Source organism: Manacus candei, unplaced genomic scaffold (genome assembly GCF_025592945.1).
Source record: "Manacus candei isolate 608988 ecotype Guabito, Panama unplaced genomic scaffold, ASM2559294v1 h1tg000015l, whole genome shotgun sequence".
In the NCBI taxonomy this organism is placed as follows: domain Eukaryota; kingdom Metazoa; phylum Chordata; class Aves; order Passeriformes; family Pipridae; genus Manacus; species Manacus candei.
Genome location: NW_026138063.1, coordinates 14781367 through 14853455, shown reverse-complemented (window position 1 = coordinate 14853455; position 72089 = coordinate 14781367). Strand labels below are relative to the sequence as shown.

Here is a 72089-nt window from a genome sequence, read left to right as displayed (position 1 = left end):
TGGTTAGTCCTGAAATGTAAAGTACATGAAAAATCTGGGCTACAGTTCTGGTTTTCAGATAATATGTATTACTGAGTCAAATCTCTAGGACACATTGAAAAGTTTTACTCCTTCCCCACCACCTTTCTCCCAGGTTATGTGTACAAATTTTTCTTCAGTTTTTTCTTCAGCTTTTAGATCCAGATGTTCAATATGTGAGGTGAATGCATTTACATGCCATGCCATAATATGACAATATTTGCTTGCACAGAGTTTCATAATGCAAACCTCCATAGAAAAGAGTAACTCAAGAGTTCCAGGAGTAATTTTTCCTTGCTCTGTTTTGGGAAAAAGGTAAACATGTGTTTTCTCAATTCTGTTTACTCCAGTGCTTTCCTGTCAGCTTGAAAGAATCAGAACAGGTCTGCCTTACTAGAACTAGTTTTGAAAGATTAACATTTAAACACTGTCATCTTCCCTGTACCACAATGCTGACTGGATTCAGCAAAGCACTTAAACACACCTTTAAATTGAGGTTAAAATGAAATTGCACAGAATCCAGTTTAGATTTTTTAATTTAAAATGCATTTGAGGACCATTAGCACATGTATCCTTGCAGGAAACCTTTATTAGACACCAGAGAAATTGATTACGTTGAGATTTGATGGAACCTTAACATACACTGGGATTGCTGTCCATTAGTTTTTGGGTTTAGTGATCAGAATAGAAAATTAAAAACAAGTGAAATATTTAGGAGGCAATTATTATGACTACATCAAGCTAATTATGAAAGTAAAAGGTGTTAATAATAGTGAAAAGAATATGCTCTGTATGTTTTAGGATGTTACATTTTCAGCTGTTGGATATCTAGTGTGGGAGCTGGTGGTACCACTCAGTTTTGCTTCTCTGCTAACTGAAGTCTATAATCAAACAAACATTTCAAGAAAGATGGAATAGTTACAGTTGGAGTAATATTTGATTGAAGAGGGCAGTGAATTGATTAGACTGATTTAATAAATGCATCATCCTTTTTGTGTATTTCTAGCACCTTTTCAGTTAGGAAAGAGCTTATGTATGTATGAAAAATACTTGCAGAGGAGGAAAATATCTCCTTAGTAGGCAGTGTAGTGCTGTTTTTCCTTGGCTTACAAAAAGGACATAGTTTTATTGATTCAGTTTTTTGAAACTGTCTTTTGAGTAGCTATATTAAAATGTTAATCTTAGTGAAACTAAAACTTTTTTTAACTTGGCATGATAACAGGGTTTTTTTTAAAGTATTGGCTTCATTGGGAAGGAGTCTGAATATCACCTCTTAAGTGTCTAAGTTCTTATAAAGTGGTCTTTCCATAATAATGGAGAGGCTCTTTCAGACAGTGATTTAAAACCTAGTCTTCTAGAAATACGAATTTTACAATATTATTAAAAAACTAAAAAAGGAAAATACAATATTCAGGAAATTAAGCTCAAGAAACTGACAAAGCAAAATGCTGGTGCACGGATATCAGATTTATTGGCATGGATTGTCTGACATAAGAGGCATAGATGAATGTGGAACTGTCATTTAATATTTCCCAAATGAGATTGAAAAGGTAAAAGTTAAGTGATTGTTCTAGTAGTGTGTGCATAGGAGAGCTGGTTAAAATTGAAAAAGGTTCTTCTTCAGTATTTTGAATTTCGAAGATGAATGTTTTCTGAAATGTCACACTTCCATTACATATGGCTCATAACCTTTAAATGTGGTTACAGTAAAACAAAATGTATTTCAGATTCAACACATTAATCCTCAATGAGAGATGTGCAGAGCAGTGATTTTCTCCAAGCATTCGTATATGGTCTCTGGAGTTTCCACAGGTCTGTTCCACAGAGACACTTTGCCTTTTAGCAGATAAACACAGATTTTTTTTTTCCCCCCCTAAGGAAACTGAGAAAAATCTGTCCTCAAAGAAAAGCAGCTCCATACAATCTGCAGTGCTACCCTCTTGTTTCTGTTAAACTTTCAAGAGCTAAGAAACCCATTTTCACCATGCTGCCATAACACTTGCCTTTATTTGCTTTCTTTTTCTTAAAAAAACTTCTTCAGTAAACATTATCAGTGAAGCTGCATGTTATCACCCCAGTGCCATCTGGAATGGTCTGTCTTTCAACCTGACTATTTAAAAATGAGATTAGACCAAGAAAGCTGGATAATATATGGTTCCTGTATTTTCTGGTTTGATTTGCGAATTCCTGCATACTATGTGCCAACCTGTGTACCCCCAACCACATTTAGTATTGTGGAAGAGTGGCTTTTCTGATTAGTTTATTATTTATTTGCCAAACATTCTCTGTGCGTATATGGGTCATTGCATAATGTGGCACTGAAGCTGTATTGCTTTGGGGGGATAAGAGCATTTCGAGAACTATTTTTAAAAGAACAAAGACAAATTGTTTGGAGGCGGAAAGTTAACAGCAGTTGGATCCCTTGGCCCCCATGACTCTTATTCCATAAATTGTGGTAGTAATTTCTCAGGGAGGAAGGAAGTTGAATGTAGGAAAATCTGTGCTAAATGTCCAGTGGCTTTGCCACCTGAGCAGTGAAGTCTCCTAATAAGAATAGGCCCAGGCTGGTGGCTGGTGAGGAGAGAACAGGGAGAGCAAAAGCAAGAAAACTCCCGGCTTAACATAAAGACATTTTAATAGGTGCAGGGAAAACCTCAGTGACATGAAGGTTATCGCCCACCAGCTCCCACTGGCCTGTCCCTGAGCAACCACCTCAGCAAGGCAACCTCAGCTTCTTCCTCCACTGCAACAGCACTGGGGGTGTGGGGTGTCCCCTGACTGTCCCGTCCCAGCCTCCCACCCAACCCCAACCTGTTCCCAGGGGGACAGAGTGGGGAATGGAGAATGCCTTGACAGGCTGCCAGAAGTGTTCAGCAACAGCCAGAACACTGGTGCATTATCAGGGCTGGTTTAGTCCCAACCCAAACCTCAGCACAGGCTGCTATGAAACATTAACCCAGTCCTGGCCAAAACCAGTACAAAATGAATCCAGGTGAAACTGTGGACTCACAAAGGTGGCTGTTATAAGGGAAAATATGAAGGGATATTATTTAATTTCAACTGTTTATTTCAACAATTTATGCTTGGTTTGCCTCTTGGATTTTAGGGGTAATATTGACCTGTTAGGAGAGCTGATCTCAAATGCCAGGTGATTTATTGAACATGACCTAATTATAACGAGGGGAATGGGAAATATTTTCTGACAGGCTGAGAAAAGCTCTGTGGGAAAGAGCTATGCAAGATTGTCTTAGCATGGCAGGAGGGGATGAATGGGAAGTTAACTCTCGAGAGACTGGTCCAGACATTTGGATAACTGGATGATAGGTGCTACACTGGAACCCAGATAGATTAATTCAGGTGTGTTTGAAGTCACTGAAAGGACTAAACCCACTTCAGAGCAGCAGCGTGATTTTGAGTACAGTTTCTTTGGAGTGCCCTGCAGTGAGTGAGTTTGTCTTTCAAAGACAGAGAGATAAATTAGTACCCACAGGAGTTTTCTCAACTGGAATTGGGTTTGTAGCAGCTGAAATTCTCCCCATAGAAATTAACAACTATCCATTACCTCAGCAACCCTGCAGGACTGTCCTGGTTTTTTGAACATGAGGTTCCATGGGCTGCACAGTTTAGTATTTATTTCAACTACTCTGAAATATGCCAGTGATCAGTGGTGGAGAATTTAATCTTTCACTTTGAGTCCCACAGATGATACACGTTTCCTACTAGTTGTGTGGTGCTAAAAATGGTGGCAAATGGCCCAAAGCCGTGGAAGCTGGACTGAGACAAGAGTGAAAAGCAGTGGCTGTGCTGGGGTGCTGCCAGGTCTGTGGGCTGATCCAGGGTGTAACACAGCCCAGGAGCTGCAGGAACGGGGCATAAGAGGTTTTCATAAAAGTGTTGCTTGATTTTTCTGGCCTCTGTTTTTTATCAGCTAAAGCTGAAAAACCTATAATCGCCCAAAGGAATTACGGTCTTAGTCTTAAGCTCTCAAGATCTCTCAGTTTAGAAGCTTTTCAACTGATTTCAAGAGTGTTACTGGAAAAAATATTACGATACATAAGGGACAGCATCATTTTGGAGTCTTTTGGAGGAGAGAATACAGAGAAATAAGTTGCAAAGGCCCTTTATATTTTTTAGAATACAGAGTTCATAATACCTTGACTTTTAACCTGTAGAATTGCTGTTACTGTAAACATCACTAACATGGCAAACAAATACAATTTATTCTTTTTGTTCTGATTTTATAATAATGGTATAGCTATAACGAAAGCAATTGCACCGAATAACTGCATATTCTGAAAGAGTTTTCATTGGTGTTAATATTTTGAAAAGCAAAAGCTGAAATTGCTGGACAGCTGCATTGTAAATTCTCACGAAAGGGTGTTCAGTGTATCAATTATGGACATTTTAAAGCACCTGTAGACCCGTATAAGAATGCACTTCTAGAAGCTATTGTATTATCAATATTATAATTTTATTTTGATGGTTTGATTTCTGTGTTGTGAAACTTTGGTTTCAATTGTTGCACGTGTAAGGTCATATTAAATGGTAATTTAAAAATCAATTCTGATAATTTTAAATATGGATTCAGGAAAAGTAGGGCTGGAAGAAGTGCTAAATGGAGAATTTTGAAAGCATTCTCATTATGGATTACAATATTTTATCTTTCTAAATTTTTTCTTTATATTCACAACCAGGAAAATGTATTTTCTTTAGCTAAGAGAAACAAGTTGTTTCTTAAGGTCTTAAGTGAATTTAACTTGTTTTCTCTGGACATTTTTGTTCCCTCAGCTCCCAGATGTAGAAGTAGTTGGCTTCCCTTGTCCCACCACAAGACAAGAATGTCAGTACTGGGGTTTGGAGAAAAGAGTGCTGACCCTTAAATGGTTGCTGACATGAAAAAATCTTTAGTTTATGAATTCTGCTAATCTTCCCCCTTGAACTTTACTAATTTGGGTCTCTCTTCTCTACAAACTCAAGTTGATAAGAAACCTTGAGAAGTAAAATTAAGTTTGAAGCCACGGTTCCTTTACAAAATAGAAATCACTGTTCTCCCACAAAGTGTGGATAGGATGGCTCAGTACTATATTTGGTTGGCAGTTTACATTTTACCTGAGCTCTAGCTGTCTTATGGCATCCAGGGAACCAAATGAGGAGATTAAAGCTCAGTGTATGTTTTAGTTCTATTCAAACAATATGAAAACTTTAATGTTTTAGTTAGCATTTGAAGTAATATTTTTGTCTTATCTTGCTTTACTTTGACTTTTTTCTCACCATAGATGTGTAAATATTTTTTTTCTCTGAACAGGAAAGTAGTTTCTGGCAATACATTGGAATAGATTTGTCTCCCCTAGTGTCTGAAATGAGTTCTTCATGATCCTGTATTAGAAGTGTTACACCCTCTTCTCTGCAAAAAGCATATTCTGTAAGAAATTAATAACAGTAGGAAATTAGGCTAAGAAGCAGGTGCCGAATAACCCAATGGTACTTTTCACAGTTATGAGTAATCTGTTCTTCTCTTTCCTAATGCCTTGACTAAAAAGGCTTATTTAGTGTGTATGCTTCACACTGTAATATAGTGCTTCATTTCCCTCATAATTTCTGGAGCTGGGAGCTAAAGTAATGGTTTTCTGGGCCTTAGCACATTGCTTGATCTTGCAAAGTCTATTTCATGGTCTGCTAGGTCCTAATGGAGATTGTTGGTAATGAGATAACATTTATTTATATAAAAGTAAATTTACTGCCAACTGCCTAAAACTTACAAGCAATTGAAGTAATGGGTTATTTTAAGTTTTTAGTTTATTTTATCAGTATGCAAGAAAATATACAGAGGTCACAGTTTCAACTCCCTAAAAAACCCCCAAATATTATATGTTTATATGTCACGGTACCAAGACGTAGTGTCTTTGCAAACTTTTAAATGAGGCTGTATATTAATGGTTCTGTTGGAGATGCATTTATGTTTGGAGCTTCTGCTTCCCGAGCCATTAAATAATTTGGCAATAAATGTTACACCTCGTTTGGTAAAATCAGATCTTATGTGCATCTGTTAATGTAATCAATCTTAGAGCTTAAGCATATGCAAAAAGATGGGGAACTGGTGTAGATGCTCTTGACAGGCTTTGAGGATGACCTTGACATCTGCTGTGCTAATGGCATTTCTAGCAGAGACTCTGATGTAGCTTTTTGCCGAGAACACACTGTTAAGTTGTGGCTGCATTGTAGATCATGTAGTTGTTCAAGGGAAGTGGGGAAAAATTACCATTCTAAATTCCCAAGCAGGTCTACAGTACACCAGTGAAGGCCAGACTGGTAAGCCTAGTATGGCAGTATAGATGCTGTGCAAACCAAAGAAAATCAAAAGATTTGTTTTTCCCCCGAAGAGCTCATGTGCAGGGCAACCATCTCATCTTTAACTTCTGGGATGTGTCCTTCTAGTGCACACATGGAGCTTTATTTTCAAATGGTGGTGATGTGGATGCCTACTTCAGATGTTTCGAGGAGGTTTTGTTTAGTTGTTGCCCATTTTCAGGTGGTTAGTGGTTTCTAATCAGAGAGATTTCTGATTCTGGAATCATCAAAATCACATTCCTTTTGCAAACATGAAACAAGTTATAAACAACTAAACATCCAAAAACCTTTCTATCAGCCCATGTGTGCATTTACAGTAGGAGGGGAAAGAATATTGAGAAAGATCTCCCTCTTGCTCAGAAGGTTAGCAACTGGATTATGTATTGATTTTAAGTTCAATTCCGCATCTGTAGAACAGAGTGATAATGTAATGAGTTCAGGGGTTTCATGAGTTCAAGTTTGAAATAGTGAAGCCATGTCTTAATTTTGTAGGTCATGTCAAATCTGTGCCAGTAATTCTTTAGGCGATGGCACATTATGTGTGCACCTCCTACTTTCTAAAGGGTAGAGGCTCTTAAAAATGTCTATTAGCTCTGTTTTAATAAAACCTTCATATCCTAAGTGTTGCAGACACTGATAATTAAGATTTCAAGTGTAGTGGCCTTGGGCATTGTACCTAACTTTCAGAAACCTTTCCAAGTTATCTAAAATAATAACTTTACTTTTTATTTTTCTTTTTAAAGATTCAGGATCTTAGGGCTTTCTGAGGCTGTGAAGTTGGCAAACTTTACTGCACAGGAAGATTTATTGAGTAATTTAAGTTTTACAATCCAAGCTTATTAGATGGTTTAAAATATGTGTGTTACCTTTTCATTTGAGTTTATATAATGCAAAAGCAATATGGAAAATATTTTTTAAAAGGTTGCAATAGAAAGTTTATAGCAGTAAGATAATGGAGCAAGAAATGGCAAGCTTTGCCAGTGTTGTGGGACATGAGATTTTTAGGTTTTGCAGTGATATACTTCATCTCATTCTTTGTAAACGGTGTTAGGTTGAGGCTATACAGTTTTGTTTTATTTGGTTTTTCCTGGAGAGAGCATTTGTTTGGGTTGTTTTGGGGGTTTTTCTCTGCTTGTTTAGCTAAGAGAGAGAAATTGCACTTTCATTTATACTGATGTGAATCTGGAATAACTAAACTGCATTAGGTGGTTAGCTGCACTGGTGGTTAGCTAGGAGTTATAATTAGATGTCTTCTGGCCAGTTAGTTTAGTGGTATCTCTCATGGAGGAGATGCTAGTGATTCCTAAAATAAGTAGCAGTGTGTGCCTCTGCCCAGAATGGGTGAACTGGGATGGCAGGGTGGGTCTTGAAACAACATGAGGTTGGCACTCTGGCCTTCCCCCAGAATGGCTTCTCCCACTGAGGATAGGATTTTACCCTGCATCAGGAAAAGCACAATTAAAACTGCACATCAGCTAAGTAGTTCACTTTTTTTGAATGTGGGTTAATGCCAGAGCCAATTTATTTTGTGTTATCTTGTGTTTTTCTTCTGGATTTATAAAAGGACCAGAACTATCTGTTCTCTGGGCACATCAATCAACCAAATCAAAGCACAGAAGACTGGTGAATAAACACTATAATCAGTGTAGGAAGAAAACAACTAGCAATCACTCAATAGCTCGTTCAGTAACTGTGAAGAGCCAATGATTAACAGTAATACCCTGTCCCTGTGGCATGGTTGCCCTTCAGCACTTTTAAAACACAATACCCAAATCCCTCACAGGGGTCAGACAACAGGTTATTTCAAGTCAATAATGCAGAGGCATAATTAGCAGCTGCTTATTTTTACAGTGTAGGGCTGGCCTTAGGGTATTAGCTGCTTTCAGCTGCCACAGTGCACTTAGGGGCCGGAGGCCAGTCCCTCTGCAAGGCCAGGGGCAGATCTGACAGGGCTTAGGTCCAAAATTGCACCTTGGAAAGCTGCAGGTCACTCCTGTGTGCTGTGAAACACCCACTGAATATGTTCATGGTCACTTGCTCTGCTCAGACTTCACATAAATTCCCGTGAGTTGCTGTCTTGTCCTATTCATCTCAAGACTGGCACATATTCATCTTCAGGCTTGTAGAAGTTGACCAGCCACTGACTGCACAAGGTGATGTGGAGAGAAGTTAATAAGTCATATGAAGAAGAGATGTCACTGTGCTTACCAAAAACATGCATGACATTCTAAGCATATGGGGTCACCAGGAGAGGAAACACCATGTGTGCTGCTTGTGTAGCACCACCAACATCATGAAATCATTTGGGCTGTAGCATTTCCTGAGTTAAAACCCAGACTATCATTGTAGCAACCAAAGCTCTCATCCTTGCTTGTGGCTTTGGGAACAATAAATGACATTTCAGATTTCAGTAGAGCCATTGTCACCATGATAGGCAGCCCCAAAAAGCAGCACAAACCTTTCCTGTCGGTGGAGAATGGACGGGCACAATTCTGGATGCCTAAAGGGGAGTGCTTCCCAAGGGGGAGTTGCAAGGCATTCTCCACTCTGGTATCAACCAATGCCCCAGTGTGGATCTAGGGTACTACACTGACATTAAATTATTGAATTTCCAGCTTCAGCTGGATAAATAACTTTACTTTCTGGGGAAGGTTGCTATCATTAAATGGTCCCTGTATTCAATATCTGAAGTGCTGCTTTGCAGAAATAGTTCTTCAGAGTAACAGACAACTGACTTCTGTACAACCCATAAAACTATTTGCAGTTTTCTTTGATGAAGGGTGGTATAAAATGTAAATGATTAATCGTTTCTCAACATATATCTGGATTTTTTTTAAACAAGTGGCTTAAATAAAGTATGAAATCAATAGGTCAGTTCATATTGAAATGCTAAACTAACAGTTCCAGCAACAAAGAAGGTGTTGCATTGTTTAAAATGTGAAACATTTTGTATAATTTTGTATTTGAAATAGGTGCTTTTCAAAGTAGCAGAAGTTCCTGTTTTAATTGGAATGGGAAAAAATAACTTCATGTGAAAAAAGCATGTTCTAGGAACTACAGTACTTTACTCTGACCATTATGCCTTTTACTAAAATACTGCATAATACAAGTTTCTTTAATAAAAATTACAAGATTTTTAAAATAATCAGTTTACGTTGTGTTTGTTGTTTTTTTTTTTAGCTCAAAAAAACACATTGGTCCTGAGAAGCAGATGGAGTTACAGAGCTGTATTGGACTAGTATAGTATAGTAAAATATTAATAAGAATTATTTTAATCTACCATGCACTGCCAAGAACCAATAGCTGGAGAGAAAGTTGTCACAAAGATGTGGTGTAGCACAAGTGGTAGCTGGAACTGAGACTGCTAAACAAAACTCTATCCAAACCAGTATTGATATGACAATTCTACAATGCTATCTATGTGTGTGAAACCCAAATTGAGGGTTATGGATGAAATTCAAAACCACAGATCTGGGACTGCTATAATTGTTGTGCTGAGCTATTATTGTAAACTCCTCATTCAGCTGAGCCTTCCAGGGTACCACATGTAATGAAGTTTAGAGGCTGTTACTTAATTTAAAGCTGAATGCTCATATAGGCTGATTCCTCTTGGCAATGCTGCCAAGTCTTGTAGAATCTTAAAAGGGAGCAGCAGCTTTAGGAATGTGAGGTGTTAGAGGTGGGTAACTGCAGTAGATTCTGATGGCTTTAGAGGTGGTTTTGAAGAGTAGAAGGAAGGTAGAATGATAGTGTCCCATGATGTCTGAGGGTGTGAGCAGATGAGGCCCTCAGCTGTGCAGGGAAATTTGAATGTTTGTGTGTCTGAGGACAGGACCTGACCAAGATGCAGCTGGGAAATGTCCCTCCATTGCTGCTTGGATTCAGTGCTTCACTGTAATTCCCTGAGGTACCTGACAGGACTTTGACACATTTGATAAATTGGGAATATTTGGGCCTTTTATGATTCTTGTACTATTAAACCTTGACAGACACTGGGTTAAATTTCACTCTGTTCTGTTCTACTGTCTTCACTACCACCTTATACGTTCACTTTGTGATAATTCCTAAATTTGTCAACTGACTTTAAGGTCTTCCCATTCAGGAGACTGAACTTCTGTCCACATTACTGTGTAGCTTGCAGAGTTGTGTTGTGTTTTAATGATATAATAAATCTCAATTTAGTATTCCTCTTAGTATGGAAGAGCTGCTATGGGCACATGGCAAAAATGCTGACTCTGTAAAACCCTGTGTGTGTTCTGGTAAGTTTTTAAATTATTGACAAGTTAATGTTGTACCAGTCCATTTATGCTGAACACGTATTATTTGTCTTTTGTAGCCAGAGTAATGTTCCATAAAAGTGCAAGGCAGCCTGAATTTCAGAATTTCTGCTTTGGCTAACTTGGAAAATGCAGTTGTATGGATCCAGGTTCAGGTCCACACGCTTTGGCATAATGACAGTGACTATGAGAGAACACTTCCAGCACCATGTATGGCAAGGACTGTAAACAACAGCAGGTGAAACAGCAAAATAGTGTTTCTATTGAGGGTGGGAGGGGGACAGCATATTTTGGAATGGTTTGAAAGGCAATGATCACCAGTACACTTTTTTTTTTTTAAAGTAACTTGCTCTTTCTGAGCACAAGGAGGAGTGGAGTTGAGACTAGTGTTTACATAAGATCTCAGTTTACTTTGAAAATTTTATTGCAGCAGCTGGCTGGAAATAGGCTCGCTTTGTGTGTCCATGTGTTTTTAAATGATAGACAGGAAAACAATTTGGACTGTTCATTTTTAAGCCACTGTGAAATACTGATGCTTATGGTAGACAGTAATTTCTAGAGGCATTGTATGTTCCTCAGTACTAATGGACTTATGTAAACCTTACACCTTGAAGATGGTCATACTCTAGTTGCTCTTGTCAGGCTTTCTTCCCAGGTACAATTGAGCTGTGTAGCATAGCTGCAGTACTAGGGTTTCTGTTTTAATTCTATTTCAAGGAGAAAATGTCAATGTCCTCCAAAAATATGACTAAGTGGGACTCCCTTGCAAAAAAGAGAAGAGGCCTGGTTACATCCATTTGGTTTGGAGGAAGAAGTAGTCTGGGAAAACAAAGTAAGTCTTCCTAAAGTAAGATTTTGGAAAACAAGACACAGCAAGTTGTTAGTCCTTGTGTTTGGCTGTGGTAATGTAAGAGAACTCTACAGGGCAGAGGAAGTTCAGATACTGCTGCCTTTGCTAAATTTGCTAAATTTCCTAATTTAAATTTCCTAATTGCTAAATTTCCTTATGTTCTTCAGAATTCACTGCTGGTGAGAGGCTGCCAGTCTTGATAGAAATAACGAGAAAGCTGAAGTGAGGGGGGAGAAGACTGTGACTCACAGTTGTTATGGTGACTAATGAAATCAGAACGAAGGCTGAGTGACATTGACATCTCTGTGATAAACACTAGTGGGTCAAAATCTGAGCACTACTCTACCCTAGGAAAATGCAGTTATATTTAGGAGAAAGAAGGAAGAAAAAAGCCTGAAACTTCCCTGTCAAGTCACATTTCTCTTACTTATGTTTACTCTTTCACTGTTGTCTCTCCAGCTTTTCCTTTTCTATGCCTTTCCTTCTAAGCCTTGACAAGATAGGCAATATTGTTACATTGACACATTACAATAGAATAAGAAATTTAGGGAAGTATTATGTGAGAATGGTTGTCAACACAAGTTTTCTGGTGTTCTTCTATACTTTTAGTTAAAATGTTAGGTACTGTAAGCTCAGTTCTCTCTCTTACCTCATAATGTAATCTACCAATTTACCCTCTGGACCACATCACCTGTATTCTGTAGCTGTGCCCTTTCTCATTTCCTGACTTCTCTTTCCCACTTGGACTCTTTTATGAAAGAAAAATCAGGAGTTCTCTTCCACCTTTAGGGGGTTGTTGTGGATTGTCCTGCGCATGTCTGGTTTTGATGACATGTCGGTCTTTTGGTGGTGGTGACACCTATTGTTTCCTCAGTCTGGTTCTAAATAAAATACTTGGATAAAGTTCTTGGAAATAAAGACCAAAATGCTGATGCAAGAGGGGATATAATATGGGACTGCCAAATGAATAAGTGGGTTTTATACAAGTTAATTCTTCATGCCATTGCCTGCTCATGTGCCCAGTTAAGTTTTAGGAAAAGCCATCTATTCACAGTGACATTCAAACACATATTTCAGTGCTTTACTGAGTCAGAATTTCTGTGATCTGTTTTTTTAAATTAAACCAAATTATATAAATTACTCACACATGGCTTTGGAACATAAGTCACCTTTTTGAGATGTTAGCCTTGAAAAATAAACAAGATTAAATCCCAGAAGGAAGAAACCCCACATTCCTTTTCTATATTTTAAGCACAGGATTCTACTGCAGCCAAACCTTCCTCTTCCAATAAAAAACCCTGTGGTGAGTTCAAGTATATATATATATTTCATTTTTGCCTAACATCATCTTGGTGATTTGGAAAGCTTGGAATTTGCACTCCTCATCTCATTGGAAAACTTTTAAAGCTGTTACTTGTGGTGGAATGGCACAGGCCTGCAGGCCAGGAGACCTGAACACATCTCTTCTGCTTCTTGTAGGCCAACGAAATGTACTTTCACATCAAGCTTTTTATCCAGGATGGAAGTGGATTTGAAGTTAAAATGACATTCTTGGAAATGTCTTTCCTGGAAGCAGGCTCCAGGGCTGTCTGCTTGTCTGATAATGAACCATGAGCTGCTCTGCAGTCGTGAGCACAACCCTCAGTGTGTCACTGAACAGGTTTGGGGTTAAGCACACACCTAAAATTGAACAGTGCTTAGTTGCTTTGTTGTGTTGCCAATCAAGGATCATCCCATCCCAATACTTGCCTTTTATGCTAAAAAGTTACTACAAAACAGTTCTGCTTCTCTTACTCTGACTTTTCCTTGTTAACCAAAATTAATACTTCAAAATCCTTATCAATATAATGAATCTCATTCTCATATAAAGCAGGCTTTTATTAGAAAACTGTAGTCATATGTCTTTTCTTACTCAAGGCTGATGGTTCTGCAAGTACAGACAAGATGAATGTGTTTCATTCTCCCTGGGATTCTGTGTGTTCCTTATTTCTCACAGCTCTTTGGCTTTCGGGATGGACATTGGTTTAATCAGAGCAGTCCTGCCAGTCATGCTTAGTTATTCTTGGAGACATAGGCTTGGCTAGTAACTAATTATGCTCTGAATTTGTTACCAAATTCAGGTTTAAGACATATTAATTTATATTCTTATGTTATATCACAGACTGTACCTGTACCTTAAGTCAAACATACATGGTTGTCTTTAATAGACCGGTATTCATGGCAGGCTTGAAAAGATGTTGGAATTCTTTGAAGTGTTAAGATCAGGATCCTGTCAGCTCCTGGACTAATGGCAATTTATCTAATAGAACTTCTTTGCAGCTTATAACATCGATGTGCTTTTAATCAACAAATCCTTACATATTGCATAAGGTAGATATTTGTCTCTTCATTTTTTGGAAGTGCAAACTGAAGAACAGCAGCAATATCATTTGCAAGAGTAGTACCTTCCCGGCTGTCTCAAGCCAGGAAGTCCCACTTCAGTCCTCTTTCACCCTTGATTTGGTGGAGGAATTCACTGTGTGAAACTAGTGCATTGCTGCCAAAGAAGCAGCACTAAAACTGTCCCTGTCTTCTCCTCACCATGTAGTCAGGGAGTTACCAGTCTGGCAGGAGCTGTTTTCCTTCTAGCTGCAAGCAGACTGCAGCCTTCACAGGAGGGTTAATGACTTTTTATTCTTCTAGGGGAGTTTATCTCAGTTACCAACCTATGAATATAAACACTAGGTGGGAAAATGAAAGATTTTTTTATTGATAAGCCATGAAATTAAATTCTCCTTTGATCTTTGCTGGAAACCATCATATACATAGGTTTCTCTGTTCAGGGAAAATAGGGGATTAGTTGCATTAAACATCTAGAAAATAAAACAAAAGCCATGATCGTTTTTCTAGGAAATAATGGTGTTACATTATGCTTTATCAGTATAATTTAGCTATGCATTGTGTAGAAAATAAATCCTTTTAAAGGCTATTGTGGGGAATAATTAAATAGATGAAAAGTAGCATTATTAAAAGCAATCAACAGAGTTTTTTGTCAGTTGTGGCCAGATTCAAAAGCTGTTGAAGTCAATAAAGGCCTTACAGTGATTTGAAACTTTCACGTCACTCCTTAGAATCACAAGTTTCCTGCATGGAGGCCGCTGCATTGTTTCCCTCTACAATGTCATATAGTAGGGAAAATATTTGTAAGTTCATGAAAGAATCAAAGAAGCTTATAAACCAAATCTCATTCTCAGTTATGACTTAAAGCCAGATTTTAAATGTATTTAGATGCCTAAAGATCAGCTAAAGAACCTACTGGGGTTATCCAAATCATGCAAATGCTGCCCTGCACGATCCAATGGACTGCAGGTCTGTGCATTGAGCGTTGGCTGTACATTAAAAATTGGGCTCCTGTGTAAGTGCCAACTTGATTTTATAACGGATATTTAGTCCTTAAAGTCACTGAGATCCTGTTGCAAATGCTACTCAAGAAAACAACTTTGAATTCTAGAATATCTTTTAGATTATCAGAACTGCAATATGGAAACTTCAGTCAAACTAGAACCCTGTCTCAGCTGTGAGTGGTCAGCAATGATTCTGGAATATATGACCATAAAGTAATATGACTTATAAATCATCCTAGTCAGAAACTGTCTTCTATTTTGTTAAATTCAATTATCATACTGAATGACTTATACTTTAAGAAAAAGATAAAATATTTTTAAAGGTTTTGGAAAAAGACTGCAAAGACAAATTAACAAGAAAGGTGCTAGTGCTGTGAAATAGTAGAAAACTTGCTACTTGAAGCAGAAAAAATTGTTTTTCTTCACCATAGTTTTGAGTCAGGATACTGATGATAATGGAAATATACTTCAAAAGTCAGTGCAACTTAGAAGTTATGTAAATTCAAATTTTAACTTGTCTTGGCAAATGTCCTGGGAAAAGTCTAAATCAGCTTAAAGAAGGAAGCAAAAAATATAATATTTCTTGTACATCTGGGGTGGCATTTGGAGGTTTTGAGAAGTGCTTTTTTGGCTGAGAGCTGAAACTTTGGAATTTGTGAAGCCAGAGTGTGTAATACAATGCTACTATTTGTGGGAACTCTGTTTCTATGATATCAGATATTCTCAGAAGTCTTCTGGGTATAAAGTTAAATAGTGAGTCAATGTAAAAGCAATTTAATGTTTAAAACTGTGGAATGAAGAACAAAAGCTGTCAAATGGCCAAGTCAGACGCAGTGCCCTTTTCATAGTAATTTTCAGGCATATTCTGAGACTTTTGGATACTGTCTTCAACCCATAATTTATGACATGCAGTCTCATTGTCTTTATCTTTCATTGTAGACCTGTGCAACAAGAAGACCTTTGCTTCCAGGCAGTGTGTGGAATTTACTAGTCAAATTAATGACTCAGGGAACATTAAAGATTCTGTAGCATTAAAATGCTTTGTCTATCAAGAACATTCTATTATTAGTAAGCAAGGGTTGTGTTTAAGCTTTCTGAAATTACTTAATTCTCAAGAGGAACTGCTTTACAATGGAAGCCTCATTTTCCAGTAACATGACATACCTGTGTGTACTTATCAAGTCTAGCATAATTAATACAGTGTAGCTTACAAAGATGGTGCAGTGTTAGGCATATGGTGAAGGTATGAAGTTATACACTCATTTTTCTCAGATGTTGCTGGAAGTACATTCATTCTCTGAAAAAGCTGATCAGTGAAGCAGTGGCTCGCTTGCCACCATCTCAAATGTATAATCTTAAAAATAAAAAGCAGTAGGAACAGCACTGCAACCCCCAGCTACCCATAAGTGGCAGCTTGCCTGCTTTAAGGGCTAGTTAAAAGAGTTGATTTCTGTACAGAGTCTTAATGTTACCTCTTAGCATTCATCAGCAATAACTATGTCTAAACACAGCACAGTGACAGGGAGAGTGAGTACAAATCACCTCAGCTAGTGAAAACTAGTCTTTGGAGCTCAGAGGGAAGGAATGGAACAACTTTTATGCTGATTTCTCTTTTATCTTTTTTCTTTCCTTCGAGGAAGGGAAAATGAAAGAAGGCCATATTCAGTAAATGTGGAACTAAATAAGCAGTGACTGTTTAGCTGTAAAAAAAAGCAACCCGCCCTAGTCCCATGCTGTGTACACTGTGTACAAGATGTTGTCAGTATAAACAACTACCTGGTCAAGTTCATTAAAAATAGCTTTAAAGCCTCATAAGCGCACTGTTTCTCCCATGCAGAATCTTAAAATAACCTTAAAGGATCCTGCTGAAATCTCGACCATTTTTTTCTTAGCTGCTGAATAGCCATTGACAGCTGCTGGAAGCTCTGTGATGAACACTAAATGGCTTGGATTAAGAATTGTCCAAAAAATTACAAGGTATGAGGAAACGTAAACATACAAGTCTTTATTAACATCAAAGGAAACAGTGTAGAGTGCCCAGACATAGCTGTGGAGGTTGCCAGAGCCTCATGTAGGTACCAGTAACCTCTGTGAGCTTTCTGCTTGAGGGATGGCAAAGTGGCAGGAAGTTACCTGTAGTTTGAGAGTATTTCAGCTGTAAAAATGGAAAGGTTTTACTCACACAGAATCTAAGCACCAAATCTGTAATTTAATCTGACATGTTTCTGATTTACATCTGCAGTAGAAATGCATGTGTCTTTTGTCTTTTCTGTATCCATTACCCATGAGGACACTGAGGAGGGCCAATCTGACAGAATATTATCTTGCAAGCTATGGAGACACACTTGTAATTAAAGCACAGTAATCTCCACAGTCTCTCATTCAGCCCAGGCCAAAGGATACAGCTCCTCTGATGCACTGCTTTCCTATCTAGGGCACAAGAACAAACACACTATTTATGTTTAGCAGCAGCAGTGCAGTTATCTTTAGACTTTGTAACAGAAATGACCTACCTAATATCCCAGACATCCTTTCCTTAAGGGTAGGGTAGACCTGGATGTCTCTGAAATAAAATAATCACATGTATTATCTAATTCTGCAGGCAGCTGAAGGGAGTAAATTTGTACTTTCCAAAATGTTCTTCTCTATGTAGACTGAATTATGTTGACAGGAATTACTAAAAGCTACAACGTGATGCAGTTATTGCTTAGCTGTGTGAAGTAACATCATAAATTGCTTTAGAACAGCAAGTGAAATACTTAGTTAAGATTTTACAAGAAATGCTTACTCCAAATATAATGTACTTAGAGACTTAGCTAAACTTTGCTTTCTCGTTGTTAAAAATGCTCTAAAATCTTTAATAACTTCAAAGGTTGAGGGCTTCAGTTTTACAGTAGCAAAGTGCTGACTGAGTCTTTCCTCAGAACAAGTTCAAAAGCAAGAGCACAACTTGCTTTGATCAGAGACATCTCCTTAATTATATTATGGTTTTAGTGAAGTCTGCATTGCCTTGATAACTGCAACTGGCAAGTTTTACCCTTCTGTTCCTCCATCATACTATACAAAATAGTCACTTTCCACATATAACTCATGAGTTAATGAATTGTCTCCTACATTGCATGGCCTTGCCTCTGATTTCTGATCAAAAGATCAAGGTTTTCAGTATACTGTCAGAAAGCCTTCCATTCCTACACATTCTAGCAGAGAGCAGGAAAGGAAAACAGCCTTGCTTAGGTGGTATGTGCCTGGGTCAACCACTTCAAATATCTGAAAACTGTAAATTATAGAACATATTGTTGTTTCATTGAATAAATAACAATTATGCTCAAGTCTAGCAGGTCATGGCCATATTCACCAACAGATGAAGAATTACTTTGACACAAGAAGTGAGCAACTGAACCCTGCTGTGAAAAAGAGAACAGAAGACTGCTATTATGCAATTTAATGCCCCTTACTGGGACTAAATACCTGTCAAGGGGCTGCCTGCTTCTATAATCCTTAAAACATCCCCAAAATACTCCCTTTATGATTGTGGTTAGGCAAAAGGAGATGATGATGACCCATAGATCTCTTCTGTACTGCAGGTCTTCGCCAGGTGAGACTGAACACAGTGAAAGGCTTTAGACAAACCTGATTGGGCCCAAATCCTGCCAGCTGTGCCAGAGGAGAAAGGACCAAAAGCATCACAGATCCTCACATAAATAATAAAGGTCCAATAATTTGCATGTGCTAGCACTTGTCTGGGATGTCATCTGCTCTGAGACAATTCCTGGACTGTCCACAGGGACCTCCTCCCCACCTTCACTGCCCTGTCCTGTTACTCCATTTCAACCTATTCTGTCTTCACACTGTTCCTCACTGTTTTCATTCCTTCCCTTCTAGATTGTATTCCAATTTTCTATTTTCTTCAGTCTTTTGTTACTAAACATTTTTTTCTTCTCCCTGTCAAGTCTTTCTAACTTGCCATCTTGCCCAAATTGTTTCAGCTCTTTTCTACTGAATTACACAGCTTGCTCTTGTCTTGAGTGCCAAAGCTACAAAAACATAGGAGTTTCTCTTTTCTTGTTTCTCAAGCATGGTGTTAAATTACTCATGGCAATTGTGCAACTACAGAAAAAAAATGTCTTTAACTCATGCTACAAATTGCATATTCAAAGCATTTTACTGTCAGGCTCTACCAAAAGTCTCAGCTGTTCACGTGGGAACCGAAATTTTGGAAGCTTATATTTTAAACAAATGCGGAAGCACTTTCACACCATGACACTGCAGTGATATTTTTCCTCTGCCAAATTTCAATTTCTTACTCTCTAGCTTGAAGATGTTAAAAGTTTTAAATGAAATGTTCTTTCCTTTTTTTTTTCTTTTTTGAATGGTAAATCATTATTTACTTGCATCTTTTTTGAAATTGCCTCTTTTGTTTAAGCTGACGCTTTCCAAAATCTTTCAGCTTGAGGCAAGCACCCAGCAGCACAGGAAATTCCTCAGGATGGTCAGCACTGGCAAAGTTATAAACATCTAAAAATAGGTCTTATCATGGAAGGCTTTGGATATGCTGACTGTAAGAGGTACTGTCAGCTCCACATGCAAGAGCCAGAACAGATCTTGGCTTTCTTTAGGTCCTTGGCAAAGACCTGCTCATCTCCTGAGGCAGTTCACATACACTGTTTCCAGGCATGTTTCCAAACAGAAAGTAGAGTAAATGCTACTCCACAAGCCAGAACAGGACTGAAATCTTGCTCTGTAGCCCCTGCACTCTCAGAGCAAAAAGCAAAAATGTTAGGGTGAGACTGTGGTTTGTATCCTCCTTACAGATTCCAGAGATTACTGTCTCCTGCTGCTCATCACCACCTCTTTTGGAATTTATAATCTCTGTTGATTTGCCAATGGCAGGTACAAATGCTTGGTTAGATCAGAGGGTTCACTGATTCACTGAAAATCAAATATGAAAGCATCTAAAAGCTGGAGAAAGTTTGTTTGCTTGTTTTATTTTCTGGAAGGACAATGACATAGTTACTATACTGTGGTGCAAAGGCCAGTGTACTAATAGTTTGCTTCAAAGAATTTATTCTTAAAGAAAATGTTAATGTTACTTAGTTCATCTTCAGGTGCTGATAGATTAAGTTGAGGTGTTCTTAACCTCAGCTCTCCAGCACGAGATCAATATAAGGCAATGGTTTTCTGATTAGCCCTATATCGATTTACCTTAATCTAAGTGTCATGTTTCTCCCTAGTCACAGTAATCCCTCAGGAACGCCATGGCTTGCCTGATGATAGATGGCATTATAATCTTCATTACCCTCTTTTCATTGTTCTTTTTGTGCCATGGCTACACTTCACAAGTAGTGTATGAGCTGTTTTTCCATGCAGAACATGCCTTATCCTTATTGCTTCACTTTGAACTTAGTGGCATCATCATTAAGATTAGTTAATTAACTTGTAAAACTTTTTATGTAGATACCTGTAATTTTTATTTTTTGGCATGAACATTTTTCATTTTTTTTAATGCTTGTGATCTCAATAAACGTAGTTTCTAGAAAGAGTGTGTGCTATGCCATAATGGACAGAGTATACTTTTGCCTTCTAGAAGTAGTTATCTTGAGAAAAAAATCTCTCAAGCCTAATTGAAACCTGGTTATGCTCTGCCTGTAAAGGTGTCAATGAATCTAGAAGACTTTTTGTTTCATCATGGGGTTTTATCAGCTGTGCTCTGCTTGTGAATAAAAGACATTCCCTGATCCCTGTTAGCTCTGTAAACATCACCTGATGTTTACAGATCTGAAAGCCAGGGTGTATACTTCCCAACACTCTTGCAGTTAGCAAGAGCACTACAGGCTAAATGATGCCATCATTTAAATTTGTACTGTCCCCATTTATTTCTTTCTTAAAAGACAACTTCGAATAACTTGTCCAAATCTATTAGCTTTCAGCAGGATTTGCAGAGGTGTAACTGAGGACAGCCTGGCCTGCAGCAGTTTATCCTCTGCAGGTGACAGCACATGACAACATGCATAACCAATACATGACCTGAACATCTCTGTCTTTTACCATTCCTTTCCAGTATCACACAAGCTTGTTACTGCTTCAATACAGTTGCATTGTTTTAATAATCATTGAATAAATAGTAATTCACTGTAACCAGAAAGATTCTCTTCCTCTTCTAGAACCATTCCCCAACAGTAGAAAATTACTACGTACCAAATTTGGTGTTTTGGTTAGTGCTGTTTGAAATTCTCCAAGCAACAGGGGATCCATTGTTCCTATTTAAAGACTATTTCATTTTAATAATTTCTACTTGGGGGAAATTCGCAGCTTCCTTATTTTTTAACTTTACATTAGCAAAACCTGTTCTTGTCACGGGGAGCAATGAACTAAAGACACTTGATTCTCTCTTCTCAACTCAAATTATGTTTAAAGCACAGCAGTTTGGTGTCCCTGGGTGCTTTAAGAAGTATGGAACACCCACGAACTGTGTTTGGATTCATTTTATTCCCTTTAATCCTATTTATTGTATTCACTTAAAGTACATCTTGCTGAGAAACTGACTTTTGATCCAAGACTGGCTTAGCAACTTTTGGGACTGCCTAATCAGACAGCCTGGGACGTGTTGGGAGTTACCCCAGGTGATGTCATTGTGCTATAGGTGCCTGAATTTGTTCCTGGGAAATAATGGCTGTTTCCAATACAGTTAGTATTCAGGGGCTGCAGATTTTGATGGGAGGAGAAGATGGTGGTAATTTGTGCTTGCAGAATCAGCTGTGCTAGAGGAGGGGTTCACACCTTTGTGACTGTGGCAGGTGTGTAGCTGATTTCTGTGAGTGGGTTTGTGGGTATTTTTTGTGGGCAAGGAAGTTTAAATTCTGCCTGCCTAGTGAAGAAGTTCTTCTAGGTGGCTGTCTGGGAGTGCATTTCTGCCTTTTCCTACCTCTACTTCTCTTTAGTTGTTTAAGAATGCTACATTAAATAACTCAGAATACAGAGCTGCAGGTAAGACTGAGAAAGATTTTGTCTTTTTTCTATTGTGAGAGGTGATACATATGTGTGCATATTTACTGTTTTGGGGTGAAATGCCTGGAGGTATTACCAACTGGCACAGAGCACTGGTGGCAGGTTAGCTTGGCTTCCCCAGCTCCCTGGGGCTCCCTGAGCCCCCCCATCCATCTGAGTTTCAGCTGAGGGATAGGGAAGTATGTTGGTCACTCTGAGTGACCTCTCCTGAGTTCTGCCTAGCTGAGCAGTCCTGATAGCAACTTAGACGTGTTGCCTAAAGCTTGCCAAAGATAGCTAGTGGGTTTCCCTCAGTGACTAACTGGTTTTGTCTGGGCTATGTGTGCCTTTTAGCTGTTACTGGCCTCGGCGTGGGGAAGTGTTGTGGGTGTGTTCTGCTGCTGTAGCTTTCTTGGTCTGTCTGCAGGGAGGGTGAGATAGAGCTTAACCCTAGTGCTGAGGTGAATCTTATTACTGAGGTCTACATTAATCTCTCTGGCAAGTGTGCTCTATAGTTCAGTGCATTTCTACTGGATCCAAATGAATTATTTTTCTTATGGACAGTAATCTGCTTTAAATAACAAGTACCTACACAGCACATGAAGAGACAAGTAAGAACTTATGCCAGCATGCTTCAGCTATATATTAGTAGGATAGTTCTTACAAAACAAGCTAGCTCAGCAAATAGGAAAGAAATGATGTTTTGTCAATCCTGTACTGGATCTGTCTACCCTTATTATATAAATCAGGAGCAAGTAAATTGTATGAAGACAGAAAGCCAGTCAATCATTTCTAATCAGTACATTATGCTTGACAATATCTTTAGAAACTGCTTCTGTTACGAGGGGGATGAAGGGGAGCTTTGTAGCACAGTGGCTGTGCTTTTAGAGGTCTAATAAGATGATACTAGCTTTAAAAGATAAACATCTGATTTTTTTTTTTTTTTTTTTAAATCTGACAAACATGGTAGTTGGTTTAAGAGTGATTTGGGAACAAAGCATGTGGTAGAAACCATTTGTTAGGCTTCACAGAAGCAGAAAATCAATTTGCCTCCTACAAGGGTGTTTGTTATCTCTGGTGTGCATACTTACTGCCCATGTCAGCCCATCATTTCTGGGGCTTTTTGGTTAAAGATACTATCTTCTTTAATGAAATTTAGTTAATTTTCCCAAATGGTCTCAAAGTCAATTACTATTTAAAATACACAGTAAATGCAGTTCTGTTTCGTGTTAAAGAAGATTGATTTCATTTCACCAGTGTAAAGGGTCTACCAGTGAGCATATTTTATGGATTGTATAGAAAAACACAGATCAGTAAATCCAAAAGGCATATGTTCTTTTCGCCTTTCTTTTCTCCTTCTCCCATCTGCTGCTTTCTTGCAGTGACTCTTCCCTTTGAATAACAGCCTTTTTAACATAGGCCAGGTCTCTTCTTTCTAGAAAGAAATCAAAAATTTCTTTCAGAACTGCAAATGTTTCCAATCTTGATAGCAATAAATAATTTCTAAAATATTTTTTTCATTATACTTCTGGTTCTTTGCCTAAGGTTAGTTATGTAATTTCACCTTTAGTAAAACATTGTAAAAAAATTTTTTTTTACACTGTGAAAAAGGATAATTTATCTTTCTACTGCAATAAAGTGGCTACAAGGAATAGACTATGACTATTTGACAGAGCTCAGCAGTACTAAAAATCTGTAGTTAAACTTGGAAAGGGGCTTAAATTGATATAGTAAAATTTCAGAAGCTTGTATTTGAGTAGTAAATAGGTGAATGTTCCTCTTAGTAAGATAAATACCACTGGATAGTAACCAAAGATGTCTAAATAAAATAGTTGAAATTCTAGTGTCTTTGAAGCCAACTACTCTATTCTGAGTCTCATCCAGCTCTTTATAGCATTGATCTCAGGGGGTGAGAGATGGGAGAAAGGTGCTTCAGACTGGCTTGGTGAGAGTTACAGTAATAAAATAGTGTGTTCAGTTGCAGGACTGTAGTCTTTGTGACTCAAATTCCCCAGCAGTGAGTTTCTATGTGGTTTCCCTTCCCAAGATCTGATCTTAGCTGGCTACTGTTCTACCTGTACTGCTTGTATGTTGGTTGTTCAACTGATGTAGACATTGGTTATTTCCTATGAAATATAAGGAAAATTTGGGCTATGTAAAGAGCTTTTCTTCACTGGTGTTGTAGGTATTTCATACTATTGTATGAGACTGAGATCAAATTGTAGTGCCATATGAATATAGAATTTTTAATATTAAAAGAGAAAAAAATTCAGTATGAAAATTTAACTGAAATGTTTATCATTAATAACTTGGAAAAAGAGGTAACTACATTGTGCCTTGCCTATTGATCTTACTGAAATGAGCTGGATGTTTTCCTATTAGTCCACTGTCTCTTCAAAAAATATGCCTACTGAAGCTTACAGGAATCCCATGGGATGCTTTACTGGAGAACACAACTTGTTTTGTTTCAGGTTTCAGGTTTTTTTTACATAAGATACCAAGTTTCTGATTTATTTTAGGTAGCACAGAATTGAAGCAGGAAATAAGGAAATGGCCCTCCTGCATATCAAAATAACTTGAAATACAACAGAATAAATATGTATTTAAATACTTTGGTGATTGACCCTCTGTATAATCTGTGACAGCTTAATCTCACAAGCTAATTGTGCAATGACTTGACTGTTTTCTAGACTGGCAAATTACCCTGAAAACATATCACTTAAAATTTGCAGAAAGAGCTGAGTCAGCAGCTGCCTAGCCTGGAAGGCAGAGTGAACAGTTCAGCATATTTTTATCAACATAAACAAACTTTGAAGAAACATTATGATCTTAGAATTATTCATTTGTCCAAGTCAATTAGCCCTTTTTGCCCTGCATGCCAGCTCAGTGTCTGTGCTGCACTGGTATGGCTCTGTACCAGAGAGGGATGCTCCTTGACATCATTCCAATTAAAAAAAAAAAAAAGTACTGGCAGTCATATAAAGAGTCAGATTCTGGAGATTTGCTGGTGAGTTTTCCATTACTAATTTTGACTTCTCAGAATCTGATAACTCACTGGCTAAGAAAGAAAAATGAATATTGCAGTAAATCCTTGCTTAAGCATTTATTTATCAAAAACCTTGTGGTTCATGAATCCATTTGACTGTTAGTCACCTCTAGGAACAATAGTTTTTAAAGCAACATAGCTATTTATACAACTTGGTTTGTCCGCAGGTTTTGTGCCTGTTCCTCAAAACCACTTCTTGCACTATGCTGTGATCAACACTTACTGAGTGCTCTATCTGTCAAAACCTTGCTTTTCACATAGTTCTCTTTTTATCTGACTTTCTGGTGTTGGTTTGCTGTGTGTTCCTCCTTTGGAATCCTGCTGTGCCACCTCACCCCGCTGAGCCAGGTCCTGGGCTGTGGTGGTACCATGTTTCCCTTTCCCTAGAGAGTCTGGCTCCAGGGACACACGGACACTGTGGTGGGAGCATTGCATGAAAGCACAGAAAACCAAATCCAGCAGTCTGGGGCAACCGTGACAAAGTTAATGGGATAGTTGAGGGTGTCTCTGCCCTGGGTAGAGCTGCTGCCCTGAACCAGGGAAAGAGTGGAGTTGACATGGCTGGGAGAACGAGGGAAGGGAGAGGGGAATCAACATGAGCGTCCCGCAGGTGCTTGGCAGCCCTTTGGCCCTTGAGTGTCTCATCCTGCGAGCCGTGAGCCCCAGGGATGCGGTCACGCTCTGCCCTGCGGTGCAGTTTGGGATGGCTGTTGCCATGGAAACTGCCCAACAGTTCCACCTGCCCGAGCCTCCCTGTGACACGTCTGACAGCGAGCGGAGCTCGATGTGGCAGCGCAGCTCCCGGGGGGACGTGTGCTGCCAGCAGGAGTGGGGCTGCCAGGGAGGGCAGGTCTCCAGAGCGGGGTCCTCCTTGTCACCGCCGGGACAGCCACAGCGCCCGCGGGGCGCCCGGCCGGGCAGGGGGTGCGCTGAACATTTCGGAGAGCGCTGGGGGGGCGAGCTGGTGGTGTGAGTTTATCCTGGCTCTCCTTTGGAGGTGTGTTTTGGGTTTGTTTTTGTGTACAGGACGGCCACACTGTGTAGGGGAAAGCAGCACTGAAATCTGCACCTCTCTGCCCTGGCCCAAAGGGGGTCCTGGGGCGAGTCACAAACTGGAGTACCTCACTAGGGTGGCTGTTCTTTTCAACTAAAAATCTTTTAGTTTTTAAGTTTTTTGCTTGTCATCTTGCTACCAAAAAAAAAAAAAAGTAATCCCCAAACAATGCACTGGAAGCAATGCAAAAGTTTCTAGCAAAGTAGTGCTTCAGTTTAAGCTGATGAATGCTTCATCGTCAGTATATTCAATGTACAGCTTGCTTGCTTAAGCAGCTGTCAGAAAAAAAAAATACTCTGGAGAGTAATACACTCTTCAGGCATAATTTTAGATTATGTAGATAATTTAATCGTAACCTTTATACTTTAATAAGCTTCGCTTCTTTACGTATTATCACAACATGAATGGACCTTTCTGAGTGAAAACAAGATACCCTTTATTGTTAGTTTCCAGTGACAGCAGTAGTTTGTTTTGATATCATGTTAATATGTTAGTATATCTCACAGTTTTATTCCCCGGTCATGTATACCTGTAGTGTTTCTAGTCTGGGCTTTGTTTGCAACCTTGTCTCTATTTTTTTTTTTTTTTTTTTTAATATCAGAACATACAGCATATTGAATTGGGTTACATGAAATTACTGTTTGTACTAGGTTAAAAAAAGGCATTTTATTTGTTTGGATGTAACTGCATGACCTAAAAAGTTATGACTACTAATTAAGAACAACCATGTAAAATAAAAGATACTTAATTATTTTCTGCCTGAATGATACTGCTGGGATCACCAGAGGATAATGAATTTTATTACTTTGTGTTAACTTCAGCCACCTTATTGTCCTTCTGTTTTGATTTTCGTTGCCGGTTTGCAAACAAGATACCTTTTGTACTTCGTATCCTGGGCACATCTTGTTAGTAATCTATCTAGACTCTAGTCTTATATTTTTTTCGCTTTTTCCTTAAGGCAGTCTTGGACAGAATTTGTCCAAAGAATATTGATGAAGCAAAAAAATTCTCTGTCCTTCTGTTGAAAAATGTCATAGAGTTCTGAGCAGCCAAAACACACATGGTCGTCTTCTCCTTGGAAATCTGTAAAGCAACACTGCCATAATTAAAGCTCTCTGTATTATTACAGGCTGATAAGCTTGTCTGTACATTTTAAGAGGAATCTTACAGCTTGACCTTATATTTCATGTAGGAATATTTCAAAGATAGCTCCAGCATCATGCCCACTAGCTAAATGATTGCTGATCTTTAATCTTCAGTTTTTGATTTGAAGGCATGGTGAGTGTTGGAAACCTGCCACAAATCTTGATAGGCTGTTAGAAAGGTTAATCACACATTATTTTTGGTTAATCACACATTATTTTAGTTTCTTGAAAATCTTTTTCATTTTCCGGTCTGAAATTTCCAGCTGCTGTGGCAAGGAGGCATATTCCTGTGCAAGACATGTTCAAGTGGGGGAACATTTACAGGGCCAGAGTTCAATATATTAATGCTTTTCCTCTGGGGTAAAGTCAGGCAGGAAACATGCAAAAGATGTGCAAAAGTAGGTAATGTGAGTCTGACAAAGGCCACAAGAAGCTGAGAGACAAAGACTGGAGGTGAGGAGAGAAAGAGGCTACATTCATGATGAACCCTTTTTAGGATATTTCTCCATTTTAATTTAATTAGAATTTTTACAATGTGCTGCTGCAGAAACCCATTTCATCAAAAAACTTCATGTACAGTCTAAGACTGGAGCTCTGTGAACTTTTAGCAATTTTCTGCAGTGTGATAGGGAACCTCTTCTGCCAAATGACATACCATGTTCTCCTGTTCACAAGTAGACTGGCAAAGGAGTTTCTAGTGAACAGAAATAAGAAACAAGCATTGAAAAAGCAAATCTATTGTGTTCGGTCCAGTAACTTGAAAGTAACTCTGAAAATACAACCCTCATTTGAGATGGTGACAGGTACAGTATGTGAGTAATGCTGCCCAAACACTTGTGTGGGCCAGATGTAGGCTGGATGCTTTAGGGACAACTGAGGGGGGATCACCTTGGCAGGCTAGCATGTAGTGTCTGTCATTCCTGCTGTGGTTGGTCTGCCCAGAGCCTTTGTTGCTCTTTGTGCTTGGCAGTCTCAGCCTGCCCAGGAGCCTCATCAGCTTAGTAGCCAGACCTTGGCTTGTGTTGAACAGGAGCCTGCAGTTCCAGCCTGCTCATGTTGTCTGAAGAAATGTCGCTTTTATCTCTGTGGCAAGTGTTAAAAAGGTTCCCTCCTTTGCACCTCCATCCTCTGTGAATGTAGCTGCTCTGTATACAAGTACTTCTATATTTCTTCGATGTTTTCAAATAGGTCAGATAGCACAGTGGTGTATCAGTCTAACTCTGACAGTGACATGACTCTTTTGGTGAGAAAATTCTCAACTAATGTTGTTGGTGATTTTCAGACTTTCAGATGTACACCAGATCTAAAGGCTCTGCTCAGACTTGTTCAAAATTACTTCAAAGTATCTTTTGGGTTTTTTTGCACTTCAATTGTTTTATTGTTTTCAACAATGAAATATGGACGCAGTGCAAAAGGAAGCATGGGTTTGGGGAAAAGTTTATTTGCTGTTATATACTCTTTGGTTTGAAGCTTAACTAGGAATGTGATTGAGAGTGTGAAACTCTTCTGTGGAGACTGCTGAAGTGTTCCCTATGTTTGATGGGCACCCTGAAATTATTTACTCAATAGCTAGAAAATGTTATTGTTTTGGAAAATATTTGTGTGTAAGCAAATAATGCTGCTTCTTGGAGCATGCACCATCTCATTATTGCCCTACATCCTGTGATCAGGTATCTTCTGCTCTGCTTGTGTTAATGTAAAACAGGTCCCCCTCTACAGTGGTGTTACCTTACAGTGTTTTAAAACATGGTGTACGATGCAGTGCAATGATTAAGGCCACGTGCACCCAAATTTAGAAATGCTTTCTGACAGTGGATTTCAAAGTCTACCATTATTTTTTGCTTTAAAAACAAATCACTAAATCCTGTGAAAACAACCTGCCAAGGCATGGAAAAATTGAGGCCAGCTTTAAAATAGAAAGGAAAATGCCTTCTGGTGTTTCACTGTATAATAACTCCTATTCAGTTTGTATGCAACTGCAAATCTTGTTGACTCCAGGAGGAGTTGGATTTGTTTATATGGCACAACTTCTTTAGTTCAATAATTTCAAAGGTATTGAAGTGCATGAAACAACTGTATGCATTTTGAACTTATGTGGGGTTTGAAAACTTCATGCTGCATTTGCATCCAGAAGATTTAAACTTTTAAAAAATTAAATTTACAGTCTAGAGATAAGCTTTTGTTTTCCTCTTATCTGTTTAAATAAATCTTGCTGCTCATTTGGTTGTGAATACATGGCTTGGGTTTCTATGAAGGAAATATATCTAGCCTCACCAGGTGTGGCTACTGAGGTTGATGGTATTTTGAAACTTAAGTCTGAACTAAGTACAAGAATAAAGCTACAAGGTGCCCTGGCAATGAACTTCTGCCACTGCATTTCTTGATGTGAAAGGTTTCTGAATCTTAAGGTCATGTACTAAAATTTTCCCGTGTTCCAATGGAAAACCCATTTCTCCTGAACATCATAGAACAGTTTGAGTTGGAAGAGACCTTTAAAGGCCATCTAGTTCAAGCCCCCTGCAATGAGCAGAGGCATTTTCAACTTAGATCAGGTTGCTCAGAACCCTGTCCAACCTGACCTGGAATATTTGCAGGGATGGAACATCTACCACCGTTCTGTGCCTGTTGCCACGCTTGTCATAAAAACTTAATTCCTTATTATCTAGTCTGAGTCTGCACCCTTTTAGTTTAAAACCATTACCCTTGTCCTATCACAACAAGGCCATACTAAATCATGTCTTTTGCACAGCTTGGAGATATTGGGCCAGACATTTGTTTGTGAAAGCAATGTTGCATTCTAAAATTTTGTAGAGCTATTTTGATTTTAATCCAGAAAAGAATTGGCTCTTAGTTTCTGGAGCTTTCTGTCATTTAATTTTTGAATGTTTAGGCAAATAATAATAAATCCAAAACCTGGAAGACTATGACTTTCTCCAGCTTTTCAGAGTACAAGTGAAATGACAGAATTTCCTTCCAAGTACTAAAGCTGAATGAAAAGGTGTGTGTCTCATTTTGAATGGCCTTGAAGTCATGTGCTTATCAAATGTAGACTATCAGTATGTGAGTGACTGTTTTGTGGAAATGAGTGTGGAGATGGATGTGATCCGTCTTCCAGGTGAAGTACAGAGTGTAAATGTCTGCTACTTTGGAAACATCTGTTGTTAAGATACCAAACCAGTGCTGGTCTCCTTCATTGCAAAGACTAACAGAGGGTAATTGTGGTACAGAGTGCAATAGTGCAATGTACTTCAACCTGTGATCTCTAATCTGACTGGACTGCAAGTGAGCACAGAGGCGTCAAAACATTAACTCTGAAATGTTTGCCAAAAACTGAAGTGCTGACAGGCTTAGCTGGAATCTGGCTCCTGGTGATTGTTAGCACTTGCTGGCAACAACAGCTACAAATGGCTAGAAATTGCCAGCAAGAAATTTTAACGCTAAAATTACCATTCTGTGGAGCAACCATTTTCTGTTTAGCCCAGTCATAAGCACTGTTGTTTTCATGTTACCAGTGAAGAATGAGGACTGCAACTCTTCTAAGCCAAGTCAAAGCAACTAGACTTGACCCTCCCTCCTCTCCTCTCTCCCTTTCCCTTCTCCAATTTTGAGGTTTCAACATAAGTGTACCAAATAGAAAACTCTTTGCTTGCCCATACTTTTAATGATGGCTTTAGTTTCCCATTTGTTTTGGAATTTTGTTGATATGGGAATGGGCAATGGCAATTTTAAATATACTCAGGTCTTTTAATTGAAAGAGATCGTGCTGTAACTATACCACATTTTTGAACTAATAGAAAACTAGCAATGAATGAGGGAGGAAAAAACAGGGATATGTAACACAATAACTATCTTGGGTACTTATGTGTAGCTTCAGACATTCCATTCAATTTCAGGAAATAAATAGTCCCTTTCTGGTCAGCATCTGATATAAAGGTTACACAGAATGCAATATTTTCTGAGGGAATCTTATTATTCACATATGACAATGGATTTTTCTCTTTTAAATAGGTCTTTAGATATTGCAGCTACCTCAGCTCTTAAAGCAGTCCTTGTCTTTGCTGTGTTCCTTCTTCACTCCTGATTCTTCTTGAACCATGCAGTTATACAGACAGTTCTATTTTCAGTGAATTCTAGCTGCTGTAAGGCAAAAGGAATTCAGTCTTTGTTCAGCACAACTGTAACATACAGGATACATTTTTTCTGTGCACAGTTCCTTGATATCTTAACTGCCTTGTGTCTGGTTTTCAAAAATGTTGTGAAAATACAGAACATGCAGTTATTTTCATAAGTAGATTTGTATATACCCGCATTTTTCTTTCCTTTTGCACTGCTGGTTACTCATCCCCTGTCATGATCTTCTTTAACAACTGCTTCTTCTGTTTCTTTTATTTCCCCCCCTTCACAAATTGCTATTGTAGTAGCAGTGCCTCTGGCAATATTTCTCCTGTTGTGTTGCTTTAATAACATCACAACTTCCCTGGAGTGCGGTCCTGCGGTGCTGATTTGTGACCAGCTCAGTGGACCAAGGTCACTGAGCCACCCTGCCCACGCCCTGTGCTCCTTGGGGAGGTGCAGTTTTGTCAAGGACTGGAAATCTGCCACTCACTCTGATGGTCATTCCTGACCCAGACGTGCTTTCAGATCAGCACGTTCTGTACGTCTCCCACACTGATGTATTTTGCAGGCATTGTTTAGGGCTGGCTCCCAAAATCCTATAGCACTCTTAGAAGGAAAACAGACCTTATTACAGTGCTGAATAGTTTAGTAATTGGAATTGTCCTTCACTTCAGAAGTTCTTCACAGGTCACGAGAACCGTCAATAATATAAATTTGCTTCATTTAAGCACTGTTTTATCAGTGATTTTAGGCCCACATGGACTGCTTTTGTAACAGGATTAAGAGTTCTAATTCTTTTAGGAAGGAATTTGATTTCTGGAAGGGAGACTGAAATTCTGTTACATAATGGCGCCTCTTTTTTTTTTGAATGGGTGTTAAATAGACAAAGATGTATAATGTTAAATTATAAGTGCGTTTACATGTGTGAAAGATTTCTATACTGCATGCTGTTATGTTTTCATCCAGGAACTCATGCTGTAGCTTGATGCAAGAAGCATTTAAACAATGCCTCATGATAAAAATGTATATAGCTAATTGAGATCAGCAAGGACTACCTCCAGTTGAAATAGTTTTCAGGATTTGGTTGGGGGGGGGGGCAGACTGGGAGGGGGGTGTTTAACTCCTAAGAGATAAAAATGCTGCAGTTGCCCTGCTGTAATTACATCCCCCCTCCCTGCCTTTGTCAAGCCTTGTCATCTGTAATTGTGGGATATGGCATTGTAAGGATAGCAGCATGCTCCTTGCAGTTCTTTTAACTCTCATGGACAGAAGGAGATTTTTAAAATTGCTAAAGGGTTTTCCTTGCAGATCTTCCATTGGAAGCCAGTTATTCAGAACTGCAGATACTGTTAGGAAGTTGACAAAATCATTTGGCCTCACTGATGATTAATTTATCAAGGGCTTAAAGGCATTAAACCAGTGACCTGGTAAAAATCATTGGTGTCAGATAAAGGGATGCCTGCATTAACAGAGTTGAGGCCTTTTAACAGCTTTTAGAGGAAAAGTATGTGTTAAAAACATGCTAAAAATGACAATGTTCAGGAAACAGGGCACCCATTGTAATTTGCAAAGAGAAATAGTGTGAGATTTTGCATGCAGATTTTGATTGCTGCAAATACTAATCCAGGCCCACAGAAGCAATGAGAGATGTAAGGTAGAGAAAAATAAATTCCCAACCCCTTTTTTTATAGGAAAAAAAAAATCATTTTCCTGTATTATTAAATACTTGGATAATAGGAAACCCATCTCATCTTGCAGTTTAGGATCCTTTCATTCATCTGGAGTCTCATTTAAGCTATTCCCAGCAAAAGTGTCTGTCTGAGAACTGTACATTTTAGTAAAGGGGTGTCATTCTGGAATCTGTGCATATTCCATAAAACCATTTGGTGCTCTGACATTGCTGGTTGTCTTATGGCTCATATGTGTTCATAACATTTATATAAAGAATTTCTATAAACTTCCCCACTCAGTCTAGGTAGTGGCATAAATATTTAAATCCTTTTGATTTTTAAGTAGGCTTTTGTATGTTAAATTCTGCAATTCCAAAGACATTTTGGAAAGTACACTTGTTTATTTTTGGAAGTGTAAGCTAATCTCTTTTGCTAAACAGTCCAAGAAACTTGTATTTTTGAAACACGTCTACCTCAGTATATTAGCCTTACTTCTCAAATACTTTGGCAAGCAGTATTCTGACCTGGCTTTTTTAGGAACGAAGGTAGTCAACTTGCATTTATTTACAGATTGACTGTGTCATGGGCAGTGTTGGATGGGGTCTGTCAGGGTTATTTGCTCGCAGGCAGCACTGTATCAATGTGACAGTACTGCCTCAAGTGTTGGGGTTAATATTATCAAGCTTTACAGACCTGTGTGTCACAGAAAGAACCCTCCCCAGTTCCTCATCACTGCCTGTTCAGAATGCTTTGCATGGGATTTTGCTGTTCTCCAATGGTCATATTTTGTAACTTTCTGTCTTTTAAGATTGTGATTGTCATAACACTACTTCTTCCTTTGCATTTAAAATAGCCTGGGATAATGTAAGTTTTAAACAGTAATTACCACTATATTAGACATCTTGTCTGCTTCAAGGAAAGATCACACCAATTAGATTTTAATGATTATATGTAAAATTAAAACCACTAGTCTCCATCTAGAAAATGCTGACTGAGATAAGTCTATTATTGCAAGCAGGGAAGAAACAGCAATTCATATCTGACACATTTACATTGTTTGCCTGACCCTGTGTCCAATTTCTATTATTCTACAATGTTGTAATAGAATATAAAGTCTTGGGCAACTCATGCCATAAAGAGAGGCAATATCACAGTGCTGCAGTTAATGAATGACTTTGCTGATGGAAACAATCGTTACAGTTAAACGTAGGTTGTTCTTCTGTTTGTTTTTTAAACCGTTCCCTCTTTAAAAGAAAAGTGCCTTTGGTTTCAGGAAGGAAATAATAATCAGATTGCAACTGAATTGGAAATGAAATAGCACATCTCCTTTACCTTCAAAAATCACTGCTGGTTTATGTTTATTAGCAGGCAATGTGCATTTGCCTAAGTCTTCTCTAAAATATTTTTAACCAGTACTTAGCCAGCAAATCTAGAGTTCATTTCATAACACAGTGTTTCTGGGAGCACTGAAAATGAAGATACATATCCAGGAGTTATTTCTCAATTGTGGTATAGACTTGGTCAGTTCTCTTCTCTGTCCTGTCTTCTCAGTTCCCATTTTTTGAGCAGTCATCTTGACAAGAGTGAAGAACTCACTTGAGCTAAAAACAGCCACTTGTTTCTTTGCTAGGAGAAAGGTTGTGTTAGTCAAAAAGGCTTTGTAATGAAAAGATACTTTATTTAAATATGCATATATTGCAGTGGATAATTCTGCATTGCGAGTCAGTATGTCCAGTGACATTGTCTAGATCGAAACACAAGGCAGATTGAGCTCCTTTTTCATTTGTTCACATAATTAAACCACCTAATCCCCAAAAGATTGTAGAAGTGAGGAACAGTACTCCAAGGAAATATTAATGTTGTGAAGTGTAGAAAAATAATTAAAGAATTATTTCAAATGTCAGTATTGAAGTGTTATGTTCACTGGATCCAAGTTAAATGGAAGAGTAGCAGAATTAGGAGGTTTTGAGGAAAACATCTGTTTTTTAATTGTGCTTTGGTGAAAATGCCATTTCTAAACTTTTCATTATATACTCTTGTACATAATGTAATTTTTTTGGAAATGTAGAAGTTTATATTGAATAGAGATACTGTAGTTGGCAGAGATAAGATGGTTTTTGAGACAGTTTTGGCCCATGAAACATTGAAACTGACTTTCTGTCCTCATTCAAAATTACCTTTGCTGTTAAAGCTGAGCAAAGTAAAAGTGTAGTCAGATGCATTAATTAATGAAAAGAGGAAAAATATTTTAAAATTTTACCTTCATTATGAAGGTAAAAGCGGGTGACTCTTTTAAATCCATTAGTCCTTTAATATAAAATCCCCACTGGATAAGTTCTCTCCTATACTATCTTGGTGAAAAATTGTACTGCTTAGTATGGGACTGGCTGTCTCGTGGGACAATAATCTGACCTCTGTGTGTTGCCTCTACATGAGGTTTTGTATAGTTATGTTCTGAGAGAACATTGCAACTGGGGCTTAGGTTACAGTTTACCATGGTAATCCTTCAGAGGAACCTATTGTCAAGAGGATATGTGGTTTGCATTTTTTTGAAAAACCTGAATATTTTGAAGTGTTTGTGACTGATGTGCTGAGCAAGCACTATTCTAGGCTTAGTTTTAGAGGGAAAAGTTGTCATGCTATGTTCACTATGCATCATTGTCTAAACTTAGCAGTTACTTGAAATAGCACTTGGTTGCAATCCCTTCCTGTTTTTTGTTTCTTTCTCAGTTTTTATTTATTTAATTTTATTTTAACAGTAAAAGCATATTCAGGCAGTTGGCAGTGGGGAGCTGTGAATCTGTGAAAAATTCTTGCAATTTATGACAGCCACCTGCTCTCTTGGTCATAGATTAATAACACCTGACCAAGCATGAGAACATGCTGAGTCCATCTGGCTCTGCCCATGCAGGGGGCATTGCAGAGTTGTCTGATTAACTCCCCAGCACAGCAGCCCGTCCAGAACTGTGTTATCAGTGCTGTGCAACCAGCTCATTTGAGAGAATGGGGGATCTGTTCACACAGGACCTTGGCAAACAACCTTTTCATCTGGACTTCTTCTGCCATAGTGCTGCGTAGTACTCTGTGCGTTTTTTGGGAAGAGGCTTTATTGTTAGTTAATATTCCATAGAGATTCTTATTGAGCCTTTTTCAATGAACCACAGGGATGCTGCCTTTGTCTGTCGGGCCACATCTCACGGGACTGCCTATGGATTAGATGTTCTTGCTTAATTTTGCAAAGTGCTAAAATATGCTTTCAATGTCAAGCACAAAAAAAATGACCCTATTGAAATAAGTACCAGGAAGGCACAAAAATGACCAGTAAATTAAACTTTTATTGTTATTTCAAAATAAATAAAAAAAGAGAGGGAAGAAAAAATATTTCTTGGAGCTCAAATTCCACTGAGATACCTGTAACAAGCACAAGATATGAACAAGTGGTGGCTTATATCTGCATTGAAGATATTACTTGAAATAGTAATGATAATTAGTACCTTCAGATGCCATCAGCCTGTCCTGTACTTATATAATACCCAGCTGCATAATTAAGTGCTCTTGTTTGCAGCTTGATCCTTTCTTTTTTTCTTAATTATCTGTTCAGATCTTGTACTTTAGTCTGTGAAGCCTGACACTGGTGTTTGTGGTGCAGTTAACCCGGACTTAAGCCTTTATCTTCTTTATCCTACAAGTAGATGGATGTGTGCAGAACAGCTTACAGCATTAGGCCAAAAGTCCAAGCTCCTTGGGCCAAAGGCCCCTTCCAAAGTACCTTGTTGTTTCCAGCCCAGAGCTTGGCTGTGATCTCACGTGCTCTAACAATGCTAATGACAGACAAAAGCTCTGTATTCCATAATGCTGTTCCAAATTTGAGGAGAAAACAAGCAAACAGATAAATTACTTTATATGAGCTCTTATAAATAATGAAAGATATAAGGAAAAGTCAGATTCTAAGGACATTAAAGCTGAACAATAATGCTGAAAGAAGACACATACCAATTGGAAATGAGGTAAATGCCTGCCCTTTTCCAGGAGTCTGTAGCCCCCCACCCTGCCCTGGTTTTTTTCCCTCATGTTGATACTGAAATTCCTTTTTGATGAAGAGAAATATATAACTTCTTTTAAATGAAACCAGAAATTACAGAAATTTAGTGGGGGCTAGGATGTTTCCTTATCTGTCCAGTGTAGTTTGTAGGTATTAGAGAGACCGTGAAGAGCTTTATGATTCCCACTGTGCACCTCAGCTTTTCAAATCGTCGCTGTTTGCAACTTTTAATGCTCAAACCTGTGAACAAATGAACATCTGGACACAATCACTGTATGTGGTTGTATCGCATGTTGACTGGATGTATCCAAACATTTTGATGCTGTTCTTCAAATGCTATGAAAAGAGAAAAATTATTTTTGGGGGAGAAAATGAAATACTTTGCTTGACATAAAACAATTGCTTATTTTTTTTGTTTGTTTATTTTGTTTTATGTGTGGAAGCAAAATTTGAAAACACACATTCTTATGTGATGAACCTTTTGTTTTGTGTCACCTCTGATCAGAAAACTTATTGTACTGGTTTTGTTAAGGATAGACTCTAAATTAATAATATTATGATAGTAACCTAACTGAAGTGTCTATAGAGCAGAAAAAGTTAGTAAAGAAATGCTGGTGGCATATTCGTATGTCTACTCTTATTTACATTTGCTGCACAGCTGCTTTTATAGCCAGTGGAGAAAGAAGATCCACTTATAAGGAGCTTCACTGGGGAAAAGAATGTGATTGAAAGAAAAGTGCAATTAAAAGTGGTATAAGTTTAAGCCCATTTTTAGACACGTGCTATTGTTAAATTTAGAATGCAATATAAAAAATTTTTCACCTCAACTTTCACCACATCCTGGGCAAGCCTTTTGTACTGAAAATTCGCAAAATAACATTCTTTTTACAATGGATTTAATTTAATTTTAAAAATTAAACAATTTTCTTATAAGGTTTATATTATGCAGTGTATTTTTCTGCTTTTATAAATACTTTTGTGATATTTAGTCTGTTTATATGATGGCTTTTCAAAACACGAGTCACTCTTAAATGTTTATCTTCTTGAAAGATAGGAATTGCTCTCACTTTGGAAAAGAGAACTTTGATCACTTTGTGAAGATAAGAATGATCTTTTCTAATATATCTTGGTAAAATGATTTTCAAATCCAGGGAATTCATTCTTATTTAAGAATGGAAATGAAAAATGTATGGAAATGATTTTGCTGTCACCCACATTCTCTTGGCTCCCTCTCATGAGTGTCCCCCTCATCTTCCCAGGCTGGGATCTCATTTCACAAGCAAAGAAAGGCAGCAACTTAGTTCTGTCTGATCCCAGTTTCAATGGTCTCTTGTGTATCTTATTGTTTCTTTCTTAACTTTCCTAATAAAAAACTAATCATACAGGTCAAAAAAATAGGTTAAATGCACAACTGAACTAGCTGGAATTCGGTCTGATGAAATAGATCTCTGCTGGGAATAGGATTCTAATGGAATTTGAATATCTTAAAATTAAAAAAGGTAATCAGTAATCAAATTTGAATTTTCTATTCTAAGAAAAAATTAAAATGTTATTTTTTTCCTAAAAATAGAGCATTGAAGTTACAGTGGAAATATAACCGTAATGAAATAACTGATTGACTTAAAAATAGTAAAGCATCATTATTGTATAATTTGGGACTAAACTATGTTTCAAAGTTTCAGAAATTTTTACTGGGTCAAAGTTATTGGTTGCTCTTCTCTTTTCTGAAAACAACTAATGCAGATGAAAAGTTATATAGCTAGGAAAATATTATAGTAGTATGCTCACTCTTTATATAAAGATACATTTCTCTCTTTAGTCCTAACACATTCTCTGTATCTTTCTAGGGAAAAAACTTAAAAGAATGTATAACTAATATACTTCATCAAACAATATTGCAGAGGAGAGAGAATGTGGGACAGAGTCTTGTTTGCTCTGAGTCCTGTGTTGGCCCTGCTACTGACCAAGAATTACAGAGGAATAGTTCTGTTACCTCTGCCAGACAAAACTGTTCCCTTTCTCTCCTAACTTTGACTTCTTGTCTCTTTTTCTTTCCGCTTTATGGAGTACTCCTTCATCTTAAACAGGTGACAACTGTGTCTGACAGCAAAATACCTTCTTAGAAGTTCATGAGTTTTTGGGTTTGCTTTTGAACTGCTTATGTTTGAATCTCTGGGTCTAGTAAAACTGTAAGTGGAAATTAGATACAGTTTTGAGTGACTTCTTGCTGCCTTGCAACACTTGAAGATTATTCTATCTGCTGCACAGACTAAAATATTCTCCTTTCAAATAATTTTCACTATTTGGTGCTGATCACAAGGGAAGCTGCTTGTTCAGTCTTGAACTGCTCTCATTCTCTACCTGTGAGGAGCTATTTGCCACACCTTCAGGGTGGGGATTAAGTTTACAGCCTCCATCTTCCCAGTATTTCTGCAGACATACACTGAACGACCAGCTTTTGTTGTGATCAAACACATATTTTTAATATGCTTGTGGGGTGCAGATACCCTTATAATTCAATTCAGTTCAGGGGGTCTTTGGATTTGGCCTTTATTGGGTGAATATTCTATAACTTTGCCTTGCTAACTATAAAAATTGTCTATTATGCCTGCTTTTAAATAGCTGTTTACTGAAATCAAGGCTTTTAAATTAGAAAACCATACTTGATGAAAGCAGTTATGCCAAGGAACCCATGAAAATGTCAAGTCTTCTCTGCCTGAGGGCTTGTATTTCATAAATGGGCTCTGGTGTGTTGACATTTCAGTGTAGGATCTCTCTGGCTGCCCTTGGGTGAGCCCACGGGTGTGTGCAGGCTTCCAGCACATCCCCCAAATGCATCATCTGTCAGATCCATCACACTTCACTTGGTGGTTGATCTTCTTGGCCCGCGTGTTTTTTATCAGTACAAGCTCACTACAAATCTTTATCCTCAGTCTTTCCCCTCTGTATAGGAGCCTGTTTTGCAATTAGGTGAAGACCTTGTATTCTTCTACTTCAGAATTAATGCTCTTCCAGTCTAATTTCCTATGCTGTGTTGTTGCAGAACAAGAACAAGCTGTAGTCAGCTGTAGTTGTAGTACAGTTCCCTGTACAGTTTTTGATGGCCAGGTTTCTCTACACAGAAAGAGCCTCTCTGCTTTATTTTGCAGCAGTATTTTACACAGACATCTGTGGAAAACTGTGTTGTGTTATGATACATGCAACCTGGTTTTTGTTTTGCTCTCACTACCTGTGGCCTTTTCAAGAATGTTCTTGTTTGTATAACCAGAACTTAACCATCAATTTGGTACTGCTTACCTGTTGTGCTCCTACATGCCATGTGTTAAGGTGACACAAAAATAGATGTGCATAATAAGAAGAGGGTTGGTTATCTACAGTATGTAAAGAGTGCTTTAACTACTGTAGTTGGTGTAGAATTACTGTAAAAGTTAAATGTTTAACAGAATGAAAGATATATGCTTACTTTAGAAAGTATACTGCATTGAATTCATACTTGAATCAAGTATTATATAATCTCAGGGTCAGAATCTGGTATTCCTAGTAACACTGATTCTGAGCTGCCTTTAGAGAAGCTGTAGGATGAAGTACTATTTACTGTAAGGAAGAAACTGCAGAGCATCCCTAAGATAGTAAGTGTAAGCAAGAATTATACATGTATTAATCTGACATACAGTTACATTGTTTTAGGGAAATCTGTCTATCTTGCAGTTTATAGATGGATGAGAAGGCCAGCAAAGCACTCAGTAGGCTATCTGCCATCTTATGAATGGTTGCCAATAATTATGTCTCTCTTTTGAAATGATCTGCAAGTAATTTAAATTGATGAGAATGTGAGATGTGCCAAATGATTTGGCAAAATATCAGGTATCTCTGAACATGGCGGTTCCTGCTGACCTGCTGTATAAAATGACATAATGTGGTGTGACTGACACTGCATAGCATTAAGCAGCATGTAGGAAATTGGAAAATGCAGTGTCTTCAAGGCCAAGGTAGTGAGGAAAAATGCATTTTTGATGGATGTCTACTTAAAAAGAATCTTGCTGTTTGTGGAATGTCGTTTTGGTCTATTGCAATATTGGAGAGCAGAGAATGGATTTTATGTCTGGATATTAGCCTTGGCTCTGATCAGCTAAAAGATGCTGTTGAAGTTATTATGAAAGGTGGTAAATTATTGGGTAAACAGTTAGATCTATATAAGGTCTGTTTTCTTAATAAGGAAGGATAAGGAAGTGAAATGTCTCTTAATAGACTGAATCAAAAGCTTGAAGAAAAACATAACATCAGCTATTTTTCAAGACTGGGATTCTCTGCTGGATTCAGAATTTTGTGCTTTAAATTTAAACAATAAGGTCCAATCAGTGAGATTTAAGTATTCTCTATTATTTCTTAGTACCTTGCCCCATGCACTGATCTCCTTGACATGAGCCAAGCTGCTCTCAGAGCAAGGGGACAAAGGGTGACAGTCTGATTTACAGAGAGATGCATGTGCTGGCTCTAAAGTGAAGAGCATTTGCCAGTTACTCATAAGCAAAGGCTAACCTGTGAATAAAGGCTGATGGAGGTGATTTACCAGCTTGCCAAAATGTCCTAAGAAATGTTTAATTGTCTCTGTAAAATTAACGGTGAAGCTTTTTCATGTTTTCATTCTTGTTGTGGTTAGAGTAAAGAAAAAGGACAGGGAGAAGCTTCAAAGCTAATAAGATCTTACCGAGTTGGGTTCAGACTAAGAGGTTGTGGAAATAAATGGAAATTTTGGACCTAAAGCCTGTGAAGTCAGCTGAGAATTTAAAAACAGCCTTGCCATACAAGAAACTAAAATGATTGAGTGTAGTATTCATATACTACAGCTAATTTAATTTGTGTTTCTAATAACTTTGATTTTTCAGTAGTGCAAAGAAACACATATACTGGTATGGTGGAGATTTTTTTATAATTTTTGGTTTTGTTGGTGCAAAACACTGAGCAAGTTACAAGTACTTCACGAGGACTTCAGGAAGCATTAAATCAGAAACAGTCACAAGCACCTTTTCTACACTTTTTTAGGGCTGTAGTGATTTACATGCCAGCGACATTTCACTTTGACTTCCATGCTGATTCAGCTGCCTTTCTTGAGAAGCAATACTGGAGCCAAGCCTCTCTCCAGTGCTCACCTTGCTCTTTCAGTATTTCATAGATATCTTGCTGAATTTTGTGTGGTACAACTTGAGGCCTGAGCACAGCATCAAATGAAAGGGAAATTTTACCTTGTTCTTATTCCCTAGGAAGAGAGTATAGTCTATATTTCAGTTCAGCTCAGTGAGGTTAGACTATTGCTCAAGAGATTCCTGAGGGGAATGGGAGCAGTTGAAAGAGTATAAATGAGATGAGAAGCGATACTGTCATCTACATCAAAAAAAAAAAAAAAAAAAAGCCCTAGATTGCCAGTGAGAACAGAAGTGAACTGTGTGATACCAGTTCACTGGTGGCATTCACCTCTTATTTCTCTGGTTGGATACCTGAGCTAGAAACACTGCAGTGCCCATGGTGCTGTCTGGGCTGTGTCACACAGGTGAGAACACTCGGGGGTTTAGATAAAGGCAGTTTATGATTTGCTGTACTTTTTATATAAGAGCCAAGATTTCTAGTGTCCTTGCCAGTGTCTTCCATGACTACCTTGATCCCATGGGACAACAGCTCTTGTAGTAGCACCTTTGTTTCTATAAACTTAAAACTTTCAAACGGCTTTACGAAAATTTGGTGCTGTCAAAGATGGTAAGATCAAAGTCACACTGAACCTCCTTTCTGCATGTTTTGTGAGCTGTTTTGATGCACAGCAGCATGTGTGTAGTGGGGAATATGAAGCCAGATAAACAGGGAAGAAGAATCATATATCTTATAAGCATTCTTCAAAAATAGAATACCAGTATTTGATGAAAGCTAATCAGTATTACTGGGAGGTTTTACATGTTTACCCTCCACCATTTCTTGCACTTTTTGCAACACTATTTTTGTCTGAAATTTGTTTTTAAACTTGCAGATTTTCACATTTCATCTTTCATCATTGACCCAAATTTAACCAAGAAGTTGCTCATAATTCTGCTGTTTTACTAGCATGTCATTTTTAATGAATTATGATTCCCCATTTTCTAACCATACTTTCCTCCTACTGGTTCCATAACTATGTTTCTATGTAGACATTGTAACTTTTAGAACTGTAAATTGACTTTTTTTTGGTGCAATTTTTATACCCCAAGCCAATGTTTTTTAATGTGCGCTTCTAGAATTTCCTCAGGTTTATGTAAAGTGCATATAAGTGGAACATAATATGTAAAGTTAACGCTGCATGTATTGAAGTCAAGGGGGATAACTCTTGGATGCAGAATTATTCATCCACTTAATTTTTTGCAAGATTAAAATCTAAGATTACAGCAATTATTTTAAGATTTTGTTTTGTGTCTGTTAATGTTGAGTGGGTTGAAGTTATTTTTTTTTTAGGATGAGTAAGCAGTTAGCTTCTAATGGCAAGAATGGGGGTGGGAAAGGATAATTTTGTAACCCAGATAATGTAAATAAATGGTCTCAGGTTTCTAGAGGTTTTTTTAAGAGAAATTGAGAATTTCACTTAATACATCTTTATTTTTCTTCTAGCTTAGATTTTTTTCATGTGTCTGCAGTGCAGTTTTCTGTTTGATTCTAAAGAGATAACTATGTTTGGAAGCTGTTTGCCAGACTCCACCAGGGAACTCGCTCATCAGGTTTTCAGTCCAGTCAGCAGGGTTTCAAGTGTCAGAAATGCCAGAAAGCCTGTCAGCTCAGTCTTATTCCTAAGAAGTACAAAGTACTTTGAAGCCTTTTATTTTCTGGCATGAGTAAATGCAAAAGTTCAGTTTAGTATGTAATCCATAGCTTTATTAAGTCATTAAGTGGGAGGGCAGCACTCTGAGCTGCACAGTTCTAGACGGGGCATGTAGGTAGTGAAAAGTTGCCTCTGACGTCTCACTTTGAGAACTTGCCTGGGGCTGAGGGTGAGAGCTGCCGTCACTGTGGCGGGGACTCTGTTGATGCTGCTCTTCACTGCCTTGAAGGAAGAGTTAGAATAATAATTGCCTTGCATCAATATTACTGTGGGGCAGGGTCGTTAATATGGAAGCCCTTGGTTTAGCTTTACCATAGACCTTTACCACAGAGAGTGGCTTTAGTGGGTACCTGCCATCCGGCCAAGGTCAACCCACTACACCTACTCATTCCTTGAACAACCTGGTGAGGATATGTACAGGCTGTGTGCATCCTAGCAGGGCACTGGCAGGAGCTGGAAATGCAAATGCAGATGAAATATGGAATGCCCAAAATATGATCATATTAGCTTACAAAAATTAAGGCATAATCTATGGTAATCATAGGTGTAAACAAAAGTAATTTATTTTTTAATTTGGGCAACACAGAATTTACTACGTTTTATTGTCCAGGTTGGAATAACACTAGGGTTAATTTTCTTTCTTTTCAGTACTCATTAGCCCATAGTAATGATGGACTCCTGCCAAACAATAAACAGTGCCATTCCCAATTGCTTTTGGTTGTTTTTTTTCTTACGCTGACATAAACAGTGAAGGTAATTTTAGTTTTAATTTTTGTTCATGCTTAGTGATCTTGGCCAGCCAAAGCCTTGTGTCCCATTTAATTCCAAGTCAAAAACTGGGCTCAGTCATGCCTGTGAAAACTTGTCAGTTTTCCAGCCATTCATGTTCACAGCCAAAGGAATAGGAAAAATGTCTGCAGCTGAATGCTGCTCCTCCCCCGGATTGCTTTTGTCTCTTGTCTCAGAGAACTCTCCTTGTGCAAGATGCTTTGGCTGTGACGTCGTGCGAACTCCAGTGAGGCTTTCTTAGTTCAAAGTCATTATTGCCTATTATATTCTTCCTGCCTCAAGAGCTGCTCTAATTATATAAAGAGAACTGGCTTTTCGTAAAAATAGACCTACAAATCACAGCATGTGTAAACTTTCATAAGGAAAAAACAAGCTTCTGTCACTTGGTATTAATTTCCACTGTGTGCTTTCTGCATAAAAGGGATTCACGGGTTTGATTTCATACAGCTAGATTCTTTTAATAGTTATGGCTCTGTTTTTCCCATTCGTAGGAATGGATATGAAATAATCATGCTCAAATGCCAAAATAGTCATTGCTGGTTTATAGTTGTTGCAGGATTTGTTATTTGACTGATATATTTTAGTTTCCTTAGGAGTTCAAAGAGTACTTTACGCAGTAGTCTTTTAGTAAAGAAAAGGAATAAATGAAAAATTTAAGTTGCCATTAAATATCTGTGGAAGAACAGGCATCTCTGAACAACATATTGCTTTAGCTACAATGTGGAAGGGCATTCTTTCCAGCTGGGAAGAATGTTAATGATGCCAATTACCCACTTTATGATAATGAATGAGTAAGGCTGGAATGCAGGATTCTTTTTCTGAGGATGATGTGACTGCATGAGTGATGTTCGAATAACTTTCAGTAAGATCCATATTATAGGGCTGATTTTTAAACAGTACAACTCATTCCCCTTAATCTTTGAAAGTGTTAGAAGGTCAGATAAGTGTATCCATTGTTAGGGGAAGGGAGGAATCCATAAATGATGAGTATTCACTTAAGTGGTATGACAAGTGGCATGAGACAATACTGCCAGGAAGGATATTCTGGGAAGGAAGCATTGGTTTGTGGTGTTGGCACTCATGTTCTTTGTAGCAGGACTGTGCCAGATGTTCCCAGCAATGGGGAGGTGCAAGTTTTACCCCAGGTGACCAAGAGGCTCTAGGCTGGATGAATTGCTGTGGCATGAACTCTTCAAAGGCTGCAGTGGTGGTATTGCTGATGGAGCCTCTAGAGTGAGTAACTTATCTCCCTACAACTCTCCTTTGGTGAGGTGGAAAAATCAAATGCTAAATAATTAGGAGACTGCAATGTCATTCCAAGAACAAATTAACAGACCTTGAGACTCCTTAAATCTAGAAAAGCTCTACTGAATGGCACAAAAGTTTTACTTATGGAAACTAGTGAGGCTCTATTGTATTAAAATATACTGACTTTGAACTTAAAACATAACCCATGTTCCACGTGAGGTTGTAGACTTTTTTGTAGTCTCCTGTCTGCTGAGAGGGAAGTACAAACCCCCTGACTGCAGAAAGTGTCAGGGGGTTGGGGAAAGACATCCAAGTAGGAATTGGTTTTCCATGTGGGATGAGGAGTTTCAGAGAAGCTTGAACACAAAATATAGAGGAAGAAAGTAGTATATGTCTCACTGCTATCATGGTGGTTATGCACACAACACTGCATTTCAATTTAGAAAGAGTATGTTAGCGTGGGCTGCACTGATCAAATTAGAAACAGAAACCATAGAAATGCACTGTAAAACTTCTGCTTGATTAAACATTGTCTCTTATTCCCCAGCCTGCTTTACTGCCAGGCCGGCGTGCTACAAATTGAGAGCTTGAAAGCTCCCATGCATTGTTCCCCTGCTGAAAACCTCCCTGACAAATTCTTCCCCTGAGTGAGTTCACTAGCAAATTCCAGTAATGCTCTGGGTAGTTGTGTGTCGTGTAAACTTGTCTCTTAACCCCTGAACTCTACTGTTTCTAATTTCAGCTGAACATGTGTGACAAACCAGGGCTGTGGTTTATGAAACCAGCTGTTCTGTGCTAACACTGCAGCTGTGCTGGGCAACCAGGCACTGTCTCTCATTCCTTTTGAAAAGAAAATGTTTATTCATGTACTCTAGTCTTGAAATGACAGGATTCATAATGGAGACCTGGCATGTTGTGTGTAAGCTTTCTTGCATTTCAGTGTTTGTTAAAAATGTATGGCACAATTTGATGAAATGGTTCAGCAACAATACAGTGATTACTGTAAAACCAGTCTTCTTCCGGCTACTGTTTCTATCTAGCTGCAGCTGATACTTAGCTCTTAAAAAGAAAAAAAAAAGGGGCAGAAGTGTTGCTTTTCTGTCTAAATCTGGTCAAATTACTCCGGTTTCACAATATGTTTTTACAAATACATAGTTTCTATTATTGGCATAGCTTTGCTGATGGAGACACTTGTCTGACCTTTCTATTTAAAGTCCACCAGAATTCCCTGCTTATTATTTAGATTTAAGAACTAGTGGTATTAAGTTATATTTGGGCATCATAACACAATTGAGTTCTACAATTATTTAGATTTCCTTTTATTCTTGGTAAGTTATCCATAGCTTTGTTGCTTTTTATGCAAAGAAAAGAGAGAGGAATTGATTTTTTTTTCTGCATTTTTTTTTCTTAATTTCTCCTGGCTCTTGGTGAATTGACTTTAATAAGTAGCTCTATTCTTCTGCAGATCAGCTTCTTTCTTGTTCTAGCTCATGACTCAGCTATATTTCCAAACACTGCATCTGGTGTGTGTGCTCCCCCCACCACCTGGAAGCAAAGAATATTTAGAAGGAGACATCACTTTCCAAAATACATTTTTAGTTCAATAGCTTTGAATTCTGAGCTTTAATTGGCATGGCCAAAATCAAGTTCATAGCACCCAAGCATGCAGAAGTGACTCACTCTTAGTTAAAATTGCATATCCCAAATATGGCATGTCTAGAAGCTATTTATAAGCCAATTATTAAGCTACTATATGCTACCTATTGCTAATATAACAGCCATACTGCCCTCCCTGTTTAAATATACTGCTGCTTATTTTTATTAGTGAAGGATGTCCATCTGTTTTTTACCCTGAGCTTAAGTATTTTTGTGTATGGAGGCAGGTGGTAAGGTAGGCTCTTCCTCCTGCTGGGAATCTAGAAATACTCAAAGAACACTTTGGGTTTTTAAATTTTGTTTGTTTGCTTTGTTTAATTTTATGGGTTTGGGGGTTTTTTTGGTTGTTTGGGGTCTTTTTTTTTTTTTTGTGTGTGTTTTGTTTGTTTGTTTGTTTTGTTTAGGGATGTGTATGTTTCTTGGGTTTTGTTTTTTTTTTTTTTTAGTTTACTTTTCTGCAAAGTCAGGTGGGTTTGTCTTTTATTGTTTCAGTTGTCAGTCTTGGAGATAAAAACTTACAGGCTTAGGAATAAGATTGTCATTGGTTTCTAGCTCTAATTTCTCTCAGGCTTTCATTTTTATGGTATGCATTATCTGCAGAAGACTTAAAAACCCCCAAACAAACAAAAATCATACAACAAAACAGCCCTGTAAAAACCAAGTACCTGCTTGTTCATACATTGTTTGTAGTCTGGTTTGTGTGCTGCATGTTTTCCTGGGTCTTCAGATGCCTATTAAGGTCATATGTAGTAGAGAGAAAAAAAGAGAGGAAGGAAAAGGCTGTACTGAAGCTGTTTCAGCTTTCCTTGTGTAAGTGAATGAAGGAACAAACTGGACAGCAGGGCACAATGTTGAAATAGAAAATAATGCAAAAAGGATTTCACTATTTGTATAAAAGAGATAAATACAACAAGATGAAGCTGTTGTGCTTTTGTGTAACAGGGGCCAATACTGACCTGCAAGAAAGGTGTGAGGATCTAAGGACCTCAGAGTCCTGACTCACCTTTAGGAGAGAGGAGCTGAGTGATTGTGTGGTTTCTCTCCCCACTACTTGCAAATTGGCTCCTTCCACTTCTTACATGTGGTTTTGTTTTTTTTTTTTTTTTTTTTTTTGCAAGCAGCTTCTGTGTTCTGGTTCCCTTGCCTTCAGTCTCTGCCCCAGGTGGCTGATGTTTTTCTGTAGAAATGCTTAAAGCTGCACTGCTTATTTAATCTTTGCAAATATGTAGCATGAAACTATGACGTTTTCTGTTTTATAACAGAAGTATCCCTTGAAAGTTTTCATGAATGTAGATAGAGTGCATTTGAAACCTTGTACCAGATCAATTATCTCTTTCTTTGTCCATTTAATGGTAACTTTCTTTAAATAATATACTGTGACATCTTTATTATCCTTTAGTGATGAGGACAGTGAGCACAATAATAATTTTAAGCTTCAGTAGGTTAATGGAGTTAGGCTTGTCACCATACATTATAAAAGCAATCAAAAGCGTTTTTAATGAGCTTCAGTTGAGTATGAATCCCAGCTTTACACAGCTCAAACTAGAGTAACCCTTAAAATAAAGCATGTCTTACTGCTTTGGAAACCCACTAGAGGAGGAAATTTCATGTTCTGTCACCAAACAGGCAGTTTGACTGTACAGTGAGTGCTGCTTGTGTAGAGAAAATAGAAGTTGAATGAGGTAGAGCAATATTTGCAGACATATTTTACTTGGCCACCTTCATCTTTCTCTATTTGTCATGACTGAAAACTACGGCTGAAAGGACATAGAGTAACTCAAGGATTGTTTTGTTTTGCAAAGAGTCAGATTCTATGCAGTCAACTCAGACCAAAGGGAATCTATAAATGCTATTAAATAGTAGTGGCAATAGACTCTTTCCTAGAATAATCATAATACTGTAAGACAAGTCCTGCTATTTTAAGTTGTGGTAATCTCCTGTATGAGCTCCTGGTAATTTTGGTTGCTTTATCTCAAGTCCCATTTTTATCTCTTAGGATCATTATAAGTGTTCATGCGTGTCTCAGTATTTAATGTGTTATGTTTACAGTGCAGATGCATAACTTAGTGCTGAGTTGGTGTGGGGAATACACCCAGTAGTGCCTGGCTATCTACAGATTTTTAAGTTTTAATCTGATGACTTTCCCAAGGTAATGGATTTGAACCTACCTGTAACCAAATCTAGGCTCATGCCCAAACACACCAGATGCTTTTTCCTGCTTCAGGATGAGGCATCTTTCTGTTTTCCTAAACAGAAACTGGACTTGATAATGTCTATACCTTGCCAATTTGCTTTTCTCTATGGAGTCTAATAATGATCCAATTTCCTTTTTGTCTAATCTCTCTAGCCTAAAATATAAATTTATTCCATCTGTAGAGAGGGAGGAGAGGAAGAGCTTACTGCTTACTGAAATAACATGTCTTATCTAGAGGGAAGCAATGAAACTTAGAAGAACAGGTCATCACTGAGTAGATAGTCTTTGATGCTTCTTGCCTCTGCTCTTAAGGCATTAATTCTGCCTGTTGGTGCTGTGTATGCTGTCTCTCGATAATTTTCTGACCAATTTTGTGTGGTTTGATGCTAGATTTGTAATTATAGCAGTTCAGTTGCCTACAGATGTGGAGATGGTTAAATTGCTATTCTATTGTAACTGGGGTGATAAAGTCACTTTCTTTCAAAGTCCTTTTCTGAGATGGTTGTAATTTTCTGAATAACTTATTTGTCCTCAAAACTTGTGTTAGTTGAGTTTCACAAAATGAGATTTTAAAAATAAATTCTGTCAAAGTCTTTATGCTATTTGGGATATCGTGACTTGGAAAACTTGTGAATTGAGAAAATTATTCAGAAACTCTCTTTATACTTCACTAAGATCATCATCTTTATAATAGTTCAAATTTTTCATGTATGTAATAGATTTATTTTTATATCAAATTTCATGTGACTGGTGCAAAGGATGATGTAGGGGTTTAAAGCTCAGGTTTGGACCATGAGCTCTGGAGCTCAGCAGATTTGAAATGACTTAAAGTCAGAAGTTAGAAGAGATGTGTTTTCTGCATATTTAATTTCTAATTCAGTGTGGGTGAACATATTTGCTTGTCAATCATGTCCCTGAAAACTTTTCAGATCTTACTATTTGCAGTGTTATTCTCTGTTCTGCAGATGCTGATGATCTGTTATCCACATTCCTGCTAACAGCCTTCTCTGCTCCACTTTTTTTTTTTGTTCCTTTTGCAAATGCCAGCTACTCTTTCTCTCAAATTTTCCAGTTAATTAACTTAATTAGGTTAAATCGTGGTCTTGGAGATAGTGATACTGAGGAACCTTTTCTTGGCAGTTCTTTTTCTCTTTAGCAGTTCCTGTGCTTGTTCTTTTCTTGTTCTTCCTGCTTCCCACCACTTGTTTTCACTGATGCAGCACATTGTAACCAGATCCCTGTAAGTCAAAGAATCTCTCCTGTCTTTTTTAAAACCCCAAGGAATTCACTGTTTAGCTTCACAGAGCGGCCCCACAACTGGTTACTTTGACACAACTAGGAGGTGACAGCAAGTGGATGAGTGGACAGGAACTCAAGGTTGGCAGCAGGGAGAGAGGAAAGAAAAGACCTAGGCTGCCATTGCTCCTAAAGAAGAGAAGTCCTTATGTATTTGAAATGTGCTGCTGTTTTCTCAGAACTTCTGAAGGGAGACATCCCAAAGCTTAGTGCTTTTTCATGTGTTTTCAGAGAGTTTAATGCTAAACACTCCCCCTAATCAACCAACCCACAAATAAACAGACAAACAAACCCTCCCCTGCCCCAACCAAACCAAAAGAACCAAAGCTTGCAGAACTTTCTTCACTATTCTTCACTCCATGTCCTTGTCTGAATGGAACTGCTTTAAGTATTACCACAGAATTGTACCTTGACTTGTTTGCTGTTCTGCCATACACTCATGAAAATTTCCATCAGTGCCACTGCTGATTTCAGCACTGCCCTTCTCTGTGCTGATGGCACTGGGGAATCATCATGGCCTGTGATGCCTTGTTCATGTGGTTGCACAGTGAACATGTGCAGATTAATCTCTTAAATGCACGGCACAGCTAAGGGGATAATAAGAAGCTAGAAAGGCACTGCCACTGGAAGAGATGCTCACAGAACTACACCTGTAGATGTTTCTTGATGGGGGTACTTGGCCTCCCCAGTAATTCTGGTTTTCAGTTCTTTTAAATGAATAGCTCCATACAATGCTTATCTTAAAATAATCAGTCACTTTTGAGTAGTGAAGTTTGGAAGTTTGACTCTGCATTTGGAGCTGATCTCCCTTTGAGTTCTACTATTATAAAAATACTGTTTGGAGTATGGGTATGTCCATGTTATGAGGTTGAATCTTCGTTCCCTGCCTGAGGAATAGCCCTGGCAATGCTCTGGTGTCTGCCTAAGTTTGGCAACAGCCTTTTGAGACTTCTGTGTTTTGTTTAGAGGTTTGTATAAGCTGTTCTGATGGGAGTTGATGAAAAGCACTCTTCCTTGAAAGTAGCTGTGGGAAATTTTAAGGAAATCAATGGGAATTATCAGCCACAAAAATGGCACACATTATGTAGGTAGCCAGTTTTTCTGAGGGTTTGTTCTGTGGTGATATGTTTTCCTGTAAGGCACAGCAGTGAATTCAATGAAAGTGAAACAAAAGAGAGCAAATAACGAATTGGTATGAAAGACGTGAAGAACAACTTGTGCCTACATTTTTTTCCCAAGTGCTGGCATCAGCAAGTTCATTCCAATCTCTTTAAAACCCTACAATATGGGTGGGATTGAAGTTAAAAATCATATTGCTTAACAAGATTACACTGGTATTTACCCTCATTACCTGAGCCCTGTCAATGTTACTGGGTCACCAAGTCATCAGTGTGTTTGATTATACTGCCCTGAGACTAATTACATTGTGGTAGAGCAGTTGGAGGCCATAAAAAGGAGCTGATTTTTTAGAAGCTTTTAATGGTAGCTGTACTTTGTGACTTTCTGGATGAGCACTGCTTGATGGTCTCTGGAATGCAGAGCTGATTAAGTACAAAATATGCAGATGTAAAGCCACAAATCTTTGTTTGTATCTTAAGTTTCACGATGGGGGTGAGGGAGCAAGGGAGCACTGGGACATTTTTTTTCCCTTTTTTCCCCCCTTCCACTTCTCTAATGCAAGCTTTGAAGTCACTCTAGTTTTGCAAAAAACCCCAAGTCATCCAGTTCTGGAGGGCAATTTAGAAACCTAAATATTTCTTCAGCTTACTTTGAAATTCTTAAGCCTTTGTTTACTTTATCTGTGGCCTTCATATATATGATTTTGTCTGAAATAACGTCTTTGCCACATAGCTGCATATTAAAAACAAGGCAAAATATGGAAGAGTTATTGGGGAATTTTCTTTGTAATACCTCTCCTCCTTTCCATATGGTTAATACCTTTTTATGCATAACTGTGGCCTTGGCAAAACTGAAAGATTCTGATGTCCTTGCAGTTGCACCTGTTCTCACCAAGGCTGAATTCAACTTTGTGTTTTGTAATTTGAGTGTTCTTTGGGAGAAAAACATTAAAGGACTTGAACCAGGAAACTCCAGTAGATTTAGGGTGGAGAGGTTAAGACATTGTTCTCTCCATCTGCCTGTGGCTCCACCTTGTCACACAGGGTCACAGCCAGAACAAAGTTGGCAGCACAAACCGTGTCTGTGAGCAAAGCACCCGCTCCCTGGCATCCTTTGCTGGCACAGTGTGACCAGGCCGTGGCCTGGCAGGGGCTGAGATGGGGCCACACGTGCCTGTGATGGGGCCATAACTCCTGGCAGGGAACCTGCAGACAGTGATATCTGTACTACCTCAGTATCACTTGGTCTTATCTTTGGAAATTCCAGTTTCTTTGCTTTAATGGTGCCTCTTTCAGTCTGCCCCTGAAAACAGGATGCAGCAAAGTGTCTTAACAGAAAGAACAATCTTCGATCTTCACATTTTTTTACACAAAAAATTAGTGTCCAGTATTTCTAGTTAATTCTTTTAGTAATAATTCTAATGTGCTAGAATTGCTCTTTAAGTGAAGAATTTAGAGTAAATTTCATTGCATATGTTTTTTACTTTATCTGTAACAGTGATTAGTAGAGATTATTTTGTTTTGTCTTTATAAAAAACCCAAAACGTTATTTTTCCATTGATGTAAAGCTTTAAGTAAAGTCGTTTTTATCCACATCTTATTGTGAATGTCATACTTCATTTTCATTGGATGTATTTTGAAAGGTTTTTCAGTTTTCCCAATAATCTCCTGAGTCTCCTGTTCTTGAAGCATTATTCTTTCTTGTCTGTGTTTTTGCTTTATGTGCACTGACATCCTAATCCTGCCAGATCAGAGATTTGTAGCTTTGTTCTTGCAAAGCATTTAAGTACTAATGGCTTCACAGCAGTGGAACTAAAGCACTGGCACCTTTTAGTACAGACCTGCAGAACGAGGACTTGTGATTTGTTTCTGTTAAGGGATATGCAAGAGTAGTGCTGGCTCATAACTATGGTGACCAGCAATGGAATGGTCCTTAAAAGCCTAACAGTTTGCTATGTTGTACAGTATCATGCTTACGCTGTCAAATGTTCCCACAGCAAACCCCAAGATTGCTCACCCCAACTGAACATTTGTCTTTCCCTCCTTTCCCATCTCTGTTGTCTCACGAGCAATCGGCCCCGGGCTGGAAGCTTCTTGTGTGCTCCCTATGGGCAAGGTGATGGTGGAAAATTTGGGTGTTAAATACTTTACTTTTGAAACCTGTGTGAGTTTTATCACACTTTAATCATTCCAGCCATATCTATATTCAATGAACTTTGATTTTGGTACAGGATTGTCCAGTCTTGATCTAGCAGTGTAATTGAACTTGGTATTACCAGTGTTTCTCAAGACACTTCCAGGAACCATCTCAGTATTGGTGTACTTGCTCTCTTTCTTTTTATCTTTCTCTCTTTTTTCTATTTATTCTCTTTATATGCATCCTGCAAACCTGCTTGTGTGAGCAGGAACTGATATCACTAATTGCTGTATAAGATGGTGATGCATCTTTTAGATTAACATATTTTCACTAGATGCTTTAAGAACTTCACTGAATCAATTTGAAAAGACAATGACTTATATGTGTAACTAATAGAGGGCAGCCTTCAAGTTTATTTTCATTACAGATTTTCACATCTTGTGTAATAGAAATAATATATTATACTAAACATGAATACTTAACATCACAGACAAATGTGTGTGTGAATAATATTTGATATATCATTGTTTCTTTTGTTCGTGGCCTCTGAGATGAGAATTACAAATGTTTCTTTGTATGGCTAATCTCCTAAATCCACAGCATCTAATTTATGTGGCTGAGTATGAATTCAGCAGTCTAGTTTTAAGCATCTGCTTTTGGCTGTGCTGATCTTTAGCATTCTCTTCTCATTTTAATGAGAAATTTAACCTTTCAGTTGCTACTTCTTTTCAGTTGGGTTCATTTCAAAAAGAAATGGTTGCACACTGTTTCATGCTAACAATTCTTTTTCTTCATATTCTCACTCAGACCAAACTAATATTGCCATGTGAATGTGTGGCTTTTTTTCCCCCACAACAGCAGGTAAAAAGTAGTTAAAAATCTATGTTAATATTATCTTTGTTCAGCTTTAAGTAGTTTTCCACACTCCTTTTCACTTAGGAGAATAAACCAAACCCATTTGACCCAAAGCCAAGAGTAACAGTAATGCCTCCTCTGTCTTCTCCCTTCTCTTCCTTCTCTCACAGGAAAAAAAAATATTTTTCTTTATTATCTGGTACACCCAAGCAAGTTAAGGCCCTGCATCAAATATTTTTTGAATCCTTTAGCATTTCTGAAGTATGATAACATATTTAGTGTTGATAATGTGACGAATAGTTTACTTATGTTATGCTTGTAAAAGTTTCCGTGGCCTATTTTGGTGGTTAGAAAGGCTGCCAGCATTCATGAGTAATTGCCAGAACAGCTATTGCTCAGCAGATGAAGTCAATATTTGCTTGTGCTTCAAGTTGTGGTTATGTTTGTGTGGGAGCTTAAAACAGTGTCACTAAATGGTACGAAGCCTCCTTTCTGTGGAACACAATAGTAACTAAGGGGGTGTTAAGCACTGTGTTATAATGGTACACAAGAAATGTGCTCCTTACTCTCTTCTAAAATGGGACACTGAACTAAACGTAAATTCACGTGATTTTCACTGTATTAGTTAATGCTAGTGGAGTTTCAAGGGTTTAAAGACAAAAAAAATCTCAAATATGCCCAAGTGTTAGTGCAAGAACTAAAATTTACTATTCTAGCTTAATAAATCTGGCCAGAAAAAAATTATCTTTCTGGTGGTGTTTCAGATTTTTTTTTTTATCGCTTTCTCCTTATTTTTGCATGAGAAGCATGATTAGAAAACTTGCTGAGGTGCAAGAAAGGAAAAGCTGTCGAGGCATATTTGGATTCTAGCTTATGGTCTTCTAGTTTTCAGTTTTTGGAGGGCATGTGAGGGATGAGGTGAGACTGGAAGGGTCATCTGTTCAATGTTCATTCCTGAGGCTGGCAAGAGTCGAAAAGCAGGACCTTTTGATAATTTAACTCTACATTGAAGTAAGAAAGTGGAAGGGAGGAAGGAGGGAACAAACTCTGGTATATACTGCAACACAAATTTGCATACATATGAGATCTCTGGTGTATGAACAGCAGCTTTCACAGCCATCTGCTCTTTTGTTGGGGCTGCAGCAACTTGCATCAGTTTCAAATAGTCACTGATGTGGGCTAAACGTGTTTAATAAGCCCCTATTGAAAGCATAGGTTACAGGAAGCAAATCCTGTGTTGTTCCCAGACAAATCTGGATGATTATCGTGGTGTACATCCAGTCAGCTAACTTTTGTCCATGCTTTTTTATGGGCAAGATTGTGGTTGTTTGGACACGTTTATCTGCTTGCATTGCCATATTCAGAGATCAGGGAGCCTTACTGCAGTGAGAGAGAAAGAGTTTTGCTGTAGCTGGGGTCGAGAGCTCTGCCCTTTTAAGTGGGCAAAAATCTAGGGAGAGAGGAGATGACAACATGGTGTGGTATTTCTTTAGAAAGGAAAAATGGATTTGAGAAGGATACAATCAAAATATCTTGCAAACTGATTTTCTGAACCTCTGGTGGTGTTCAGTAGCTGAGTTGGACTCTCAAGAGTCTTTAAGAGTCTTGTCTCATCTAACTGCTGGTCAGCCCTCTGGCAAGAGGGTTTGTGATGCAAACATCTGGATCTAGCACACTCTAATGCACTCTGCATCCCTTCAGGTAAAATCAATCCCTTTTGTTGCTCCTATAAATTAATATTTGGAAAGGATTTAGCCCAGATCCTCTCCTATTGAATTTTGCTAAGTCCTTCAATCAAAACATCCAAACCAAAAAGGATTGTTGGAGTGCTTGAAGATAACTATGTTGGCTATTGATTATTCTGAGGTATGGGAAAAGATGGGCTCTTTGGCTGCATTACAATTATGCCTGTTTTGTGTGTCTATGTTGTGTTGTCACCACCCCCCACCTCCCCTTCAGATTCCTGTAACATTTCTGATTCTTGAAATATGAAATATTCATGCAGAAAATCTATGTTGAATATTACTTACTGGGAGAATACTGACTTTAACATATTTTCTCTTCAGATCTTTCCTCTGAGATAACATAGAAATAGGAAGTAAGATGACAATTTTATATCTAGTTGGTGCTAACTTTTTCCTGATTTCTGATTTTTCAGTAGTTACCTCACAGATTTCAGAGTATCTGTCTAACTATGAATGTGTCAGAAGTTGCTAACAAGTGCTTATAAGTGTGAAAACTAAAGCATCAATATTTTTAATCAAACTCATTCCTAAATTATCATAGTTGGTGAATATATAAGCATCTATTTTGCCATTACAATTTTTCCAATGACATCCTGGTTGGAGACAGCTATGACTATGACCACCCTGGGATCATTCAATCAGACATAATCAAGCCCTGTGTAGTTGCTGAAACCATGTACATGGTAAAAGCCAAACTATTTTGACTATTTGTGCTCGTCAGGATTCAGTTACCATATCAAAATTAATACTGTGGCAATCCAGTTAAAACAAAAATAATTTCTTCCTGGAATTATGAAAATAATTGTTTGATATATTTTGGAGGAAAGTGTAGATGATGACTGCTTTCTATGAGAGTGACTTTATCTCTGTGTCCTTTTTTCCAAGGATCCATCAGAGTAAAAGGCAGTTTCTAGACTTAGGTGTAGAAATTCACTAATTTGAATTTGCTTAATTAATTTAAACTACTAAATCAGTTCATAATATTAATTCAAACTATAACTGAGCTCAACTGAGTTATCCAGTAGCTGAACAGGTATATCCAGTGTGGTGAAGATTTTCAGTGTGTTGAAAGATGTTTTTGATTTACAATTGAGTGCCATAGATTATTGTGTACCTGCTGAGAAGAGGGAGTTCTCTTTGCTGTGTACCTCTTAGAAAATCAATCAAAAACTAAATAAATTGAGTTATTGCATTGGCAACTCATTCCATTTCATGAGGGGTTAAAAAGGAAAGCTGGTGCTCTGGAACACCTGCCTGAAGCTTTTGGAATAAAACAGCAAATCCGGAGATGTTTGACTAGTCTTTGAATGGAATTTGGAAGAGTCTTTACAATAAATATTTTCAGTTCTAACATAATAGCATTTAGTTACATAGAAAAATTGCATGTGTGTGGCTGATTTTTAGTTAATCACAAAGCAAGCCAAAGTCACACTGATGAACAAGCGGTCGTACATGCACAATTTAAGCCTGTAGGTCACAAGAGCTGGAGATTTTAGGCTTTGGGATTAATCTGATTTTATGTTCTAATTTGCATATTAATGAATATGCACCATAATTTGAATATATGACATGATCCCTAACATCAGGTCTTAGCCTAACAACATATTTCCTCAGCAAGAAGCCAAATGACTGTGATTTAATCTTACAAATGCTGGAAGCCAGCACACTGGAATTAGATAAAATCTCTGTACTGTGAGTAACTGGAAGAAAGTGACCCTGCCACCTTTTAGTCTGAAAAAGCTGTTTGTAATTTCTTGGAATGACTCCCTTCCCACAGAGATAATACTGAAGGTCGGCGCTCCCACATATCTTAGGTCAATGCTCTTTTGTAGCTGAATGTCCTTCTGGGTTCTCTGTAGTTCAAATTCTGGAGCAAATTGGACCAATAACTTGGTTCAGCAGTTCTCTAGATAGGTTTGTGCTTAACTCCCTTTGGGAAGAGGATGAGTCACTCCCAAGAGCTGTCATGTTATGGAGCTTCCTTTAAAGGGGTGACAAATCCTCCCTTCTATCCATCCCTGACTCCAGCCCTCTGGTTTCAGAGCCCTGTGTGCACACCCTCTGCCTGGGACTGACAGGAGGAGGACTGAGTGCAGGAATGAGGGGCTGCTTTGAGATGGGATGTGATCAGAGATGGTGATCTGGAGTAACAACTCTGGGGACCATGTGCTGTGAGGAGTTCTGTGTCTGGAGCAACCGGGAGGCACAATCTCACCAGTAGACTTGTAGACTTCTCTATGGGATTCATGGCTTGGGAACAGTGAAGAAGTGACTGTGCCTCTCTTTGCTTTCCCATTATGTCTTTTTCCCAAAACACTGTCCTTGTTTTTATCTGCCATCTAGAATTTCCTCACTTTTCACAATCCCTTATAACACAAAAAATTCAGTCCTGCTTCAGTACAGTCTCCATATGTACTGGTTTCCCTGGGCTCCTACTGCTTGTTCTTCCCAATTTTTCCTGTTGGCCTTTGACTGCAGTGTTTTGTCTGGGTTTGTCTTGAAAAAGTTAAGCCCAGCTTCTGCTCCAGCAAGTTTTTAGAGATGCTGGATGGGGGATGAACATAACACAGACTTTCTGGGACTCAGAAAAAGAGTATGTGCAGAGTTAAAAATGGTCACTAGAGTAGAATTATTCTGACTAACTTCAGACTTTTATTGCATTTTTATGCAGTTCCAATTTACTTGAGATAAAAGGCCAGGCTGTGACTGCTACCCTGCTTCAAGAAAAGCAAGCGGGAGGAGGAGCTGGAAAGGAAAAGCACATTCAAGCCTTTGGTTTAACTGAAAAAAATTCAAATGGAAATAAAGAATGTTTCTTGGTGCCTTATTTGAAACAGGAAGAAATGTGAGACTCAAAAGGCTGATATGCATAATGTGACTGATACAAATACTTATATTGTTTGGCTACTTGTGTTGCAAAAGGGTGCTTTAAAATTTTTTTGTTGATCTATTTGTGTTCTTTTTGTTCATTGTGTCAAGGAAGTCTGGAATTCTACTGTTTTCTGTGAGATAACCAACAGCTGCTTAAGGCTTAATTTCTTGGCTTTTCTAATGAGAGTATTGTTTTGTTAGATCTTTTAGTCCTTGTAGAGTTGACAAGAGGTGAAGTTTCATTGTTACAGGTTGTTTAGGGGCTCTACACGTGACCTAGGCTTCTACTTCTTAGGCATAATGACAATGGAATAAAAGCACGGTTGCTACTTCCCCTCCTGCTCACCTCCAAATGTTTTGCATGTGAGCAGTGCCTTCCCCTCTCCACCCTGAAATAGGATCTCTGGTTGTAGTTCTAGTAATTTCTGCTTAGGATTGATTGCTGTAGCTCTTTTCTGCCCAGGAAAGTTCATAGACTATCCTGGCATGACTCTTAATAATAGAAGTAGCTGTGTCTGCCTTCAGTATTATTCAGCTGATTTAGTTAAGTACTTAACTAATGGAGTGTCCAACAGATCAAACCCAAGTATTAAGGTCTGGCTTTGTTTTTTTCACTGTTTCAGTGTTCGTTTTTTTTTTTTCCCCCCACTCCCTTCATTCCCTCTGTGGGAAAGTGCTGTCCAGCTCCTGGCTTCACTCGGCCACTGACAGCACTGGAGAGATGAAGCCTTTTCAGAGCCAACAGAATGATGGATAGTAGTCAAATGCTGCTTACTGTACCTTATATATATATTGGGACCCAAATATTTTTGGGTCCACTTCAGATCTGGCTTTTATTTATTGGCAGCCTAATGCTAATCACCAGAGAAACTCTCCATATTCTGGAGAGCTGGGCCTGAACTTGGTATAATTTGACCAGAAGAACGTTATTGTTAAGGCTCCAAGTTTTAGGATTCTGGCACATCCCAGTGTCTCATGTTTCTTTTATTACTTTAATGGACACCCACAATATAAAACCCCTTCAATTAGTGGCTAACAATAGGAAATAAATCTTTACTGTTGTCACATAGACATGTTCCAAGAGCAAAACAAATATTCTTCCTAGTCTATTGAGACATTTGATAATAAAATATTTCCTAAGTATGTTTCTTTACATTAGTCCTTATTTAATTATCTGATTGAGCTGCTCAGGACCCAGCCATATAGGGGGGAAAAAAAAGAAATGCATCACTTTTAGAATATTTTATTTTCTTCATTATCTAAGGTGCTGAACTGTCTTCTTTCAGTGGAATTTGTAATAATGTTCCATCAGTTTTGCTTTTTTTTGGAAACTATTGAAAGCTTGTGAGTGGGATCAGACCTATTTCCCATGGCAGCAAATTGTGTTAAAATTAATGGTCACATTATACTTCAGAAGAAGCTTGATACAATTTTTTAAGGTAGGATATTCTGATTAGACTCACATAGTGTCGCTTGTAATTTAAGTAATGGGACTTGTTAAAAACCTTTTGTACTGAAAGATGGCAGAAAATGGCAGCAAATGTCGTTGCTTTTTACAAGCAGCATATGAAATAACATAGGCATCACTGAATGAGGCAATTTTCAAGAATGCTTGAAAATTGGACTAAATTCACTGTCTATATGAAGGACAGATACCAAGTCTCATTGCAATGGGCTATGTCAGAAATAGGCTGAGCGATGGGACCTGAAGTGACAGATGTACTGAAAGATATAATACACTTATTGTTTAATCATGTGGATAGAGTAGGAGATGGAAACATTGAGAATAAGAAGATTACAGTAAGAGTTACTGCTTAATCTGAGCAATAGCCTCTGAGGCTTCTTAATCTACTAGGGGAATTGTATAGATGCAGTAAGTCTGATAAGACGAACACAAGATTTTATTCCTTTAAGTCAGTGAAATTCTAGATTTTAATTTCTGTTATTCTACAAGGGATTGAGAAAAGGGAAATAGAAAGAGGAAGGCAAAAAAATGTGCCCCACATTACTTCATGATTTTGGAAACAGATGATTAAATCTAAGATGTGCCTTTTTGCTTTTGGAAGCATATTTAATTGCAGGCTTGGAATCCCCAGCCTTGGCTGAGGAGTCAAGAGGGCTGTGCTGCTGACTGATGCAGTTTGTGGTCAAATATTGCCATGCTGTCAAAAAGCCTCAGCCAGGTCTGAGGAAAAAAGGTGGTAAATAACTGTCCCTGTCCCATAGGGTTTGTAGTTCAAAAGTTTGCAAGGAATTAAAGGATGTAATGATGTTCCTGAGGGGGGTGTGTGTGGCTGCTGCCCGTAATGGTGTGTGTTGGGGGGGGGCAGGATCGAAGTAACTCAGTTTTAATCCATGAGAATGATGTGGGATGGGTGTGAGTAGAATGAGGAAAAAAAGCAGTAGGTCTTAACAAACCCATCTTAATAATTTTGAAATGTAAACACACTTACAAATCCGGGTTTTTCGACGCGCACACTTGTGTGGGAGCACATCAGTGTTACTCTTGTGGCCACAGATGGCCAAGGAATAAAAACAAATGCCAGTAATCTACTGGAAGGTAGGGGGACCACAGAGAAAGCTTCCCCTTATGTCCTCCAAGAATATACTGGTTATTGTAGTGTATGTTTGGAAAACCATAAATTAGCATGATTTTTCCAAGCTAGAGAATCACAAGAGCTATTTATTATCACTAATACAAGTTATTAATGTTGGAAGCTGTGTAAAGTAAACAGACTGCTTTCCCTGACTCATCTGTCATTCAGTTGTTGAACAGCATGTTAACTTGAACAATTCCAACAACTTTTAAATGTTCTAAGAAACATCTAAATTACATCAGTAGTAAAGGTATTTTAGGAAATTTAATTAGGTCCCAAAGCATGCAGGTACTTGCAATTTAATTGTTCAAAAAGGAGGGATTGCTAAACATTTAATAACTTTATTTTTTCATCATCTTTTGCTTAATGCACACTGGTTCTATGAATGTTAAGCAGTGGAATTTTTAGCAGAAATGTAAATGAACACTAGAACAGACAGTTAAAACTATAAATACTTAAAAATCTTTTGAAGTCTGTAGTAGCTATATGATTCAATAAGTTAAATTCTTCTATATGTTATTATGATGATCTTGGAAAGATTTCTGTCCCATTCAAGTCTAGAAAGTCTTGTGCCTTATTTGAGTTTCTGCAGTGTTGAAGATTGTTGTAAATCATAAGCTTTTAAACAATATAAACCTAAAAAAAAATTAAAAAAAAGTCACTCTTAGTACCCTTTCTTTGGAACATGTATTAAAAATTTCAGCTTCAACTTCTCTTTTGCTTTCAATTCCTCTCTATCCTATGTTCTTGTCATCCCTTCATCTTCCTGTCATCTCTCACTTACCCTATCTCTGCATTTTTCTGAGTTCCTAACCACAAAAGCCTGGCTTAGATCTTGAGTTGCCTCTGGAGGAAGTGGTGAAAGGAAGCATGACTGTATTCTTATGGGGAACCACAGAACGTTGGGAAGTAGCATCCTTCTGTGGCTGTTGAAAGAGATGGCCAAGAGACATAATTACAGTAAACATTCATAAGAGTTGTCAATTGAAGATAATCTTTCTCTCTCCTAGATGTCCTCTCTGCTTGTACAGTGAGGACCTAAGAGTTTTTGCATTGAGTATATTGCTTTCCAGACTGTATCCACTTCCCTACCGAGAATAACTTCAGGACTCATTCTTTAGGATCTAAAAAATGAAACTAAAATATGTTTAATTAAAGCTCATAGAACTGATGATTTACTCTCCCCTTTCCTCTCCTCCCTATTATCACAAACAGTGCTGAAATGTCTTCCCCAGCTGGGCTAACACTAGTTTGTTGGTCCACTTACTGCTGTTCTAACTCACCTGAATTTGGTGCTTTCAGTACAGACCCATTATCCCTGCCAGGGAGTGCCCCAGGAATATGCAGAAAGCAGCAGAACAGGAATACTGTATTTCACAGTTAAGTGTAGTAAGACTCGTTTCATCCTGAGAGGAATTGTTCCGATTGTGATACTTGGACAGTCATTTTTTAACATGAAAGTGTTTCTGTGTTGAGAGATGGGAGGAAAAATTATATTAATGAAATGATGGTTCCAACAGGGTTAGTTCACTGCCCAAGTTGTTTGTGAAACTAAATGATTATGGAAAAATATTGTGAAAAGCCTTCGAAGTTACACATCTCACTGCAGTCAGTGCCACTGGGAGTTGCTGTGTCTGAGTGGGTGTTCATGCTTGGCCAGCTTTTCAAACACAGTTCCTTTAATAAAATCCACCTATTTTCTTTAAGTGTCACCTTGATATCCAAGTGTTTCACACTGATAGCGATTCCTCCTTCTATTTTCTCCTCTGTCCCAGCAATCCCAAAATGTCTTAGTGACTTTTTTTGGTAAAAAGTAACTTATGGGAAACATCAGAGGAAAAGTTTTCAGTTTCAAAACTATGGTACAGATGAAAAAAAAAAGTAGAGGACATAACTAAAATTATTTATTTTCATATTATTTTTCTTTTAATTTAGTTATGCCTCTTTAAAATTAGAAGTATAATGAAGAATGAACTAATAAGGAATGATTAACTAGTAAGTACTTATAATCCTAAACTGCTTTGCTCTCTATATCAAACTTATTACATTAAAACACACAAAATATTTATATTTCAGGAAAAATGAGATGAAGGAACAGTAGGTAACTTGAAAAAAATGACTCAATTACCTGGGTACAAGATACTGAATAATTACCTATGCAAGCACTAACAAAATCATTCATTCTCTGATTGGTTTGTTTTGTCAGTTCTTGGTGTTTGTACGACTAATTCAGAAAACTATAATGTCAATGGGATTCTAATATTCAAAAGAGTCAGGCTTTGAACCTCTAATCATGCAGATTTTTACATGTTTATCTGCAAATAATGGGAGTACTCAATATATTTGCAGGTGAGTCTTTGGGCTATAGTATGAGCAGAGTCAAGTCTGTAATTATCATTCTTACTTGAATCAGATATGAATAATCAATTGCTAAAGACTTAAGTTAGCAGGGGCAAGATAAAACCAGGTGATTTAAATTGGGTTTTGAAGAGGCATTGAGATTATTAGAAACTCTTTAAATAAATTTCTCTATAAATTTATATATAAAATTCTTACATACAAATAAATAAAGATAATATTATTTTATTTCTGTATATTATTTTTCTTTCCAAAAGAGATGTAGATAGAGGATATGGAAAGGCAAATCTCTTTCTTGAGACATCTATACACTTTTGCAAGTTAATTTTAACTGTTTTGTAGAGCTGGGCATGATAACATCTCATGGTAAGGAAACATTTCTCTTTCTTACCTTGGGGCTCTTTCCTAGTGTATTGTGATACAGAAATGGGAAACCCTTGGTTTGCTTCAGCTTGTTACTGAACTCATACAAAACCTCCCAACAATACAATGAACAAGGAATAAATACCAGTCTTTATTCTGATCTGATCTACTCTGAATTCCTGTCCAAACACTGATGCAATGGAGAGTCATGTCCATCAGCTGTGCAAGAAATTTACACTTGTAAAGAGCACCTGTTGTACTCTTTCTGTTCCCTCTGCATTTGTGGAAAAGAATAATTGATCTGTGACTGGTTTTATAGAAAACTGTCCAGCTGGGAAGGTCAGTCTTTCTTGTCAATTATTTAATTATTCATCTTTGTGCCTCATATAATTGAATTGTGTAGCTTGATAACTCAAGTGCTTTTTTTGTTTGGTGTGATTTTATTGCAGTGTTTTGGTGGTTTGTTGTGTTGTTATTTTTTGGTTTTTTTTGGTTGGTTATGTTTCTTTGCTTTTGTTGGGTTTTTGTTTTGTTTTGAGGTTTCTTGTTGGTTTTTGTGGTGATACTGTTGCGGAAAAGTCCAGTTCAAAACTATATGACTAAAGACATGAAAAATGTTTTTTAAAAAGATCCTGAAACAAATATGTCATGCTATGTTTAAACCCAAATAAATATCCATCAGTGGGATCTACAGTGTCTTCTCTACAGACACAAAGTCTAAGGGTGGGGGAAGTGACAAAGAACCATTGTTTCCTTAGACCACGGAGAATTATATCAGTGAAGATTCAGTTCGTTTATGTCTTATATAAAACCAGTGGAATATTTCCCACATTCCACAGCTGGTATTCTGAAGAAGGGAGATGAGGAAGACCTTATCAATAGATAAGACCTGTTATTCAGTAAGCGAAATGCGTGTAACCAGCTCACAGGAACATTCCGGTCATTTAGTGCCCCTAATCAGGTTTTATGGTTTAGTGAGATGAGTGTGAAGGTTACTAAAGCGATTGTGAAATAAAGAAAAATGGAGATAGTTAAAGCAGATTTGTAGTCATTTGTGAGATGTAGTTTTGCAATTAACATGTGCTGTTTTCTATTTATGATCACAAAAACACACTGACTTCTTTAATATTGATTGGCACATGGCAAATTGAATCTATTTGCCTAATCTGCTTAATAGTCTCTACATTAAATGTGGGGCAAGACAGCTGAATGTAAGAAGGTAAATCAAAGCAGCTGTCTCCTTCCACTTAGGACATGCAGAATTCTAGACTAGAAGGGGTATTTCACTGGGGGACAATGTATTTCATAAGGCAACCTAAAAAGATGCTTTATGAGAGAAAATCTCTTGTTCATTAGAAAACAGCTTTAGCAATATTACCAAAAATAAGTCCCTGAAAATCACTGGTTGGAGTAAGATGAATTAAGATTTACATCATAGTTAAATCTCAGTAAGTTTCATTATGTTTTTCTATATTCTTACTGAAGATTTATGAAAACCATTACCTTACATCTTGCAATTCTATGAGGATGCATCCTTCTGAAATGAAAAATGGTTATTTTTTGGGTTGGCTTAATGCCAGTTTATGTGTTGCACATACTCAAGGCTTTTATAATTCTTTGTGTTCTAGTCGTGTCCCTTGTTCTATTCCTTAGTGTACAGTTAAGCTGATAAAATTGTTCTTAAGATGTTTTTAGCTAAGATACTTTTAGCAGATTAAAATGAATAAGCAGGATGAACATCTGTTTAAGTGTATAAAGCACACTGTATTCAGCAGGCATCTCCTGCAGCCACCTTGGAAGATTTCTGCTCAGTGAATTTTAACAACTCTAGTTACGGAGGATACTTGTTCGCATCATTGTATTCCTGAGGTCATTATCCGTAGGAGTTCTCATATGTCTGGATGTGTCAGTGTGAAAGGAAGAGCACATATGTGGCCTTCTACTCTAATTGCTACTAATTAGGAAAAGAAACATGATTATTCTGAGAAATGTACCAGAATAAAGAGAAATCTAGAAGATGAAACTTTGGTAGTTGTTGTAGGATCATCTGTGCCAATGGTTGGAACCAAGGTGTGTCTCAAAACCACATTGGGGTAAGATTTTTCCCTTGAAGACACACAAAAGGTTTCTGGAATGCCTGAAGAACAGAGGGATTTGTGCATTTCGGGATTGACTTAAGGAAGATTTACTGAACTGCTTTTTTTGTTTGTTTGTGTGAAGAGAATGTTCGGGGTTTTTTTGTTTGTGGATGCGATAACGGCATTTAAGAGAATTCACAAGTTATGTAATGTATCTTTTTCCCTAAGAAAACACGCAGTGTGTATCAAATAGTTCATGGACTGTCTTGTAGAAGAGGGCCTGTTGCTTCCCACTTCCTTCCCCAACCACTGCATAGGTCTGAGGTTTTATTTTTTAGCATATAATAATTAACTCAAGGGGTATTTTTTTTTTCACATAATTCCTCACGGAAAGCTTGTGTATTACTTGTGTTTGAGAAATGGTAATACTTCACAGAAAGAGAGATCATCTTTTTCCAGAAGTGACTAGGAATCATTTGAGAACTCATGTGCAACAGTGTCCTGTGCATCTTATACCTGAAGTATCCTAGTTGGCAAAGCTGGTCAAATGTTTCTCATTCATTATTATCAAAGAAAATAGAAAATCTGTTTGGAAAGATCTCAGAAAGAAAAGCTTCTGTGATGACATCTTCATTTCCCCTGAAAATTACACTATTGGTATCTGTTTATGTAGGATTGAAGATCAGAAAGCTTGGCAGCTAAAACTGATCACTGCAGTAAAATTTCATTTAGAAACTGAAGCTGAAAATTGGGTTCAGGGTGTGGTTCCTCAGAATTGAAACAGCTGAAATAACAAGTTTCGGTTTATTATTTATGACTTTCACCTCAGAGCAGACATGAAAAAGAAGGTCAGGATGCCCTTACTGCTCAGTAAGGAATACTTTTGAGTGTAAAGCTGTACAAGAGTTGTGAACTTCAGAGTATTGACTGTTTATGTTTGAGGAAGGAATGTTTGAAGAGAAGAATGGTAGAAAAAAGTGTCCTTCTGGACTGCTTCCATGTCTTCTTCCAGCTGATCAGTCTCAGAAACTCTGGGAAGGTTATTTCAAGCACGAGTAAGAGATCTATTAATATCTGGGCTGAGCAGAACTACACTGCTGCAGCTGCAATCCCTGTAGTCTACATTGGCACATCTGAAGTAGCTCAGTAACAGTCCAGTGGTCAGCGGACGCCGATGGTGTGACTGGGTAGTGGTTCTGTGCTGAAACCCAGCCCAGCTCACATCACTGCCCTCACTGAGAACTGCCCGGGTCAAAAGGGTCTTGGCCAAGTCAGTCTGCACTTTCCCAAGGTCATGAAGCTGCACTGAAAAGAGCAAAGAAGTGAGAAAACCTTAATTTTAGAAATGCTGTGTGGAGGCTTTTATACGTGGGAAACAAGCTCTGTGCTTCTGTTGATGCTGTTTAGTTCTGGGAGAGGAGCAGGAACTTCTGGACAGTGTTAGATTTACTGTGTTAACCTCTTTCTCTGAGGCTTCCAAGAAGGGCATGAAACATGCTCCTCTGAGCAGGCTGCAAAAGAGAAGGGAGTGTTTTCTGTTCTTTTGCACACATTAAAATGCACACAACCACTTCAAAATCTGCGCTTCTGCCTGCTTTTAGTTAGTGGCGTAATATTCTGTGGCTGATTTGCTGCTGCTTGGAAAAGGTGTGGGTCTCATTCAAACCACCATGAAGCACTTGGAGCAATTACTTGTTTTATCTGATTTTGTGATGCTCTCTGGTCAGAATGGAGGTGTGAGAGCAAGGAGATTGATGGTAGGGGAGCAGGGAATTTTAGTGCACTCAAGTTAAGCAGATGAATAGCTGTCTCTGGGAAAGCTGGCCCATGCCCAGAACATTATGCAGTATAAAAAGAAGGTCATCCTACTCAGCAGGTTTTCCAGTTACTTAGAGAAGACCTCCTCCCTGCTCCATGCTAGTGAAAACTAACACAACCCCTTTTACTCTCTTGAGGCCAATCAGTCAGTCTCCAATCACTCTGTTTCCTCTTGAAACTACTTTCAGAAATTGCTCAAGGGGAGAGGACACTCTAAGAGCAGCAATAGGAAAAATTTTTTTTATTTTTTAAGACTCATTTCAGAATGTAAATGAAAAGAAACCATTTAGGAGAAGTCCATTAAAATTGACTTTCTGAGTAAAAATGAGACCTTAATTTTAGTTAGCTGCTTTAGATTTGGAGTTCTTTCTATCTCTAGCACTCTAATCTTTTATATTTATTCACTTTAAAATACATGGGTTTTTTTTTACTTTTTAAAATGTTTTATTGCAATTTGAACTTTTTAAGTTGAAAAAACCCTGTTCTGGATAAGTAATGAACTGTAGAGCTAGAGCAATTCTTCTAAATTCTGCTTATTAGTTTTCACTCAGATCAGCTGAATTTTTGTTCTTGCTTGTAATGTAAACTTGGTGTAGCTTCACTGGCTGATAGTGTGCCAACCTGATTTATTCTTAGGGGTGGTCTTGTCTTTACAAAGTAAAAATTCTTGGCCTAATATTAGAACTGAGATATGCTATTTTGTGAAGTCATGTGAAGACAAAAAGAAGTTGTTTCACTTAAATTTCTTTTTGAAATTCTCTGACCATGATGTGGCAGTCCAATCCTCTGCCTTTTTGGCTGATGGTATAACATTATGAGTGTGTGAAGCTGTAGTACCTCCTTCTCTTCAGCAATATAATCTAAAATTAATTGTTCACTTCAGAGTAATATTCTGTGAAATAGAAAAAAACCCCTCAACATAAAAATAATGTAGACCTCAGTTCTGGAGGGCCTAGTTTTCTTATTGTCATGGTATGATGCAAACATTTTTCAGAAGTGTATGTAATTTCTTTTAATTGAATGAAACTTGGTGATGTTTTGGGAATCTAGAACAGTTTTTACTTTGGGAATTATTTAATCTTTTGGCTTCAAATGTCCTATAAGCCACACTTTTTAAATGCGTGGTTTTTTTCATGTGGTAGAAAAAATTGTCAAAGGAGCCAGTATTTGTAGAAACAGGGAAATGTTGAAACAATGCAGAAAAAATACAGCTCTCTATGCAATGCTCTTCTGTTTTAGCATGATTACTTTATTCTTGTCTAATAATTTATTCTACATGGTGGCAAAAGTCTTCACACAACTGAAAAAACCTGAACTGCTTTCGCTCAGGTAGATTCCTACCTGCAGAACATATTTATTTAATGGTATGTTCCTCAAATAGAATATTGTAACTACATCTGAGGAAGACTTGACATGTGAAGTCAAGTTACCTGATGGCAACTTGACTATATACTGGTAGCACACACACTACATGTGACATGAAATACTGCTTTGCACCATCTGTGAACAGCCCTGTTCTTCTGAGGGTCCTGACAGGGCTATTAGCTCACAGCACAGGGTATTTATCCATTCACTGAAAGGTACAAGATAATTTGAGGGAAGATTAACATGTCAGCTTGAACCAGCGCAGAAATGCTTTTATTCCAAAAGGGTATAGAAGGTCTCAGGTGTAAATAAATACCTGCTGGTATTTAAGGTTACCAAGAGTTATATATTTGCTGCTCCTTGAATTAATAGCCATAATTTTATGCAATTTTCTTTGAGGTTTAAAAAGCTGAAGGTATTTTAGCTTTCAGAACTTTAGTTTCTTCTGACTTTTGCTTGGCCTCTTTAGAAAAAATTGAACTTGATCTGAAAAATACTTAAGTATTTGCTCAGTGGTTGCAAAATGATAAATAAGTACATGCAGAAAGAGAATTATTTCATTTCATTGTGAAGTTGTTTTTTCACACTAACCTCAAAGACTTTCTTGTTGGAGTTTGCCTCTCCAAGCCTCCCCCACCCCATGACTGACTATATGCTACTAACTTCCTGCAGCTGATTAACCTGAATAACCATGTTGTATTTCCACTTTGTAAAGTAACACAAAAAGTTGACAGGAGCACAAACAATACCCCACACCCACAAGATAGGTGTTATCAAGAAAAATTAGCCAAACCTTTTTTTTTCTGTGGGCTGGAAGCCAACACATATATAAGGTAAATTTGAAGGGAGCGGTGCAGTGAAGGAGAGGGATTTTACACAGCTTAGGTTTAGGCCAGGGAATCTCATTCCCTTACACTTTTCTATTGATGAGGATGATGATGGCAGACAGTCCTTCAAGAAAGTCCTTCCTGTTCTCAAGAGGATCCTGTCTCTCTAGCCATTGGCAGTATTGAAAACATATGGCCGTGAACACAGTTGGGTTAAAGTAGGACTTTGTAAATACTACCATCGTGCTCCTTCCATTTTAGAAAGCATAAGCCACGCTCTATTCTGTGATATGAGATCAAACAAAAGCTTAGACATACAGATAAAGTGCATAGGGCTGCTTACTTCTTTGGACAGTTCTAGAATAGTCTTGAGCTCGGTGTCAGGATGTCATATAATTTGTGTAGAAAAAGAGGAAAAAAATAATTACACTTTATTTTTTTCCCCTCTCTGGTGGCTAGAAAATGCTGTTTTGGTGTATTATAGACATGCTTTGTTTTCAGCAATAACTAAGTATCCAGAACCTATATAGTCACATCACGTTTGGGTAGACAAATCCAAATCAGCATTGTATTAAATAATTCCCCCTATATGTCTTGATTAAGATTACCCTGTCTCACAGAGGTACTGCCTGCACAGAGCTGCACTGAATGTGCTACTATTTGCAGAATCTTCATGGGAGTGTACCACTGAATACATAGTCAAAAGAAGATTTAAATTATACCAACATTTTTATTAGAACATAAAATACAGTCACTTTTTAATGTACAATCATTAAAATCCCTCTTATCAACTGAACTTTCAATATTCATATAGTTACGAAAAATTAGTCATCCTTATTCTCCATAAAAGCTTTAGGCCTGTATTCATCAGTGAGTTTTCTGTTATCTGTGTTGACATTGTAAATTTAACTCAGTCAAACACACAGCTGTCACCTGAGCTGGTTACAGTTTATTTCAGTGTTTTAGTATACAAGGGAAATAATAGGTTCCCATCTGTACTACAATA

The 72089-nt window shown here is 37.9% G+C and overlaps 1 long non-coding RNA gene across 1 annotated transcript; it reads left to right on the top strand.

The window, feature by feature from the left end:
- Positions 1 to 25670: 25670 nt before the first annotated feature.
- LOC127468340 (uncharacterized) lies at positions 25671 to 65001 on the top strand. The gene is made up of 3 exons (XR_007903526.1): positions 25671 to 25903; positions 64210 to 64269; positions 64975 to 65001. It is a non-coding gene; the product is annotated as an uncharacterized LOC127468340 (long non-coding RNA).
- The last annotated feature ends 7088 nt before the right edge of the window (positions 65002 to 72089 follow it).